We start from the raw sequence: 72,089 nt of genomic DNA, 5'->3' as shown, positions 1-72,089 counted from the left end.
GGTTTCTGTGGTTAGGATTGGGGCCACACAGCTGATGGGGCTCTGAGCAGGGGTGAGATTTGTTGACCATTAGGCTGGACTCAGGGTAATCTGATGGGCTACTTGCAGGGTATCCCAATGTTCCTGTAAGTCTTTTCTCTTGGGATAGTCACATTCCCCTCACAAGATTCTTCCAGCCTGTTAGCTGGAGGGTCAGAGCCTAGCTCCCAGTATTCTTGGAGCCAAATGGAGAAAAAGGCTGGAGTTCCCCTCATACATTTCCTTATTCCTGCTGATTTTTCATGTCACCCTCAATGCTACTACTTGCCCATACAAAAGTGTTCTGCTTTGTTATATCCAAATAATTAATCCTTAGTTTTCATTCAGTGCTTTGAAGTAGGCTGGGAATTTTGGAGTTATTTGCCTCTTAAACAGTTTTCAATTAATCCTCCTCATTTTATGTGACTGCTCTATTTCCAGAGGTACCACCTTCTGTTAGGTGTTAACAAACCAGCACCATTTCCATCAACGGTGTTTTCAGAAAGGCTGGTGTTGCTTTTGTGTGATGCTTTCTGGGTATCTTGCAAGGTATACCAACCCACATCCCACACTCTCCTCCCTGTCTGTGATGGCACTGGGTGGGAGATTTCCCGAATTGGGCTCTGGTGAGGATGCCCCACTTGTAAAAGATTCAAGTGTGAAAGAACAGCAAGATGGTCAGGTGTCAGTGTTCACTTTGTGAACCCCTGAAATAGTGTCAATATGGGCAAGATTTTGCTGCCCACTTTCAAGTTGCTTCCAGAGGTTCTGGGTTTGGTTGCAGCTGTGCATAGTCTTAGAAGGCTGGACCACATGCCTCGTCTATGTATCAAGTGAGATCTCTGTCATTAACCCATCAATTTTTGATACACTGCCAGCCCTCCTTTGCCTCCAAATGTGACCACATGAATCCTATTGCTCCCTGGTGCAAGAAGATTAAATGAATAAAACAACAAGGTTTTGCCTAGGATCTATCTATGATGGAAAATCCAAGAAAAATAACTCATTTGAAAATTGAGAATGAAAACCAGAGTGATTGACTAGATTACCCAAAAAAACAAACTACCAAACACATTGCCAAAGCCTATTGTTCTAGTTACAAATTATCATTATTCTTAAAATTTTTGGCAAGTCATATAGTTTAACTATTTTAAAATATTTTATTGTGAAAAAGCCTAAGTGCGAGAGAGAATTCAATGCATTATTCAATGCAGACATAATTTAAAGACTAATAGTAAAACAATATATCTACCTACACATCCTCATTGAGATTAATAGATGGAAAACCATGAATGTCTTGGAGGTTCTTGTATTCCCTTTTCCAGACATATCCCCACAGCATCTCCTAAATTCAGTGTTAACTAGTTCCTTGCCTTTCTTTACATTTATATGTAGTCCAAGAAAAATGGTTTGGTTTTTCTGTTTTTAATCTTTATGAATCAGCCTGTATTTTCGTCTAAGACTTGTTCTTTTATTGAACATTAAGTTGTTGAGATTTATCCATAATGATGAATGGAACTCCAGCTTCTTTATTTTCTCTGGTGTATATTATTTCATTGTATGAATGAACACATCATAACTTATTTTTGTATTCTGCTATTGATGGGCACTTGTACAAATGATGTGGTCATGAACTCATTGGACTTGTTCCTGAGCACATGTGAAAGAGTTTCTCCAGGCAGATGCTAAGGTGAACTTGCTGGTGATAGGAGGTCTTACACCTCCTGTCTTCCAGGGACTGTCCCACTTTACATCTCTTGCTCTGGAGGGCTTATTAACAGCACCCTAATCATAGAGTGTGTTTACCTTTGACTTTACAATAGTGATTTCTAAAGTGGCCATATCATTTTACACTCCTACAGCAATAAATATCATTTATAATGTAGGTATAGTTTACCTATCCTCCACATCCTCACAAAGGATATTGCAAGACGTAAAATATTTTCCTAATCCATTGAGCCTAAATTGCATATAAATCTGGTTTTCATTAACATTTCCCCAACTGCTAATAGAGTAGAGCAGTGTTTCAAATATTTATTGACCATTGTATTTCCTTTTCTATGCAACGTCTTGAAAATCTTTGTTACTTTTCTATTGTGTTATTTCTTTTTAAAAATTGATGTTTTAGAGTTCTTTTTATTTCATTAAAATTTGCTTTTGTGAATAAAGAGTTGAACATATTTTCTCCATTGTACGATAGGTTTCTGGAGTAGATCTATGAGTCCTCCTCCACTATCACCCAACCCAACCCAAGTACACACACATTTCTGTTGCTCAAAAAGCCGGCCAAAGAATATGAATCAACAATTAAAAGAGATTTATGCATCCTCATGTTCATTGCAGAATTATTCACAATAGCCAAGATGCAGAAGCAACCCAAGAGCCCATCAATGGATGAATGGATAAAGAATATGTGGTATACATACACAATGGAACACTACTCAGCCATTAAAAAAAGGCAAAATCATGCCATGACAACATGGATGGACCTTGAGGGTATTATGCTAAGGAAAGTAAGCCAGAGAAAGACAAACAACACACAATTTCACTCATATGTAGAAGATAAATAAACACATGGATAAGGAGAAAAGATTAGTGGTTAACAGAGAGGAAGGGGGTGGGGGTAAGGCGAAAGGGGTAAAAGGGCATATATGTACACTGATGGAAAAAAATTAGACTACTGGGGGTGAGCACGATGCAGTCTATACAGAAATTGATAAACTATAATGTACACTTGAAATTTATACAATGTCATATAAACCATTATGACCTCGATAAAATAATTTATTTTAAAAAAAAGCTGGCCACACATGGGATTATTATCCTTTTAAATCTTGACCAATACTGTGGGTATGAAATGGTCTTACAGTACCATTTTAATTTATATTTCCATGATTACCAATGAAGTTTCATATTCCTTAATATGATTATGAAAAGTAGTTCATTTTCGTTGAAATACTTGATCACATCTTCTACCCGTGTTTCTGATGGATGGCTTGTCTTTTTCTTATTGATATCCAGTGGTCATTTTTCTGCCTTATCTTTTTACTTTTGGAATTGAGGGAGACTAGCTAGCTTCCACCACAAATAGACCCAAATGTGTAATGACTCAAACTCAGTCGAACTTTACATTCTGCTCACAGAAACTGTTCTGGACAGGTGATCACATCAGAGTCATTCAGGGATTTATGCTGATGGAGGATGATTATCTTTAACAAGGGGCCTCTAAGGCCACCCTGGGGTTATCTCCATATCATCATCTTTAAAGGAAAAGAGCAAGGGGAAATTTCTGTGGGAGGTTGACTCTGGCCAGACCTGGATGGAGTACACATCACCTATGCTCACACTCCACAGCCACCTGCAAGGGAGGCTGGGAAATGCAGAATAGCTCTATGCCTAGAAACAAGCAAAGCATGGGTTTTTGGGGAACCTAAGTGTCACTGTCAGAGACTGCCACTCTGGACACCAACTATCCATGCAAACTTGCTCACACATTGAACACATACCGTCTCCCTAAAAGAGACAAACCAAAGTCCTGTTCAGTGACTGTGTACAGTTCAAAATTCAGAATCCAAAGTGACCAGTGTGGGTCTGCCCTTCTCTCCACTTGTGTCCCCTGTCTTTACCATTTTCTCCCAAAAACACTGCTGATTTATGTGCCTAGGACATGCTGAATCAGTCATGGGAGCTTATGCTGCTCAACCTTTCACCTATCACTGATCAAGATGCCCGCTAGCATCAGGTGATGTGCTGTGTATTTGGATCGTCAGACTTTCTGCCTCTGAGGAGCTCAATCAAATGGGTAATATCCACACAATATTATAACATTACAAGACTTTTTGATATCTGCTATCTCACTTAATTCTCACAATGGCTCTTATAGTACTAATTCCACTCTACCAGTAAGAACCTGAGGTTCCTATAGTGTCACTGTTTCATCCAGTGTCACACCACTGCTGAGAGTTATGGGCAGTTCTCACACCTGCATCTTCTTGCTTTGCTGTCTACTGTCTCCTGCTCCTGAGAGCACAGTGCTGCTTAAATTTTCTTACTTTGAGTTCCCTTAAGTGTGTGTTGAGGGAACTGGATGAGAATGATCACAAAGGTCTTTTTCTGTCATAAATTTCATTATTTCCATAATGTGTGATTCTAGGAAGGACTTAAGCTTACTGGTTATATGTAATGTATTTCTCATTTTAAAATACAGCATATGTATTTAACTTTTTCCTGTTCTCTATTCTCTTGGAAATGCACACAGGAGCATAAAAACAGGGACTTACATACGAACACCTCCAAGTAGGGAATGGTGCCCTTCACATGGCAACATTGCAGAATTTCCCACACTGAAGAAAGGGTCTGTTAACCATGAGTCACCACCGGCCTTGAGAGGAAATGGGTGGATATTCAGCAAAACTCACATATCTGTGATCCGGTAGGACGGGGAGGTACTAGCATGTCAATACGGAGAAATCCTCCACCTTATCTGTGTCATGAGGGCAGTGTAGTGGTGCTGGCAGCAACAGCAAATATGGCTGCATCTGTTTCCTAACCAGAGTGGTCATGCCAGTTAAGAACAGGTGCCACCTGGTTAACTTCGGGTAGTAACAAAATAAACGTAGCCCTTTAGCAAAGCAGTGAAGATTATGACCGTGGATTACCTCCGGCTATCCATTCTCCTCAAACCCTTGCAGATAACAAGTCCTCTCTTCGCGAAAAAATAAACTGAAGAATATCTAAACATTTGCCACTCTTAATTGGGTCCAAAATACGTGACCCATGACCCATGCAGTCTCTGAGTGAACCGGCCTCAACTCTGAGTCCTGCACAACAACGGACACCCAGTTCCTCTTGTAAATAAGGACAAACAGATGGAAATCAGTGGATGTGTGAAAAGATTTGGGTGTTCCCAATAAAAGCAGAAACTGAGAAAATCAGGCCAAAGTTTACCTGTGCAATGGATGTTCTGTGAGAAATTTGATTTATAGGGAAGTAGAGAATATTCCACTCTTACTTTTAAAAGCAGGAAGTCACCTTAATAAAAAGAGAAATAAATCTGAGTTTAGGAAAGATTGCTTTCAGGTGAAAACATACACGCTGAATTAGAGAGTGCAGCGATCTCAGAGTGCTACTTAAAGCCCTGGGTTTGAATCCTGCCTTCTCCACTCTCCAGTTTATAACTTTAGGCAAGTTAATTTGGCCAAGAAACTCTCTGTTCCTCGATTTCCTCATCTATAAAATGATGACAAATAACAGCACCCACGTCCTAGGGCAGTTGTGAACATAAACTGGTTCACACTAATAAAGCCCTCAGAACATAACTTGCTACAGAGTTGGTGCTAACTAGGCATTTATTTAAAGATAGAAATAGAAGTCCCTCCATCAGTGTGCCTGGATGGGTTTCGTAGGCCACGTGTGGAGGAACTCATATCCCTCTGTCTGCAAGGGAGTTGGGCGACGTGGCCCAGCTGTGTGCCCAGGAGGAAGAGGAGAGTTGAGGAGCAGCTAGGAGTCTCTGCCTCGTGTGCACTATCCGATTCCATCCAGGAGACAGTGCTATGATGTGGCACCTGCAGCAGGTACTAACACGCAGCGTTGTGGGCAAGCAGGTTTGTTTTCTTCCCTAAGGTGACAGAATCTGGGCCAGAAGTCAAGCATTTGTGTACTTATTTGGTTATTATTTTAACTTCTAGATAAATACTATTTTTGTAGTTAGTAACCCTAAAGGAATCCAGAGATAGGCATAGATTCTGGAGTTAGAGTGCCTGTACTTAAATCCTGGATCTGACACTTTCTTCTTCTTCTTCTTCTTCTTTTGAGGAAGATTAGCCCTGAGCTAACATCTGTGGCCAATCCTCCTCTTTTTGCTGGGGAATACTGGCCCTGAGCTAACATCCGTGCCCATCTTCCTCTACTTTATATGTGGGACGCCTGCCACAGCATGGCTTGATAAGCAGTGCATAGGTTCCCACCCAGGATCTGAACCGGTGAACCCCGGGCTGCAGAGAAGCGGAATGTGCGAACTTAACCGCTGCGCCACTGGGCTGGCCCCTGACACTTTCTAATAATAATTATGATAATAATGTTGATGATGATGGCCAGCAAGTTACTCAATCTCTCTGTGCCTCACTTTCCACTTCAGCGATAAAATAATAAAACAGAAAAAAAATAGTTTCTACATCACAAGTTCTTTTAGAAATTGAGGGGAAAACGTGACAGCCCCCAGAGAAACCTAAAATTAGAACTTAGCTGTGGGGAATCAACGGTGCCAACTTTGCTGAGAGCAGCAGAAGACTAAAGTTTTAGCCCTCCTCAGCCACTTGATGTCAGGATTTCCAATATACTCGAATCTGAGCATGGAATGCCATTTGAAATTGTGCAGGTGAGAGCAATGGCCAATGGCAGTGAAATTTTTACCATCAGCTCAGGAGAGGTCAGGAGAGGGCTTCTTCCCATTTCAGGGTCAGATTTAAACATTTTCCTGAACGTTTTGATAGAGTGCTACCACTCTATCAAATATTTGTGGACAAATATTTACAAAAAGAATATTGTCTTGTGTCTCTACATGGTCACCCTGGATCTGTGTTTTATGTGTGTCCTGACTCTTCTTCTAAGGACACTGGTCACATTGTATTAGGGCCCACCTTATGACCTCATTTTACCTGATCTATCTCATTAAACCCCCAGTAATCTAGCTCTGGGGTACTGGGCTCAACACATAAATTTTTCTAGTGAGAGGACACAGTTCAACCCATAAGAACTATTACAGTAAAGCACTGTACATGGTATCCTGAAAATAATACAAACTATTAGATTCAGCATAGCACAGAACCTCTGCTAAACATTGCCTGCCTCTCTAAAACTTTGAGAGCAAACCAAAAACTTCCAGCAGGCAGTGGTGTCCTTACAGGAATGTGATGTGCAATCCAAGCGTTTATGCAAACTGCTTTTTAGAATGGGAAGTTTTCTATTCTTTGTTTTAAAGTGTGAAAAGAAGATCTTTTTCAAATATATTTGAGGTTTATATACAATAATCAGAAGATAAATTCCAAAGTTTGGCAATGTTTGTTAATGTCTTCACTTCAGAGTAAACTTTTCATTATAAAACACATAGCTCTTTTTCTTTCAGAGATTTGATTAAAAATGTTATTTTTTACAAAATAAACAAAATTGACTAACTTTTAGCTAGACTAAGTAAAAAGAGAGAAGACTCAAATAAATAAAATCAGAATGAAAGAGGAGATGGTTGACTGATATCAAAGAAACATAAAGGATCATAAAAGACTACCATGAACAATTGTTCATATGAACATATGCCAAGAGATTGGATAACATATGAGAAATGAATCAATGCCTAGAAACATACAACTTACTAGCACTGAATCAAAGACACAAAAAATCTGAACAGATTGATAAGGAGCAAGGAGATTGAATCAGTAATCAAAAACATCCTAACATAAAGAAGAAAGGGCCTGGTGTTTTCATTGGTGAATTCTACCCAATATTTAAAGAAAAATTAATGCCAATCCTTCTCAAACTCTTCCAAAAAATTGAAGAGAAGGGAACACTTCCAACTCATTTTATGAGGTCAGCATTACCATGACAGCAAAGCCAGATAAGAATACTACAAGCAAAAAGCCCACTACAGACCAATATTCCTGATAAACATAGATGAAAAAATTCTCAACAACATGTTGGTAAACCAAATTCAACAGCACATTAAAAGGATCATACACTATGATCAAGAAGGATTTATTCCTGGGATGCAAGGATGGTTCAATTAAGCAAATCAATAAATGTGATACACTACATTGATACAATGAAATATAGAAATCATATGATCATATCAATAGATGGAGAAAAAAGCATTTGACAAAATACAACACCTTTTCATGAGGAAAAAAACCTCCAAAAATCAGGTGTAGAAGAAACATACTTCAACACAATAAAGACTATACAACAAACCCACAGCCAACATCATACTCAGTGATGAAGGAGTGAACACTTTTCCTCAAAGATAAGAAACAAACAAGCATGCCCACTCTCATGACTCTTATTCAATATAGTACTGGAAATCTTAGCCAAAGCAACGAGCCAAGAAAAAGAAATAAAAGGCATCCAAATAGGAAAGTAAGAAGTAAAATTGTTTCTGTTTGTAGATGATATGATCTTATATACGGAAAATCCTAAAGACATCACCAAAAAACTGCTAGTAATAATCAACAAATTCAGTAAAGTTGCAAGATACAACAACATACAGAAAACAGCTGCATTTCTATACATCAACAACAAAGCATCAAAAAATGAAACAAAGGAAACAATCTCATTCATAATAACAAAAAAATAAAATACTCAGGAATATGTTTAACCAAGGGAGTGAAGATCTGCACAATGAAGACTACAGTATTTTGATGAAGAAAATTGAAGAAGTAACAAACAAATGGAAAGATAGACCATGTTCATGGATTGGAAGAATTAACATTGCAAAAAATTTCATACTACCCAAAGTGATCTATAGATTCAATGCAATGCCTATCAAGATTCCAATGTCATTTTCACAGAAATAGAAAAAACAATAATAAAATCTGTATGGAATCACAACAAAGAACACCAAATAGCCAAAACAATTCTGAGAAAGAACAAAACTAGAGGCTTTACATTTCCTGATTTCAAACTATACTACAAATCCATAGTAATCAAAACAATATAGTACTGGCATAAAAATAGACACATAGACAAGTGGAACAGAATAGAGAGCCAGAAATAATCCCCTGCACATATAGTCAACGAACATCTGAGAAGAGAGCCAAGATACTCAATGGGGGAAATAATAGTCTCTTCAACAAACCATGTTGGGAAAACTAGATAACCACATACAGAAAAATCAAATTGGACCCTTATCTTATATCACTCATAAAAACTAATTTAAAGTGAATTGAAAACTTAAACATAAGACCTGAAACTGTACAACTTGTAGAGGAAAACATAGCGGAAAAGTTCTTTGACATTGATTGGCAATGATTTTTTGACTATGACACCAAAAGCACAAGCAATAAAAGCCAAAATCAACAAGTGGTACTATATCAAACTAAAGTACTTCTGAACAACAAAAAGAAACAACCAAATGACAAGGCAACTGAACAGAATGGTATAAAATACTTGCAAACTACATATCTGATATGGGTTCAATATCCAAAATATATAAGGCACCTATACAGTTCAACAACAGAAAAACAATCCAATTGAAAAATGGGTAGAAGAACTGAACAGACATTTTTCCAAAGAAGACAGACAAATGACCAATATGTACATGAGAAGCTGCTCAATATCACTAATCATCAGGGAAATGTAAATCAAAACCACCATGAGATATCACATCACATCTGTTATCATGGCTGTCATCAAAAAGACAAGATAACTGTTGGTGAGGATATGGAGAAAAGGAAACCCTTGTGCACTCTTGGTAGGAATGTTAATTGAGTCAGCCACTATACAAAACAGTATGGAGGTTCTTCAAAAAAATTAGAAATAGAACTACCATATGATGCAGCAATTCTAATTCTAAGTATATATCCAAAGGAAATGAAAATAAGATATCAAAAAGATATATGCACTCCTATGTTTACCACGGTATTATTTGTAGTACCAGAGATATGGAAACAACCTAAGTGTCTATCAGTGGATGAATAGATAAAGAAGATGTGGTATATATATATATACAATGGAATATTACTCAACCATAAAAAGAGGGAAATCTTGCTATTTGTGACAACATGGATGGATCTTCAGGGCATTATATTGAGTGAAATAAGTCAGATGTAGAATGTTAAATACTGTATGGCCTCAATTATATATTGAATCTAAAAAAGTTGAGTTCAGAGAAACAGAAAGTCTAATGGTGGTTACCAGGGGCTGGGAGGTGAGGGAATTGGGAACATGTTGTTTAAAGGGTACAAATTTGCATTTAGAAGATGAATAAGTTCTGGAACTCTAATGCACAACATTGGGATTATAACTAACAATACTGCCTTATACAATTGAAAGTTGCTAAGAGACTAGACCTGAGGTGTTCTCACCACAAAAAAGAAATTGATAATTATGTGACATGATGGAGGTGTTAGCTGATGCTACAGTGGTAATCATATTGCAACACATAATTGTAATAAATCAACACATTGTACTCCTTAAACTTACACAATGTGATATATCAATTATATTTCAATAAAAAAGAAAATTGGATTTTCTTATTGAAATAGATTTAATTAAAAATTGTATTTTTAAAGTATTAATATGGGAAATGGAAAAATGATAATGAATAAGTGTTATAGAACTGTTAACATTGATACTGAATGATTAAAGGAATATTGCGATCATTTTTGTGATTAGAAGTGTCTGGTAGATTCAAATACACTTGATACTTCAAAAAAAGAAATATTACAAGTGACAGCAGCATCATGGCAGACTGAGTTCTTCCTTTTGTCCTCTCTAAGTTACAGCCAATTGGACATCCATTGACAAACAGAGAGTTCCCTACACAGTACAACAGGACACATAGGAGATCCAGACATGTATACACCTGAAGGTGAGTGGACTGGATCCCAGGAGGCAGTGGAACTAGGAGAGCAGCCCCTTCCCCTTCCCCTGGCATCAGCGATCCACAGTGCAGATCCTCACACCAGCTCACATACCTGTGAAAAACAGGCACAGCTTGCTCCCTGACCATTCATCAGCAGACCCAGCCTGCTCACCTCTAAGCAGTCCCAGCAGGAGCACAGAAGGTGGGCCAACTTGCTCCCTACCTGATTCCTGGCAGAGCCAGTATGCGTGCCTGCCCCCACCACTTCCCTGGCAGTGGCCAGGTCTTTCCAGGAATGAGGACAGTATATGAAACTCAAATTTCCCTGGCTGGGGTGGGGTACGCTGACCTAAATTTTCAAAACACATTGGCTAGCACCAGAGACCAGAGGCTACACAGCAAGCAACAACAGAATCTCTCCCTGCTTAGCCCTTGCTCCCCTATAGTGGTGGCAGGTGGAACCTGTGACCAGAGGTTTCAAGAACCACAGGAGAACTGGAGACCCAGCCTCAAGTGGTGGCACCCCCAACACAAGCTCCACCAGCTCTGGGGGCTGCATACAATTCCCAAGGTCTCTGGGCCCCTGGCAGTTATAGCAACACCTGTGAACCCAGCACCACCAGTAATGGTGCAACCAGCACCCCAGACAACCCAGGATAAGCAGCACAGGTGGTGCACAGGGCAGCAGCATCCAAGCCCACAGAGAGTCTATGAAGAGCCAGTGGAGGAACACAAGATACAGGAGACCCCAGAAGGAGTAGAAGTGCTTGTAGCCTGGTGATCCTGGTGGTGACACTTGAGACTAACATGACTTCATAAGCAGCAAGACACGAGCAAATCCAGAGGCACAAGGAGTGCACCGATGATTCCCCTGGTGAGGCAGTGGAGGGTGGAAAGTGCAGGTTCTCAAATAGGAACCAGAAGTAGGAAAGAACCAAAGTAACCAAAGCCTACCCAAATAAGAAAGGTGGTTACTACCACAAATGTGCTGGCAGGGGATCAACTCATCAAACACCATAAAGAACTACAGAGACATGGCAGAACAGAAGGAGAATGACAACTCCCCAGAAACCAAACTTGAAGTCACAGAAGATTACAATCTAACTGACAGAGAATTCAAAATAGCTGTCATGAAGAAACTAAATGAGTTGCAAGAAAACTCATAAAGACAGTTCATTGAGCTCAGGAATAAAATTAATGAACAGAAGGAGTACTTCACCAGAGATTGAAGCTCTAAAAAAAAAACCAAACAAAAATTCTGGAGATGAAGAACACAATTAATGAGATGAAAAGTAATGTAGAGAGCATTAAAAATAGAGCAGAAATTATGGAGGAGAGAATTAGTGACCTCAGGAATAGAAACCTAGAAATGCTTCAGGTAGAGGAGGAGAGAGAATGAAGATTTTTTTAAAATGAAGAAATTCTTTGAGAAATATCTGACTCAGCTAGGAAAAGTAACATAAGGATAATAGGTATGCCAGAAGGAGAAGAGAGGGAGAAAGGAGCAGATAGCTTATTCAAAGAGATAATAGCCGAGAACTTCACAAACCTGGGGAAGGAACTGGACATGTAAGTACACAAAGCTAGAACTCCTAATTATAACAATTTAAAAAGACCTTCTCCAAGGCATATAATATTAAAACAGTCAAAGGTCAATGACAAAGAAAAAATATTAAGGGCAGCAAGAGAGAAGAAAATAACACACATAGGAACCCCCATCAGACTTCCAGATTTCTCAGCAGAAACATTAGAGGCTAGGAGAGGGTGGAAAGATGTATTCAAAATACTGAAGGACAAGAATTATCAGCCAAGAATACTCTATCCAGTGAAATTATCCTTCGATATGACAGAGAAATAAAAAGCTTCCCCAGACAAACAAAAGCTGAGCTAGGTCTAGCTAGGTTCACTAGATCTTCCTCGCAAGAAATGTTGAAAGGAGCCCCACCATCTGAAACAAAAACACAAAGATTTACAAAACCTTGAGAAGGAGATAAATAGGCAGACAGAATTGGAAAATTGCAGCTCCATATCAGAATAGGTTAGTAAACAATTACAACATAAAAGATAAAAGGAAAGAAAGATTCAAAAATAACTATAACCACTACAATTTGGTCACAAACTTACAACACAAAAAAGAGTAATTGTGACAATAAAAACATAGGAGGGGAAGAGGCAGGGACAGAACCTGCATTGGCTAATTAAGAGAAAATGCTATCAGGAAAAGGACTATCTCATCTATGAGATCTTTTATACAAACCTCATGGTAATCACAAAACAAAAAATCAGAGCAGAGTCACAAATCAAAGGTAAATAGAAAACAGAGAAAAACATCACAGAAAACCACCAAACTGAAACAGCGATCAGAAATAGAAGAGAAGATAAACAATGGAACAACCGGAACAACCAGAAAACGAGATAAAATGGCAGTATTAAGCCCTAATATATCAATAATCACTCTAAATGTAAAGGGATTGAATTCTCCAATCAAAAAACACAGAGGAGCTGGATGAATTAAAAAACAAGACCCAACAATACGCTTCCTCCAGGAAATACATCTCAGCTCTAAAAACAAACATAGGTTCAGAGTGAAGGGATGAAACATGATACTCCAAGCATATGACAAGCAAAAGAAAGTGGGATAAGCCATACTTATACTAAACAAAACAGACTTCAAGACAAAAAGATAACAAGAGACAAAGATGGACATTATATGATAATAAAGTGATATTCCACCAAGAAGACATAACACTTATTAATATATATGTACCTAACATAGGAGCACCAAAGTATACAAAGCAACCAATAACAAACCTAAAGTGAGAAATTTACAGCAACACAGTATTAGTAAGGGACCTTAACATCCCATTTACGTCAATGGATAGATCACCCAGACAGAAAATCAACAAGGAAACAGTGGCCTTAAATGAAACACTAGACCAAATGGATTTAATAGATATATGTAAAACATTCTATCCAAAAACAGCACAATACACATTTTTCTCCAGTGCACATGGAACATTCTGAAAGATAAACCATATCTTAGGAAATGAAGCAAGTCTCACTAAATTTAAGAAGATTGAAATCATATCAAGCATCTTTTCCAACCACAATGGTATGAAACTAGAAATCAACAACAAGAAAAAAGCTAGGAAAGTCATACATACAAATATGCAGAACTAAACAACATGCTACTGAACAACTATTGGATCAAAGAAGAAATCAAAGGAGAAATAAATAAAATACCTGGAGACAAATGAAATTAAAACACAACATACCAAAACTTATGGGATGTGGCAAAAGTAGTACTAAGAGAAAAGTTTATAGTAATATAGGCTTACCTCAACAAACAAGAAAAATCTCAAATAAAAAATCTAACACTATACCTAACAGAACTAGAAAAAGAAGAACAAAGCCCAAAGTCAGTAGAAAGAAGGAAATAATAAAAATCAGAGAAAAAAAATAAATGAAATAGAAACTAAAAAAAAAAAAAAAAAAAGAAAGGATCAAGGAAACGAAGAGCTGGTTCTTTGAAAAGATAAATAAAATTGGCAAACTCTTAGCCAGATTCACTAAGAAAAAAAGAGATAAGACTCAAATAAATGAAATCAGAAATGAAAGAGAAGAAATTGCAATGGACACCTTAGATAATAAGAGACTACTATGAAAAGCTATATGCCAACAAATTAGATAACCTAGAAGAAATGGATAAGTTCTTAGAATCATACAACCTCCCAAAACTGAATCAAGAAGAAATAGAGAATCTGAATGGACCAATCACAAGTAAAGAGATTGAAATGTAAGCAAAAACATCCCAAAAAACAGAAGCCCAGGATCAGCGACTTCTCTGGTGAATTCTACCAAACATTCAAAGAACATTTAATACCTATCCTGCTCAAAGTCTTTTGAAAAATCGAAGAGGATAGGATGTTTCCTAAACTCATTTTATAAGGCCAACATTACCCTGATACCAAAACAAGACAAAGACGACACAAAAAAGGAAAATTACAAGACAATATCACTGATGAACATAGATGCAAAAATCCCAAACAAAATATTAGCAAATCGAATACAACAATACCTTCAAACGTTCATACACCATCATCAAGTGGGGTTTATTCAAGGGATGTAGGGATGGTTCCACCAAGCAATCAATGTGATACAAATCAATCAATGTGATACACTACATTAACAAAATGAAGAATAAAAAAAATCACACAATCATCTCAAAAGATGCAGAAAAAGCATTTGACAAGATTTCACTGCCATTTATGATAAAAGTTCTCAATAAAATGGGTATAGAAGGAAAGTACCTCAACATAATAAAGGCCATATATGACAAAACCACAGCAAACATCATATTCAACTGTGAAAAACTGACAGCTATTCCTCTACAAACATGAATGAACAAGACAAGGGTGCCCACTCTTGCCACTCATATTCAACACAGTACTGTAATATTTAGCCAGAGAAATTGGGCAAGAAAAAGAAATAAAAGGGATCCAAATTGGAAAGGAAGTGAAACTCTACTATTTGCAGATGACAGGATTCTATATATAGAAAACCCTAAAGAATCCACCAAAAAACTACTAGGAATAATCAACAAATACAGTAAAGTTGTGGGATACAAAATCAACATACAAAAATCAGTTGCATTTCTACACACTAATAGCAAACTAGCAGAAAGTGGTCAAGAAAACAATTCCATTTACAATTGCAACAAAAGGAATAAAATATCTAAGAACAAATTTAGTCAAGGAGGTAAAAGACCTATACACCGAAAACTATAAGACATTATTGAAAGAAATAAAAGACGACATAAAGAAATGGAAAGTCATTCTGTGCTTATGGGAAGAATTAACATAGTTAGAATGTCCATATTACCTAAAGCATACCACAGATTCAATGCAATCGCAACCAGAATCCCAATCACATCTTTCACAAAAATAGAACAAAGAATCTTAAAATGTATATGGAACAAAAGGCTCTGAATAGCCAAAACAATTCTGAGAAAAAAGAACAAAGCTGGAGGCATCACATTCCTTGATTTCAAAATATACTATAAAGCAATAGTAATCAAAACAGCATGGTACTGACAAAAAAACAGACACACAGATCAATGGAACAGAATTGAAAGCCTAGAAATAAAACCACACATCTAAGAACAGCTAATTTTCAACAAAGGAACCAAGAAGATACAGTGGAGAAAGGAAAGTCTTCAATAAATGGTGTTGGGAAAACTGGACAGCCACATGCAAAAGAATGAAAGTAGACCGTTATCTTACACCACACACAAAAATTAACTCAAAATGGATCAAAGACTTGAATGTAAGACCTGAAACCAGGAAGCTCCTAAAAGAAAACATAGGCAGCACACTCTTTGTGTCAGTCTTAGCAGCATCTTCTTGAATATGTCTCCTCAGGCAAGGGAAACAAAAAGAAAATTAAAAAATGAGACTACATCAAACTAAAAAGTTTCTGTTCAGCAAAAGAAACCATCAGCAAAAAGAAAAGACAACCCCCCGACTGGAAGAAAATATTTGCAAATCATATATCCAATAAGGGGTTAATTTCCAAAATACATAAAGAACTCATACAACTCAACAACGAAAAAATGAACAACTTAATCAAAAAACGAGCAGAGATTATGAACAGACATTTTTCCAAAGAAGATATACAGATGACCATGAAAAGATGTTCAACATTGCTAAATATTAGGTAAATGCAAATCAAAACTACAATGAGATAGCTCACACCTGTCAGAATGGCTATTATTGAAAGGATAAGAAATAAGAAGTGTTGGAGAGGATGTGGCGAAATGGGAACCCTCATACATTGCTGATGGGAATGCAAACTGGTGTAGCCACTATGGAAAACAGTATGGATAAGTCCCAAAAAATTAAAACTAGAAATACCATGTGATCCACCTATTTCATTTCTGGATATGTATCCAAAGAACATGAAAACACTAATTTGAAAAGATATATGCACCCATATGTTCATTGCAGCATTATTCACAATAGACAAGACTTGTAAGCAACTCAAGTGTCCATCGACAGATGAATGGATAAAGAACATATGGTGTTGGGGCCGGCCCAGTGGTGCAGTGGTTAAGTTCACACATTCCGCTTCTCAGCGGCCCGGGGTTCACTGTTTCGAATCCCGGGTGCGGACATGGCACTGCTTGGCACGCCATGCTGTGGTAGGCATCCCATATACAAAGTAGAGGAAGATAGGCATGGATGTTAGCTCAGGGCCAGGCTTCCTCAGCAAAAAAGAGGACTGGCAGTAGTTAGCTCAGGGCTAATCTTCCTCAAAAAAGGAAAAAAAGAAGATATGGTGTATGTGTGTGTATATATATATGGTAATATATATGGTTTTCATTTCCCTGATTAGTAAGGAAATTAGGGATCACCATATATTTACAGGCTAAAAGCTTTCAGAATTTTATGTCTTTTGCCCTTTTTCTTTTGAGTTGTTTGAATATTTCTTCAGGATCTGTAGGAGTTCTTTATCCTTTGTTCTAATCCTTTGTCAATAATATATATTACAGTGATCATTTCCAGGTTGTGACTTGTCTTTTCATTATCTTAAAGATCTATCCAGATAAAGTTATTTTTGATGAGGTCACATTTAGCTATGCTTTCTTTTATCATTAGTGTACTTTGAGAGGGAAATCTTTCTCTGCCTGAAGGGTAGAAAGTCTATGCATATCCAATTAGTGTTTTATTTCTACAATTATAGTTTTAATTTCTAGAACTTTCATTTGTGTTTTTCAACCTCAGTCCCATCAAGCTGTGAGCTCTATAGGTTAGGGAGGGACTGGGCTGTTGGCTTCACCAATGAATCCTTAGATCCAGTCAGGGCCAGACATTCCGAAGATGCTGAATGGAAATCATAATCACTGAGTTGATACAAACCCCAAGGTAGATATGACCACTCATTCATTGTCCAGTAAAGAATTTCCTCTCAATGCCATTCTGCCAAGCATCAGAGGAGACGGTGATGGAAGCAGAGCATTGTTTTACAAAATGAGAACAGGGATCCAAGACCTGTCTAGACAGAGCCCATTTATTTCCAAATGTTTGGAACCCAAAGAACTGTGTGGCCTGGGGCAGGACAGTGGTCTGGGACCCACTGAAAGTTGGTCTGACATTGTGAGTGGCAGCAGAGGTCAGGTCTTCAAGAAGGCTCCCACCTGCTAGGTGGGGGAAGGCGAGAGCAGGCCCAGTTAGCTTCAGTGGAGAGCACTGTGAGAGACGCATCGCCACTAGACATCACGTCATGGTTCTAGATGTCACACCACGATTCTCTAGCTGTGCCCACAGCACAGGGCTTGAGACTGTTCTACATCCCACAGCACAAAGCTCTGGATGCCCTTAGGAAGGAGCTGTCTGACATAAAACAAAATGAAGCCATGAGAAAAGACTGTTGGCCACAGCAGCTCCGAGTCATCTGGTCCCATCTCTCCATTTTTCTTCAGCCCACTCGAGGTTGATGCTTCCAGTGTTTGACATCTTCAAATGCCTCACTCCTGCCTTCACTCTTCTCGCCACACTCTTTCTACAAAGCCAAACTACTTCCCTGGAATTTTCCCTGATAGAAGAGGTATGAGAGTAAACCTTGAAATACTTAAATTACTTTTTTCATCTACCTTAACTGTAAAATTACTTCAGTTCTCGTTTGCCATGGAATGGAGGCAAACTACAAGCTAATTCAACAGGAGCTCAATGTGATGGATATTTGGAACTCCTAAGAAGCAGGCAAAATACTGCTTGCAGGGAGAGTGTGACTTCCTGCCGTGAGAGAGAGAGAGAAACGATATTCTTTTTTATAAATCTTATAGAGGCTTTGTTATATAAGTGTGAATACTCAAATACACTAATTTGCAATGAGGCATGAATTGATAGGCTGGAAAAAGAACAGCAGTGAAGTGAATTTACACTAGAGGCCCTAGAAGGTGGGACATGTAAACAAGATGAGATGTGACTGGAGAAAAAGGGTAAGAAGGATGAGCCGAAGAAAGAAAAAGAAAAAGAATCTAGGAAAAATCAGTTTGGAAAGATAGGTGCTGGAGAGAGGTGTGCCATCTAACTGGGTGGAGAACTGCCAGGGTGTGGTTTGGAGCCCGAGGTCCATCACTCCGGGCTTGGAGGAAAAGGAGCAGTATAGCCCGTACAGGTAAATCACACTAGTTGCTTCAGGTGAGGCCTCGCCCAAGACTTTGATAAAATCTCCAGGTATGGCGCCGTGGAGCTCTGTTCTTCGGTTTCAGAAACTCAGCTTTCTTGATTCTTCCATAAGCAAGGAGTCTAAGGAATCAATTCAACCAAAACCGACAAAAGACCGTGTGAATGAAAATCCCACCACCTGACAGTTCACTCAGGCGTCAGTAGAGGGCACCCCTGGCCCGTGAAGGCCAAGTTCAGACGACAAACTCGCCCGTAAACCGAGAATCAAGACCTTAACCTGGGCAGAGGGGTTAGAGTTGAACTTTCTTTTCACTTTTCTACATTTTACAAGAGTTACACAATGAGCATATGTTACTTACATGATCAGAAAAGAAAAGTTATTTGAAAATAAGATATTTATTCTGCCACTTTCTGTCAATGGTATGGAAATTATACATATTTGCCATATGGCAAAATATTAATAGTTTTATCAGCTCAGTGGAAGCAATGTGAGTCTTCTTGGTATTATATTTTCAATTTCTCTATGGGTTTCACAATTTTTATAGTAAAAATTTGGGGAATACTTTGAATATAAAATTGAAAAAAATTTTGGAGGGAAAAAAGACACTAACATCCATTAATTCAAGGACAACTTCTTCCTAAATAACAGAACCAGTGTCATAGACAGCAGTATCCTCACTGCTGGGGAGTGATGAGCAAATGTTTAAAATGCCCTCCCCCTCCCCCACTCGCCCTGCGCTAACGCCTGTGCCTGACTTTCTAAGCGTGCTGTCCCCACGGCGGGGCAAGGACGAGCGGTGCGGGGCTGCTGGGGCCGCCGAAGCGGGGCACGCGGACCTTAACTACAGGCCACAGGGCTGGCCCCTAAAAATCCTTGTTCCCAAAATATTTGTTGTCCCTTCTGGTTACATAAACTCTTCTAATATATCAATGATGGCACCTAAGAGTTCCGGATACTATTGTCATTTAACAAATTACCCCAAACAGAGCAGCTTAAACAACCATTTCATTTTGCTCGCTCTGACGGGTCCGAAATTCAGGACGAGCTGGCGGGTGGCCGCAGGTCTCGGCGGGGCGGGCTGCACGCGAGGCGGCCGCTCCGGCCACAGTGTTGGCCGTCGGACGAAGCGGCCGCGCGGGCGGGGGGCCCGGCGCGCTGCCCCTGTCGCCGTCCTCGGGAAGGCATCGAGGCCCTGGCGAGGCCTGATCGCCACTCTCTTGCACTCTCTTGCTGAGGCCCTTTTCCTGAGTAGAAACTTCGGGAGCAAGCAGGCGTCTCGGAGGAGAGGCTTCCGCAGGCTTCGGCACCCTGCTCGGAAAGCTGCCCCTTTGGGCGCGCGAGGACCGGCCCTGGCTGAACGCAGGGCGGCCGCCCCCTTCCCACTCTCCCTGAAGCTGGGGGAGCCAGACCAAGACGCGCTGACGGGGAGGGGAGGGACAGCGACATGTGCCAATCCTGGGTTTCGTCCTAAAAGGAAAGAGACTTCCCCTCCCCTCCTGTTACCTTCCTTCCCAGCTGGAGCGGGCTCGGTCTTTGGGAGCTGGGAGCCACGTGTTGAAAATGGTAGAACAAACAAATGGAAGATGGAGTCCCTGGAGGATGTGGATCGGCTGTGGCAGCCCCGAAACACCCACCCGCCTGGACTTGTGAGTGAGTGAGAAATAAACCATCTTGTGTAGGCACGATCATGTTTGGTCTCTGTTACAGCTGCCAAACTGATAGCATATTAGGTAAAGGGCCTCTGCTTTTAGTACACGTGTACAATGCATCTCCTGGGAAGGAACACACAGATCCTTGGTACGCGGCTCAGGCAATAGTCACAAGGATGTAAATCCCTCCTCCTTCCCTGAGAAAGAAAGAAAAATAAGAATAATAAAGCTGGGACTGGCTGCTGGTGTAATGGTTAGGTTCCCATGTCCACTTCGTGTCCCAGGGTTCCCTGATGTCCCATCCCGCCTGCGGACATACACACCTCTTGTCAAGCCATGCTGTGGTAGGCGTCCCACACATAAAGGAGAGGAAGATGGGCACAGATGTTAGTTCAGGGCCAGTCTTCCTCAGCAAAAAGAGGAGATTGGCGGCAGATATTAGCTCAGGGCTAATCTTTCTCAAAACAAGAACAAAGAAGGAATAATAAAGCTGATGGGGATCAATCAGAGGATGCCAGGCCCCAGGACTTTTCTTGGAGGGTCTCCCACAACAATGGAACCAGCAGGCTGAGGGTCCAGAAGGATGTCGGGTATATATTCCAGAAAACATTTAAGAAGGAAAAATAATCTGCTCCCTTGTCAATTAGCATTTCTGGGGCTGTGTGGACTTTCCGAATTTCTGTTGTCATATGTGACGCTGGGAAAGCCTCGCCCTCTTGAGCCCAGCGGAAGGTGCTTCTCACCAGGGTCAGGACCACAGAAGGCTTCAATTCTGCCCCTTTGCAGGTCAAGGCGCCTAATGCACTCCTCAGAACCTCCGCATCATCCAGCCCTCTCCAAATGCTCCTTGCCGCTATCACAAGTTGGTCTTCCAGGCCTGGTGTGTGGCAGAGGCTCCCAGGGATTTCCACACAATCACTGCCTTAGTAAGAGGAATCATGATTGGATTCCGCGGAACAATTACTTTTTACAGCCTCGCTGTAGATCAGTGTGTGGGTGATCTAATTCTGGCCAGGGAGCTGCAGTCAGGCTGCCTGTGAGCTTCCAAGAAAGGAACACTGGCCGCTGGCATCCCCCTTTTGCCCTTCTTCCTTCCTCTTTCTTCCTCCCTGAAATGTGAGCACAATGGCCGGAGCTCCCACAGCCAAGCAGTGACACCTAGCATAGAAGCCTCATGCTAAGGAGGGTGAGACAGAAGGCGCCTGGGGCCAGCCCTACACCACCTAGCTCTCATTCAGGTAAGGCACTGATTCGGTTTTCTGCTGTATGCAACTGAATCTGATCCGACACTTCGTCTTATCATCTTAGTATAAAGAGCCTTATTTCAGGTAAGCCAAGGGAGGAAGTAGGGGAAAGAATAACAGCCTCAGGACTGCCCAGGCCCCTTTCTCTCAACACGTATGCCTGCGCCCGCTCTGCTCCCTCCAGACACACGTGGAGGGAGCATAAGGTGAGATCAAACGTGAAACTAGGGAAAGGAGGGCGGAGAGACAGAGATTTCTCTAGAATTTGGACTGTTGCTTTCACACATATTGGTTAATCTTCACAACCATCCCAGAGGGAGGCACTATTGTCCCCGACTCACAGGAAGAGGCTCTGGCAGGACGAATGGCTGGGCCAGAGTCAGTGGTGCCGGCACTGGGCCCAGAGCCAGGTGCAGCTCAGGTCCATCACCCAGTAGGACCTCAGCCACCAGGCCTGGTCTCCACGCCTCAGGACAGGAGATGTGGTGCGTCCCCTCTCGGCCAGGGCTCTGACCTCTGCTCCAAGTATAAACTGCCAGTGACTTGCCCAGGTTACATGGAGGGTGGGTGGGAGAACGAGGCCCCACTGGAGGCAAACCAGTGACCTCTGCAGAAATCTCATCAGGAAGCCTGAAATCCCATGTGTTTGTTAAAGATATTTAAGAAAGAAAGGAAGGAAGGAAGGAAAAGATATTTAAGAGGGTAAATGATTAAAATTATGGCGAAGGTGAATGTTTGACATGGTTATAAAACAACAAGGGCCGCCTGGTGGTGCAGCGGTTAAATTCAAACATTCCGCTTTGGCGGCCCAGGGTCCGCCAGTTTGGATCCCAGGTGCGGACATGGCACCACTTGGTAAGCCATGCTGTGGTAGGCGTCCCACATATAAAGTAGAGGAAGATGGGCACACATGTGAGCTCAGGGCCAGTCTTCCTCAGCAAAAAGAGGAGGATTGGTAGCAGTTAGCTCAGGGCTAATCTTCCTCAAACAAAACAAAACCAACATATAGGGTATTGTAGGGGACTGGAATTGGCCACCCCAAGATTCGTCTCTTTGGCATGAGGATTATTTGGGGCTGGTTACTTTTAAAAAACTGCAGACATGAGAGAAACTCTGAGAAGTAGAAGTTACCCTTTTTTAAGATACATTTTCATTATAAAGGAAATCTCCATCTGTAAAGGTGTCTCCCTCTCTGTACCAGAAAGAAGGGGGTTGACCTTATCTCTAGAAACTCTCATCAATGCAGAAGGCAAGGACTTAAATCTGCATAATAATCTTACTCGTTTACTGTACTTGTGTGGTAATCTCCCATAACCAACACCCCCCCCCCCCAACCTCCAACATCCTCCTTTGTCTTTAGCTGAGGGTGATATTTAAGGTAAGAGCTTCTGCCATTTTGGCAAGTTACTCACTTTTTCTGAGTCTCTCCCATGTATACATGTTATAAAGCTTTGTTTAATTTTCTCCTGTTATTCTGTCTCATGTGAATTTAATTCATTGTCTGGCCAGAAGGACCCAGAGTGGGTAGAAGAAATGTCTTCCTTCCCTACAGCATATATAAATGATTAACTTATATAAAGCTAAATAAATATTTATGTAACTTTATGAGTTTTATTGATAAATAAATATTTTATCTATTTATTTACGTATGTGAGAAAGAGGCCTGATAGGTGTAAACAGGGATAAGGAGTGTGGAAGTGTGAATGTTTTTTATTACTATATTATCTGTTTCTGATTTTCTGAAAAGAACATGTATTGCTTTTGCAGTAAGAAAAAAAGTAAATGATACCTTTCATTTTAAAAGAGCACTGATTGTATCTAACACTGTAAATGAAGACCCCCTACACCCTGGCCCCTAGCCCACCCATGTCCCTGACCCCACCTTCATCCGCTGCCCCTTAGGCCTGGCCGGGTTCTGAATACATCTGGCTGAGTCAACTGAAGGCTCGGGGGGGCTTGGCCAGAGATTCCACCCAACACACTTGTCCACACTGGGGGTGACTCACCCCACAAATAAGATCCCACCAGAATGACCTGAAAAGGGAGGAGGGCAAAGGCTGAGACTTTGGAGGGGACTTAGAAACAGCTTTCCTCAGGAATGAGGGGCAGAGAATGGCAGGAAGTGGAGGAGGAATGGCTGTAGGGCAGGGCAGAGGCAGAAACCCCAAGGCCAAGGCCGAGGAGTCCTGAGCTGGCCCCAGTCACAGCTGGGCCCATGAGCACACCAGGTCCCCACGAGGCCTTCCCTAGGCAGCTGAGACCCTCCACCCATGCGGACTTGCAACCTGCACAAGACAAGCCAGTCGGTCTCCAGACATTTCAGTGACGGCTCACCTGGCATGAGAACCACAATGAGCGGGGTGAGCTCTTTGGAATTATCTTTAAATCTCCCAACTCAAGGTGAGAATTCTGCAGTACGTAATGACATGTTTTTTTTTTTGCCATTTGGTATTTCCACTTGCTTTGTTATCCACAGGAGGATCATGGTTCCTAAGAACAGCAGCCATGCGCACATGAACCATACCTGAGGATGCCTTGACGTGGTAAATGTGGCCTCACTAGGGATGAACATCAAAAGGAACAGAAATAGGACACCAGGAGACCCCTTGGAAGTGCTCCTCGCTTCAGGAGAAACCTGAGAAACCAGCCTGCATCTTTTTTGTTTTTTTTAAAGATTGGCACCTGGGTTAACAACTGTTGCCAACCTTTTTTTTTTTTTCCCTGCTTTATCTACCTAACTCCCCTCCAACCTCGGTACATAGTTGTATATCTCAGTTGCAGGTCCTTTCACTTGTGGAATGTGGGACGCCACTTCAATGTGGCCTGATGAGCAGTGCCATGTCCGCGCCCAGGACGTGAACCCTGGGCCGCTGCAGCGGAGCCTGTGAACCTAACCACTCCACCATGGAGCCCGCCCCCCTGCATCTTCTAAGAGTGACTCCTCCTCTGCAATCTCTGCCCCCGCCCAGCTCACCACCCTGGGCAAACCACCAGCTGCTTGACCTGTAAGTCCAGCCCCACTCACCACCCTGGGGCCTGAGGGAGGGGAGACCAGAGTACAGCGGAGGCTGAGGAGGCAGCCCTGGAGGGAAGCAGTAAAGGATAGACAGGGATGTCCAGCATTGGGTGGTGGTGAACACCATGGGTCCCATTCAAATCCCGGCTCCACCCCAACCAGGTGTGTGACCTCCATGTGCCCGTTTCCTCACCTAGAAAAGAGGAGCAATACTTACCACCCATGATTGCTTTGAGGATTAAAATTGTCAATATTAATGTGGAGTACTCAGAACAATGCACTTGGTAAGCAACTGTTAGAGAGATTCAGTGCTAAGAATACGGAGTCTGGCAGCCAAGTCTTCCAGACCAAAGGTGTCAGGTCAATCCAGTGCCTCACTGGGCTTCTCCACCAACGGCGAATCCTGGACAATGACCATCTCCCCAGTCCCCAACAGGATTACACAGTCCACCTGCGAGCACGTGGGAAGACAAAACGAACTCCACAAAAATCTAGAAGGTTAAAATGAATGTCTGACACTGGTTCCCATAGCACACTTGGGATTTCTGAGCCCAGAAAGGAGGCCGGAGCTGCTCCTTCAGTGACCAGGTGACCCCTCTCCACAGGTCACCCATCTGATGTGAAGCTCCGAAATGGTTTGTCAACAGTCACCTAGCCCAGGGCTTTGAAACCCACTAACGAAATCAAGAAGGTGGGTCACAAGGCCCACTAAAAAAAAATTAGCGGAGAACAGAAACTCTCAGAATGCATTACACACGACACGGGTATAGGCTCAGGAAGCACCTGCCAGTTGCGTGTGCATGTTCTGGGTGGAAGAGCAAAACACGTTCCCACAGGGTCACAGTCAGGGCTCTAAGTCCACTGCTCTCATCCTGGAGCTCAGGGGCAGGTCATGGAGGATGCCCAGGAGTGCTGCCTAAGCAAGCAGGGAGAAGCCCGCACACAGCACCCTCCATGAGGGATTCCTCCATTCTCTCTCTGACCAGGCCTTTGGGCTCACAAGCCCAAGCCCACTGCCGGCCCCACAGCCCACCTCTAGAGATTAGCAGTAGCAGAGTGTGGGCTTGGCCCTCTCCACCTGCAAGCCTGGCCTTGCTCTCATGCCCCCAGCCCCTCCTCAGCTCTCCTTATCCACGCTCTCCTCTTCCAGTCCTCTGCTTCCCTTCCTTCAACTGACCCACTTCCTCCCACCTGTCCAGTCTTTCCCCTTAGTCCTTGTTCTCCCTTCTTTTCCTTTCTTCTCCCACCCTTTGCCTCCTTTTCCACCCTTTCCTCCTTCTCCAGGACACATACACACACACACACACACACACAAATGTTTTTCAGATAATTCAGCCTTTATTTTTGAAAATAATTCTGTAGCTTCAACTTTCTCCCATGAACTGAGGTCAGGCAAGAAAAGAAAAAAAACACACATTGCTCTCCAACCTGCCACCTGCATCCTCATCTGAGCGGACATGGGAATGCTTGGGGGAGAGGGGAGGGAGGCCAGGGCCATCCTGTCTTGACTGTTCTACCTCACACTGACAGGGCTACCAGAAGCCACGGGCCTCAGGGAGGAGCCTGTGCACCAAACCCCTGGGGAAAAGGGGAACAAGGAGCTAATGTCTCTTCCCCCAGGCCAGCACGAACCCTCCTAGAGTGACAGGGAAGGGATCGGTTTTAGAAAGGATGAAACCCAGAGACAAAGTCTGTTTCTTTGTGGCAGGATGAGGGAGGTGTGCCCCAGCACACCAAGGCTTTCGTCCCCCTGCCGGGGATGAGCTGAGGAGAGGTCTTGCTTCTTCCCTTCAACTTTTCATCTTAGAATCACGAATTGCTAGAATGCAGGGAAAAAAGAGCTAAGAGGAGTCAGGAATAAGGAGGGGGGAAGAAGAGAAACAGGAGGAAGGCAGTAAACCCTGACAACCTAACAGCTCCACCCGGACCCTGATGATGAAACTCCTTTGGTTAGTGTCATTTTGGCCAGAAATACGTCCCCTTCTCATATAACCCAGCCCCCCTCCAACTAGGGGAAGGGGTCAGGTACAGGAAGAGGGCTCATACCCTGGCTGGAAGAGCCAGGATAGGAAAAAGAGGCCTGGTCAAGAGAGCTTAAGTTGACAACCTCCCTGGAGATGTCCTAGAAGAAAACCTGGAACCTGGACGCTACAAGCTTAATACCTCCAGTCATACCTCAGAAAGGTTCCCCTGATTTGACCCCCTTGAAAACGGGAGAATAACTCTCACCTTATCATCTGTGCACTCGAATGCCATTCGAAAAAAGAAAAAAAAAATAAAGAAGATAAATGGACCCAAGAGAGAAACACAGTGAGGACGATGCAGCCAGGGACTGCAGTCCTGCCTCAGTCCATGACACAGCAAAGAGGCCCAGGAGGGAAAGGCAGGTGCTGCTAATTCCAGCTAGGATCATAGCCCTCCCAGGTCTGCGGGGGGGCCAGGTGAACTCGGCGTCCCCGGAACAGGAAGCTGACAATGCCCCGGTAGCCGGCCCTCGGGACGCCGGACTTGAGGTCGTCCATGACTCCCAGGGCCTTGGCAAAGGCCTTGAAGCTGTCCCTGCCAGTGTACTGGACCCGCACCTCCCCCAGCTCACTCCGCTCACCGGTCCTCACTTTCTCCACCTGCAGCAGAGGAGCGCCATAGACACGGGCAAGGAAGTCCTTGTCGTAGGCCTCCTGCCGCAGGTAGGACAGGTCTAGCTGGGTGAAGGGCACAAAGTGCTGGTTCAGCTTGATGAACTTGAGGTGCTGGTCAAAGAACTGCCCGTGGCTCACACCTATGCGGCCAAAGGTCATCGTTCTGGAGATTTCAGGCCGCACGCAGGCCCGGCCCTGCCGCTGCTCAGGCCGGCGCATCCAGTCATCCCAGAAGGCCTTGGGCCACTTGGGCTCCAGCTCAGCCCAGAGCTCAGCTAACAGCAGCCAGCCCAGGCCAGGGAAAAAGTCTGTGCGGTAGAGCAGCTCAGGCTTGCTGGAGTCTACCATCTGCTCCTTGCCATTGTCATTCCAGGCAGACACACACCAGAGGGAGGGGTCAGCCCTCAGCAGTGGGTACGTGGCCTGGAAGTACTCAAAGAAGTCTGGCGCCACCTCTAGATCATCCTCCACCACTACAGCCGCGGGGAACTTGAATCTGTGGAAGACCTGGCCCAGGGCCCAGCGGTAGTGCCTTGCGATCTTGTAGTAGCCCTGGAACTTGCGGTGGTCGGGTGGTACGGCAATGTTGCTCAGGTCGGGCTGCCGGATGTGAGTGACTGCACTGCCATAGGAGGCGATGACCTGGGCTGTCTCCTCGTGTCCACAGTCCTGGCTGACAATGATGGGGAAGTGCTCCGCTGAGGGTCGATAGTGCAGTAGCTTGTCCAGGCAACGCCGGACAGTGCTGCGGTCACAGGCAATAACCAGGATGGGGATCACAGCTGGCAGTGAGGTCACAGACACGTGTGGCGGGACAGGTGGAGGCACAGTGGGTACCCTCCACCACTGGCTCCACCGAGCATGGTGCTCCCTGATCTGTTGCAACAGCCCCCGCTGCCGCTCCAGCTCCACCTCAACATCCTGTGCCAGGTGGATCACCTTGCGAGTAAGTCCAGTGGGGTCATCATCGAGAGTGCCATCTGAGGGCAGCCTGCTGGGCGATGGGCGCATCCAGAAGAAGAGGAGCAACAAGGCATTCCAGGCCACAAAGAGGATGGCACCCCACAGCACAAGCCCTGCAGACTGCTTCTTCAGCATCCTGGCCCCCACAGGGGAGGCAGGCAAGGATGGGGCTGAGGCTGCCCTCGGCTTGCCTGGCTCACTCCCCACAGTCCTAGGGATGTTTCTCTAGGTTTTGGGATTAGGCAGCAGCCATGCACCTGAGGAAAAGAGAGAGAAAACCGACTGTCATCACGAAGGCATCGGGCTGTCTAGGGTGGAGGAACTGGGCGGGGGGACAGGGGAGGGCGGGGTGTCCAGGAACAGATGAAAAAATGCAGGAGGAGGGAGGCCAGAGGTTTACTTCAGGGTTCTCTTAGAAAAGTGCCGCCTGTCCCCTAATCTGGGAGGTCAACGTGCTTAGGAAAATAGGATTAGGACAACATGCTCCTGTACTCCAAAATGAGTCCTCAGAAAAGCAATATATGTTTGAGGGGGAAGTAGAGAGTGATGCTGGTGGAAGGGAGAGAGCAAAGGAACCCCACCTCCCTTCCCTACCTGACAGATTTCGTCTCCCATCTTCTATCCAAAGCTTGGGGGAAAGGTGGGGTGAGACAATCTGCCTCCCATTCCTCAACTCAAACTGCCCAAAGATTACTGACTTAAAAATTCAAATATCACACCTCAGAGCTAAAGCCACCACCTTACCTAATAAAGAAGCACCAAGGCATTCCTTTGAAGGTTAGGAGCAAAGCCAAGTGCCCACTATTTACACGACTATGTAACATTCTGCTGGAGGGGTCAGCCAATGCAATGGACTACACAACACAAAGGCAGAAGTGGAAAAGAAGCAAAATGATCTCTATTTGCTGATGCTATGAAAATATGCATGGAAAACTCTATGAGAATCAATGATAAAAACAACACAAGCAATCAAAGAATTGAGCAAGATAGCAGGATATAAAAATTAACATCAAAAATCAGTTGTCTTCGGGGGCCAGCCCGTTGACGCAGTGGTTAAGTTCACACGTTCCACTTCTCAGCGGCCCAGGATTCGCCGGTTCAGATCCCAGGTGCGGACATGGCACTGCTTGGCAAAAGCCATGCTGTGGTAGGCCTCCCACATATAAAGTAGAGGACGATGGGCATGGATGTTAGCTCGGGGCCAGTCTTCCTCAGCAAAAAGAGGAGGATTGGCAGCAGTTAGCTCAGGGCTAATCTTCCTCCAAAAAAAAAAAAATCAATTGCCTTCATATCAAATAATAAGGCGTTAGAAGAAATAATGGATGAGAAAACCCTATTTACAATAGCCATGAAAATGACAAACTATTTGGGAAGAGACTTAAGAAATATTCAAAACCCATATGAACAAAACTATAATTCCTGAAAGACACAAAAGAAGACTTAAAAAGCCCTTGTTCTTGATTAGAACATCTCAGCATCATCAAAAATCTCAACAGAAATACTTTTCTATGGAGCTAGACAAGTGACACCAAAGTTCATAAGAATAAATGAACATACAACAAGCTGTGAAGACAGACTAGTCCTACCAGATATATTAAAGTACTACACATTACAAAGCCTCTGTAATTAAAACTAGGTGGTGCTGGTATGTAAATAAACAGATCATCCAATGGAATAAAATTTAAACTCCAGAAATAGACCCAACTATACAAAGAAATCTAACAAATGATAAAGGTAATATCTAGAAATACTGGGGCAAAAAATGGTCTGATTAATAGTGTTATAACAACTATGCAGCTATTTGGAAAAAAAATAAAAGTAGATCTGTACACAAGAATAACTCCAAGTGGATCAGAGATCTAAATATAAAGATTGAAATTATACAAGTGCTAGATAAAAACATGGGTCAATTCCTCTATAACCTGGGTACAGGCAAAGGCTTTCTAGATATGAATCAAAACCCAGATGCAATAATAAATAAAACACTTTTGCATGACTAAAAACACCATAAACCAAGTCAAAAGACAAATGACAAACTGGGAGAGAATATTTACAACATATATCACAAATAAAGAGCCAATACCCTAATCGAAACTTTTAAAAACTGAGGGGGGAGAAGGCCAAAAATCCTTGTCTAAAAGATAGGGGCAACTCACAAAAAGGATACTAAAATGGTCCTTAGACACATGAAAAATGTTCAACTTCACCCATAGTAAGAAAAAACGCAAATGAAAACTATACTGAGATAACACTTTTCACCCATCAGACTGGCAAAAATTCAAAACCTTGTCCTCCTGTTCTCCTGACAATGTAAGTTAACAGAAGTTCTTAATTTTGGTGATGTCCACTATCAGGGGTTTTTTCTTTTATGGATCATGCTTTTGGCATTGTATCTAAGAAATCTTTGCCTAACTTAAAGTGACAAAGATTCTTTTCCTGTGTTTTTCTCTTTTAGGTTTTATAGTTTTAGGTTTTACGTTTAGGTGTATGATTCATTTTAATTTTTGTATATGGTGTGAGGTATGGAACTAATGTCCTTTTATAGCAGTTTGTCAAAATGCTAAACACAGAGGTCATCACATGACTTAGCAAGTCCACTCCTAGATATATATCCAAGAGGAATGAAAACATATGTCCAGAAAAAAACCTACACACAATGTCTACAGCAGCTTTATTCAGAATTGCCAAAAACTGGAAACAACCGAAAGGCCCATCAACAGGGGAATATGGATAAACAAATTATAGTTTACTGGTAGAATGGAATATTCAGCAATAAAAATTCCTTAAACTACTGATATGCATAACACAAGAATGAATCTCAAAATAATTGTGCAAGGCGTGAAAGACCAAGAAAAGAGCACATGCACTATGACTCCACTTATATAAACCTCCAGAAAACACAAAGCAACTATAGTGGTAGAAAGCAAATCAGTGGTCGCCTGAGGACGGAGCAGTGAGGGTGGCGGGACAGGCACTACGAACGGGCACGAGGAAAGTTTAGGGGGGGTGTGTTTATTATCTTGATTGTGGTGATAGTTTCATGGGTATATGCAGATGTCCAAACTGGTCGAATGGTACATTTTAAATATGTGCACTTGACTGTATGTCAATTATTCCTCAATACAACTGTCCTTAAAAAAAAGACATTATTGGGTCAAATGACAACACTGGAATATAGACAGTAGGCTGAAGTATGAGTGTTGACTGACTGATAGCCATACTGTAGCCATGTAAAAGAATACCCCAATTCTTAGGTAATACACACTCAAGTAATTAGAAGTAGAGAGCCATAAAGATGCAACTTCTCAAGTAGTTCAGAACAAAAATATATTTATATATGGGAGACAGAGAAAATGAAGCAAAATGTTAACAACAGGTGAACCTGAGTAAGGTGAGTATGAATGTCCTTATACCATTTTTATCTTGCAATTTCTTCATAAGTGTGAAGTTATTTTCAAATAAAGTTTCTTAAAAATCAAATATGAGGAATGGCCCACAGCTCCGACTAGCTTCATCCATCAATACGGCCAAGTAAGGGCAACTGGGACAATCCGTTTGTCCTGAACTCATCACTCCGTGGCATGCGTCACACACCTGCTCTCTGCCAGGCTCTGGCAAGGGACTGGGACACACATCCAACAAGAAAAAAGCATGGTCCCGCAGCCTTCTCACTCTGCCACTTCAAAAGATCTACAACAGCTTCCAATTCCCGGACAGCTGCCATTCCTGTCCACATGGCTCTCCTGGCCCTCTGCCTCTGGTCTCACTCCTTGATATCCCAAAGCTTCAGGCATGTGCCCTCTCATGCCAGCTGCTCTGCCAGTTACCCTCTCTGCCTCACAGCCCAATTCTCTAATCCTAGTCAAAACCTCAGGTCCCAGGTGTCATCGCTGTACTCCTGGGCTCTCCAGTAGCCAGTATCAAAGGGCTAATCCTGAAGGGCCTCTAAAGGAATCTGGGTTCTGCCTCCCTCGTGGCGAGATCCCCCAGCCCCCGCCAGTACCACCACTGCGTATCTACCTCCTAGAAACCATCCACCCCCACAACTCCGCAAGATCAGTCTTCTCAGAAACCTCAAGTCTGTTTCCGTTTTACTGTGTCATTAAAATTCCAGTTTACCAGCACCCATATACCAATCAGGGTTTCCTAGGAGAGAGACACAGATCTCCAGGTTCTCCTTCACTCCCCCCCGAGACTTGTCAATGTTAGGAGCTTCCTTCCAATCTCCTGGCTGGGGTTCCCTATCCCCCATCTTCCTGTCTCCTAACTGACTGGGCAGGAAAAAGTCTTTAGGTAAAGAGGCTAGGAAGGAGAAGAGACTGAACTCCATGAGTTGAAGTGCTGGCCTCAGGGCTGGAGGAGCAGGCCTGTCTCTGACTTACCAATGAGCCTCCTCAGACCAGCAAGCTCTCAGACTGGTGGCAAAAACCCAAGGGACCATATCTCTGCTACCTATCAGATGACTTGTGAAAGCCTTCACTGTGCTCCAGACGTTAGAATTAGGTAGCCTACACCCACTACCCAAGGCCTAGAAGACCTCCCCCGCTTGCTGCCCCTTCTAAGCTGCGCAGATCTTACTAAGTCTGTAAACATCTATGATGGCTGGAAACTGCTGCCCCAGTCCTGAGAGGCCTCCACCTTAGCACTCAGGGCCTTATTCTCCAGCCCACAGCCCTCAGGTTCGCAAACAGAACTTACTCCTTTTGCCATAAGAAAATTTAACACCCCTATTCCCAGGCCCCATCGCTTCTCCACAGACTCATCCAGAGTCCCAGGGTGGTTGGTTTCCTACTGCTTCTCCAAATATTCTCCAAAGCAAGATCCTCCACTCTGTCTGCAAGTTAGTGACGTGTGCCCATACACAAGTGCATGCACCCTCCAGCAGCTGGCTGTGCCTGACCCAGAAGGCCAGCTTTTGGCCAGCAGAGCCCACCCGCTCCTCCAGGGAGCACTGCTCTGAGTCCCACCATTGGGAGGGTAAGGCAGCAACAAGGGCAAGCAAGACAGCCTGAGGGCAATGCTTGGCATCACCCCCAGCTTTTTCACATCTCTGAGACTCAATTTTCTTACCTCTAAGAGGGAAACCATAATAGAATACCCCATTGAGTTGCTGTGAGGATTGGGTGAGATAATGCACATCACTGTTTAGAACAGTGCCCAGCACGTGACATCATAAATGCCGGCCAGTCACTTGTTTGTCCTCTCTCTCGCTGGCTGTCTTTGCTTCACTCTAGCTTCCTTCCAGGCCCCAAATACCCAAGCCCATCTCAGGGCCTTTGCATGTGCCTGTATGCCTGGTCTGGTCCTCTCTGTCTTCTTCACCTGGTATACTCTGACTCATGTCTCTGCCAGGACATCTTCCCTGAAGCCTTTGGACCACGTGAGGTCCACCTCCCCTTCACAACCAGCAGCACCAGCGCAACTTCCTCGTGGACATCTGTCAAATCCCGTTGGCTAAAAGCTACTGGAGGATGGTGATCAGCTCCTCCAGCACTGCCAAGTTGCTATGCCAGGATCCTGAACATTCAGGAGACTTGCCTATGACCTAAAAACTAGCTTATGTGTGGATGCCACACGCCCACAACCCCTTAACTGCAATTCTCAAGTCCAAAAAGTACTGAAAAAAACAGTAGTTTTCTACACTCATTTGGCAATAAAACCCGACCTAATCTCATTTGGCAAAATCTGATCTGATTTAATGTTAGGCTATTTATAGTCTTTATTTATCCCACTTAGTGTGACTATTCACATATTTTGCTATGGAAATAAACACGTCGGATTACAGTGTGCTGCTCCAGATCTCATACTACATTGTAAATGCACCAGATCATCTTTTTAAAATCCAAAAAATTCTAAATTCTATAATACATCCAGCCCCAAGAATTACAACAATGGAAGAGACAGATGCTCATTCACTGCCGTCGTCCCATTTCAAGCCCCCAAATCCTGTAATCTGAACTCTTTCCTCATTATGAAATATCGTTTTAAGCCTGAACTCTTGATGTAGCTTCTCAGTTGGTCTACATATTGCTAATCTTAATTCCCTCCAAACAACCTTCCCAAAGACAACAGAGTATTCTTCATGAAGTACACGCCTGGTCACAACATTAACCTGCCTTAAAAACCATCAGAGGCTGCCACTGCCCACAGAATAAAACTCAAACTTTTTATTATAATACACAGGGCCTTCACAAAAAAGTGACTCAAACATCCTCTTTCAACCTCACCTCCAACCTAATCCCAGGAACTCCATACTCTAGCCTCCGCAGCCTACTTGTTTCCCAATAAGTACACTTGTACCCTGCTGTCTGTCTTTACTCTGGGTGGTCCTTTATCCTGAAATAGTATCCACAGCCCCACTTGCAAGCACTCTCACATCCTCTAGAGCCCAGTTCAGGTGAGTCTTCCTGTAACATCCCAAGCAGAGCTAGGCCTTCCCACAACTACACTCCCACTGCACTCTCTCTACACCTCCTGTCTTTCTCTTCCATGCTGTAAGAGACTCTGTAGCCATGCCTTCCCTGGCTCTCACCTTACTCTTTAGGAAAAAGACTCTATGACCTCTAAGCCTATCACAGCGCTTGGCACGTTATGAAGTTCAAGTGGCTAGGTGGAGGACTGCTTGCATTATTAACTACATCAAGGAAAAAGACGACCAAACCAGCACAGAGTAAAGGATTACATTTTCCAAAGATGACCACCACACATTCCATCCCATGTGCTCTTCTTACAAAGAGATGACTCCTCCCTCCAGAGTGGGGTCTATATCCCTCTTTTTGATCTGTGACTACAGAGGAAGTGATGCTATGTGACTCAGGAGACTAGCTCATGAAAGGCAATACTTTCCACCTAGTGCTCCTGAGATGCCTGCTCTTGGTATCTGGCCACCAAACTAAGAGGAAGCCCAGGCCACGTGGCAGGATGCCTATAGGTATTGCAGCTGGCAGCCAGAATCAGCGACTCGACATGGGAGGAAGCCTTCCAGATAATCCCAGCCCAGCCACATCTGACTGCAACTGCATGCAAGACCACAAGCAAGAACCACACGGCTGAGACAGAAATAAGATGATTCTGTTGTTTGAAGCCACTGAGTTTTAGGCTGATTTGTTATGCCGCAATAAGTTCCTGAAACAGTGAGTAAAACAGACTCTAAGCGGCCTTGACAAGGAGGGCAAGAGTTCTTCCTGCCCTCTGTGCTCAGGTCCCACCAAGTCCCAATTCTGAGGGCCTGCCTCTACTCACATCCTTTTCCTAATTAGATATTTACTGCTGAAGAAATGAAAACATTTAGCGGCTTAAAACAATAGCAATCACTATTCCCTTTCACAGTTTCTATGGGTCAGGAATTTGGACAGTAGGGCACAGAAGGGATGACATGTGTCTGCTCCATGATGTCTGGGACCCCAGCTGGAAGACTTGAAAGCTGGGGGTTGGACTCCCCTAAAGGGCTATTCTCTCATATGTCTGCAGGTTGCTATTGGCATTAGCTGAGACATTAGCTGGAGTACTGGCTGGAACACCTCCATGTGGCTTCTCCACCTGGCCCGGGCTTCTTCTGAAAATGATGGCTGGCTTCCAAAGGTGAGTGTCCCAAGAAAGCAAACAAGCTGGATCGTTCTCACCATTCAGCGTTGGATCACTTCTGCCTTACAAGTCAGGGGACTCAGAAATCCCAACCACAAACCTCACCACAGCGTGGAAGGAGGACAGTGTCCAACTGTAACAACATGTGGTATGGGATACTTACGGGTGTGGCCATCTTGGGAAAATATAATCTGCCACACCTTCCTTTTCTAAAATAAAACAGTCCTTAACTCTGACTTGAGTCCCTGATGTTCTGTTATTAATATTTGCCAGCAAGGCACAGGCTCAAACTGGTTTTAATTTGCTAGAGTTTTCACAACTCCTTTAGGGAAGTGACACAGCTGGTCCAGACCACTAAGCACAAAGACATCTGCATGGTGGCAGGAGATCAGGAGTGAGACTTTTCAGTATATAAAACCCTCAGCCAAAACCCAGGAGGCTCTGGGCAGGTCTCACCAATCCCTATGGTCTCAGTTTCTTCATGTGAAGGACTGCCTAGGAGCTGTGAGATCCCTTTCTAACACTCTGATTCCATGGTATTCTCCAACCAGTTCCCCCTCTCTGCCAAAAATGTTTCTTAAACAGTAAGACAACACCAAATAATCAACTTCCCATAGTGATCAATAATGAAGAAGTCATATTTAGCTTTAAAATGAAATATGGGAGTTGAAGGAATATTGACAGACTTTTCCCCTGTCTTGCTTAGTATATAAAAAAGCACTGCCTAAAAAATCCAGAAGGTTAGAATACACCATAAATAATGGAGATGTAACAATTACTTTCTCGCTCATCATTAGGCTTCTGCTAGACTAGTTTCATATACCAGGCTCCATAATTTCAGAAGGATGGAAGAACTGAAAGGGAGTCAGAGAAGATACACTAAATAATTCAAGGGCTTAGAGAATAAAACCTAGGAGGGAAAGGATGTAGGTTATTCACCCTAGAAAAGAAGAGGCGAAGGGGAAGTACGGCCTGCGGCGTTAGGGTAGCAAAAAGCATGAAGGCCCTGCGATTCAGGCAATCCAGTACCAGCAAACCAGGTAACCTTCGACAAGTCACTTGACCCACCTGTGCCTCGGTTCCCTTATCTGAACAATGAGAAGGTTGATTAGGATCATCTCCAAAGTCCCTGGTCCCTAATGATAAAGAGGATAGTGACAATGTCCCAAAGAGGAAATAAGTTAACCTGCCACACATGCCACTGGGGGTTAGACATACTACAATGCTTTCTAAAGTGAAAAAGGGACACAGAAGTGGGGATCCAGGAGATCTCAATGGAAGAGTCAGGCAGCAGTGATACCCGATGGGAGGCACATCCCCAAGACAGGAGCTTCTAAGAGAAAAGGCTACGTGGTCTGAAAAGTATTATAAAGGACTTTTCATATTATAAAGGAAAAGCAAGCTGGACATCTCAGCCAGTGATGTTCTAAAGCAAAGACTAAACACACCACAAGAGCAAGGGTTAACTAAGGTGGAGCCCCACCCCCAGGCTCACTGTTCTGTGGAGAGGCACACCAGGTGGCCACAGTGCCTCTGCTCCAGTTTCTAAGACGGGGCCCTCACACGTCACAGGAGCCCGTACTCCACACACGTAAGCAAACAGGTGGGAAAAGTTTTCTTGCTAACTTGTATTTCTCCATACTGAATCTATTCTTCCTTACAGCTGAGGAGAAAGAAGCCCTAGTAACTTGTGGAAAGGACGCTGGGACGGGGTTTGGGAAAGGCCAGCCCCCACTCCCGCTCCCCATACCCCCTCCAGCGACCCCAGCTCCTCCCGGCCCCGCTCCCACGTCCGCCCTGCGGCCGAGTTTCCCCACCGCCTCCCCTGCCCGCAGAGCCCGCCCTCCCTCCAACAGCTGGAGGCCTGGGATTCCGAAAGCGGAACGGAGAGTTCCCACTTCACAGCTCGGGAGGGGGCGCGCGGCCGGCCGAGGCGCCTGGGCCCTGTCGCTCGGCTCACGGGCGCGGGGCTTTCGCGGGACACGAGAGGCTCGGAAATGGGCAGCTTCTCGAGCCGGGCCCCACGCACCCAGAGCACCCCTTCCGCTCCCGCAGGGCCTCCCTCGGCCGGGCTCCGTCCCCTCCCGGCACGAGCCCCAGAGCGGCCGAACGCAGGCGCCCCCGGCCCTACTCACCAGGCCTTCCCAACTTCCCGGCTCAGACCCGGGCCGCCCTGCCCGGGCCGCGGGGCCAGCCCGTGCTCGCGCGTCCCCGGCGCCTTCCGCCTGGCCGGCCCTTCCCGAGGCGCGCCGGGCAGCAGCCGGCAGACAACGTGGCCCGTCCCCGTCCCCGGGGCAGGCGGGGCGGCCAGGGGCGTCGCCCCGCCCCTTCTTCCCGGGCCCGCCTCCTCCCCCGACGCTAGGCAGTGACCCGCCGTGGGGGCAACCCAAGTTTTCCGGGGTCCCCAACTTTGGGAGGCGCTGTGGAGGCAGCTGTTACCAGTGGGTCCTTTCCGGCTTCCAATCGCAAGTCTCTGGGTCGATACCTGACGCGACCCACGCCCTCCACCCCCTTCAGTCCAGACTTCTCTCAGCGTCTCCTCCTCCCCAGCCCCGGCGCCAAGAGCCTCAAGGAGTTTGGGGGCAGGGGGCGGAGACCTGCCTGAGAGGTACGCAGGACACCCCGTGTAGTCGTTCACCAAGCCCAAGGCCAAGGGTCTGGGACCTGCCCCAACAAGCCGCCAGACGTTAGCTTCCGGGAAGGAGGATCCGGGGCGGCGGAGGGGCGCGCGGCGCAGGGATGCGAGAACCGGAACCGGGTGCCGAAAGAGCGGTCACGGAGGAAACACCTGCGCCAAAGGCGGGCAGGGCCAGCTGCTTTTCTTTCTTTCTTTGTTTTTTCCTTTGTAGGTGGGGAATGAGAGCTGTTACTTCTGAGTAAAAGAGCAGAGAGACAGACAGACCTGTCCCCAGGGTAGAACCACCACACCCAAGGAGGAAAAGACTCAGTCACAGGATTTTGTGATAGCCCGGTGAAAGGGGATGGGGGAAGCACGCTGGAAGAGCCTAGATGTCTGGATCCGACCCTAAGAACTGAGGGTGGGAAGCTGAGACCTGCTGGCTGCTGATGCAGCTAACTTTCTGGGGAAGGACTGAGCCCAGAGCCTGGCCTCCCATGTGATCAGAACACTCTACTGGCACCACACTGTTCCCACCTCCACTTCCCTCCTGGGTTTCAGAGCACAGAGCAGGCGGGAACTTTGCGGTGTGAGGTTACCGACTGACTTTGCTAGCTTGTTTCTCCCTGAAGGGTTCTAGAGAAACAAAAGGCAGGGCACGCCCTAAAGGCCCCTGGACGGAGATTAGGCACTAAAAATTGCAGAGGCTTCCACAAGCCAGACCCCTCCCTCAGCCTCTCCTTTAACACTCCTAGCAGCTCTACAGAGTATGCATTATCATCCTGTTCTACAGATGAGTCTGAGGCTCAGGGTAGGTGCCAACTTGCTGAAGGTAAGAAGACCTACTGGGGGGGCAAGGCCAGGTTTTAGACCCAGCCATTCTTGCCTCCAAAGCTAGCACTCATTCCCTCCCCTTATGCACCCTTGAGTGCAAGTGCACTTAAGCTGTTTGCGTCCAGCAGACCGGCGCACAGTGGGGCAGGGGGGAAATCTTGGTAGAAGCAGTTGGAGCCTACCCCTGAAGGAGCAGAGTGAGAGAAGAGCTGACACATCAGTGAGGCTGGTGTCTGTGTGTCCAAGGCCTCCAGCTTAGCTGATTGTGTGGACCATGGCAGGAGATGCGAGCCCACACTCGTGCCAGCCAGGGGCCAGTGTCTCTGTACCTCTGCCCCTTCTCTAAGTTTTTCCTCATGACAGGAACATGGGAGGCCTACACACTCACACTCCATTGTCAAGGCAAGAGGGAAAATAATAAAAGTTTCCTAAAAGTGTAAAAAGTTGGGAAACATTAGTTTGTAGATCCAAGATATCAGAAGCTAAAATCACTCTCCAGGACAAAGGGCAGAGTGGGATGCTGAAAGGTGGGAAGCCCATGACATGGGTTGATGAGATGTCAGATCCCAACTCTAACAATACTCTTTCTCCATCTAGGACAGTTTAATGGGGAACAGGACCGGGGGGCCTCCCTGTGCACCATAACTCACACCCCATCACCACAGTCCTTTGTTTAGATTCCAAGGCTCACAGGAAGATCTAAGAGTAGAAATTCCCAGACTACAAAATGACTGTCTCAAGAAGAAAGGACCTGCTTAGAGAATCAGGATGGACTGAATTCTTGGATGGACGCAAGAGAAAACATTTGGTCTGAGAGTCAAGAAGCCAGAGGGATGAGTGCCAGGGTGATGATCTGGGAAAAGAGGCCCTGGGCTCTTGATGGAAGGGTTACAGAAGAAGAAAGGCAGAAGAAACAAGGAGCCAGGTGCCTGGATTCTGGGGATGAAACTGAGATTGGATTATGTGAAGATGGAAGAAAGAGGAAGATCTGGTCATAGAATAAGAGAGAATTAGAAGGGGCAATAGTGTATCCTGCCCACCCCTACCACCTCCAGAAGAGAACTGAAGAGATAAGGAGAAGCAATGAAAATTGATCCAGGAAACTGGCCTCCCATAAACCATGCCCAAGATACCCTGAAATTTTTTGCAATTTGGAAAGAACTTAAGACAGATCTTGGCTTGAAACCATCAGTAGAAGTAAAAGAAAAGTTTTAAATCAATGTTGTCTCTATTTTCCCCTTTCCCCTCCTCCCAACATCCCCACTCCCCATGAAGACCCAGAAACTCAGCTCATCAAGATCAAAGAAGACAGACACGATTAACACAATAAATCACTAAGCAAGGCTTGTGAAATGGAACTTTTGGTTAGCCACCTACAATTCCTTTTGGGAAAAGAAGGGTATAAATAAATTCAGTTAAAACACACACAATGTTTGTTTAAGTCTATCACTGGTCCTGGATCAGTGGCCCAAGCATCCTAGTGCCCTTCTAAGAAGGTGCCCCTGTGGGAAGGCTGACAGCTGTCTTGAGAGGACTGTCTTGTGGGTCAGGCAGAGGGCAAAACTAGTGCTTTCAGTGGAAATGACATGGGAGAGGAATTCCAGCTCAATTTAAGGAGGAAATGTCTTACCAGAAGGCTGTCTGACAGGGCACCGAGTTCCCCTCCCTGGAGGTTTGCTGCAGAATCCAGAAGGCCCTTGTCAGGTCAGATGCTACAGAAGCAGCACAGCCCAGGGCAGGTGATCACAGCATCTGCCACTCCACACCTAGGCAAGCCCTTTCTGCTCAGGGCTTCTGTAGCTTCCCCTCATATATCAAACTATGGAAATAATCCTGCTCTGTCTTCCTGACAACAATGTGGTGATGGAAAACAGACACAAACAGCCTGGACACTTCACATAACGTAAGCACTATACAACACAACTGTGTGGTACTTCAAATGCCTCGAAGCACTCACAGGCCTCCGAGGTAGGATGAAGGCTGCAGAGGCATCCTGGGACCACACATTCCAGAGGGATCACTATGATCCCAGTGCCTAAGCAGACTGGCAAAAAGAATTTGCTGGGTGATGCTGGGGGAGGTGACATGCCCAACCTAAAATCCGGACCTCCTAAAATAGAAGCCTGACCTTAAAGGGGCTGCCCCATGCATTAGACCAGAGAAGGAACAGCTCAGGGCCAGTGACTTCACCTAAGCCTGCCAGCCCAGCCCTCAGGACACGGGGGAGACTCAGGCAAGGAAGGAAGAAGGGGGAAAAAAGAAAGAAACTAAGTCATACATACATGATTTTCAGCTTGCAAATGATCTTAGTTCTTGTTGCCAGCCCCCAATGAATGTGAGACCCAGGTGTTACACAGCTAGTGGGAGGCAAAGAGATGCTAGAAGCCAAGTTTCCTGCCCCTCACTCAGGCTGCCACAGCCCACTATCAAAATTTCCAGCAGCTCTCTCCACTGTTTGTTGTCACTGAGAAAAGCAGGCATCTTGGCATAGGTAAACTAGAGTTCAAGGAAGGAGCGGGCAGGAGGTAACCATGCACAGGTCTGCTTTAAGTGGGAACAGAGCCTGCGAAAATATGAAGGGCTAAGAGATGGCAGTCTGAAAAAATTCATTTTAAAGAACAGAAGAGAAGACTAGCACGTGGCACAGGAAGGAAAGGCCCAGTGCTCACTCCAAGAAATGCAGCTCCACCTCCCAGGGGTCAGACACTTGGCCTCTGAAACTTAAATTTTCCTCCATCCCTCTTTAATCTGCTACCCCAACAAGGCACACTTAGCCACGCTGACTGGAGAGCCCTGAGGGCCAGAATCCCTCGGTCTGTTCTCCTTGGACCCCATGCACCATTTCCACAATTGATAACCCCAGGTATAGTTTAACAGGAACAGGATGAGACAAATTCGGGGCAGGCTTTCAATTAAGGACATCTAAGGCTTTAGCCAGCACACTAATTCAATAAAAGAACAGAACTCCTAATTCAGAGCTTTTCTCTTGATAACAATTATACAAACCTATCAAGCAATGTCGATGTTACTGTTACGTGGCCCTGGAGACTTTTCAAAATCTTTCAATTCATTTGCTCCTTGTAGCAACCTGTGAGGGACCTGGAAAGTTAGTTATCCCCATTTTGCAGGGGAAGAGAACACCACAGAACTTAACCGACATATCTAGGGCTGCACATGGACTAGGAAAGCCAGAGGTAAACACAAATCCTGATCCCCAAGCCTGTGTTCTGTTCCTCTGCTCTTTCAGTGAGCCTTCATGGCCTAACGGGGAGGCGGAGGGGAGAGAATTTAGGAGGTTATCCAGACCGTCTCTCACTGCCTCCACCCTCCCCCCAGCAAGGCAGTTCTATTCACTTAGCTCCCCCAAACAGCAGCCTGCCTCTGCCTGGGTAATCCATTCCAGAGTCTTATTCAGCCCAAACTGATGTGGAATCCTATTATCTCCGTGTTGGAGACGCCCTTACAGGTAATCTAATCCAACCTTCCTTCAGAGGCCTAAATTCTTTTCAAGTTCTCCTTGGCCTAACCTCACCATTGCCAGTACTCAAAACCCCGTACAAGGCACTCCTCCTGCCTGGGAACAAGGCTGCACCCCGACAGTGAAGGAGAGGTGAAGCTTCATGTGTACCCATCGGGAGAAAGGTTCACATCACTGGACTTCCTGAATGGCAGTGTCCCCAGAATTGCCCCACTCAGCACTCTGCACAGGAGCAGAAAGACACCAAGCAGGAAATGAAGCAGGAGCCTTACCTTTCTTCTCTTCTCTCAGCTGCTCCCCTGGAGACCATCAAACGTCCATCCAGAACTCCATTTCTGAAACTGAGAATTCCAAATCCGATACACCAAACAAAGTACAGCTTCTTTCCTCTTATCCGGGTCCAAAGTCCATGGCTGAGTGGACTCTGAGGGGGAGGAGTCTGGGGGGGAAGGGGTATGTCCAGGCCCCTCCCCCCCCACTGCAGGCTTCAGTGTCCCTCCCAAGGGTCTGTTACATCCCTTCATTCAGCTGGCTTATTAAGCCCAGAGTCTGACGATGGGCAGATCCCAGGCACTATCCCATCTCCTGCTCAGGGAAGGGAAGTCATCCACTGTGAGGAATGGTCCATCCGTCTTCTGCTGGGGCTCATGAGAAGAAACAGGCCTTAGAACCTGCATGGCCCAGGAGGCTGATTTCTGTATCAATCTACGGAACATTTAAACATTATGACACTCTCTAATCTATCACCCAAATGGATTCTTAAAACTCCTTACCTAAATTAGATTCCTTTACTCTGCTTTATCATCAAAAACTCTTCCTTAAACACTCCAAAGATTATACAAAGTACCTACTTCACTCACATACTGCACCCCAAAACAGTCACCTCATCAATCTGTACACATATATATGGCTCAGGATAAAGGAAGGATAGCACCCATTCTCGCTAAGAAAAGTAACCAAAAGCACTGATGGTGAGTGGAGACTGTCTTCTAAGAAATACAGAAAGGAACATCCTCCTCCTGTTCTCCTCTTATTAGTGCCACACACTAATCGCCCTACATTTCCCAAGCTTCTTAGGGTGTTGGTCAGCTCTCCCCGACTCAACTAAATCCATTCCAGACCTAGATGCTGGCACCTTTCACAGGCATCCTTTGCTCCCTTCCCCTCACTCTCACCTCCCACTCTGCTTCCCAAACTGCCAGAGACGTAATTCCCAATCTGTCAAACTCCTTCCTGGGGCCACTCCCGAGAGCACTCTCCTGGAATGTCAGAGGCCCAAGTCCTGCCAGCAACAGCCCCAATGTTCCAATTTCTCAGTCCGGGAGCCCACCCCGTCGCCTCCTCCCTTCTAAATTTATTCCTAAACACACACACAGCCTTCCTTCCTGTAGGGGCGTGGCGTTACCCCCCGCCCCCCCCGCCAAGAATTTAACTCCTCCCACCCTTCTCCTCCGAACCCGCGCTCAGAGTTCACAGGCGAAGCGGGGACGCCGCGAGCCTCTCTAGACTCGGGCCCCCACCCCTCGGCGGCCCGAACGACCCCGGCCCTATCTGCGCGGGGCCGTTACCTGCATCCCGCCCGCCCCGCGTCGGCAGGGAGCCGCGGCCCGCCCCCTGTCGGAGCGCAGGCCCGAGGCCGGGGCCCCAAGGCCGGCCCAGGCCCCACCCCCTCGACCCCCGGCGGCCCGGCCCTCCCCTCGCGCTCCTCTCCCCCCCCCACCACCCACCACAGCCACTTCCGCCCGTCCTCCGGAAGTGAGCCCGCGGCAACTGCCGCCCCCCCATCCCGCTTATTCTTCTTCCCCACTCCCCCGCCCATCACCGCCGCCACCACGGGAGCATGGGACGTGGGTCTGCAGGGCTCGAGGTTGTTCTGCAGCCACTGTTCACAGGACTGGAGACGAGGTGTGGGCAGGGCCGGGTCTGGGTGAGAACGGAGCTGGGGGCGAGACGAGCGGCCGTGCGAGAAGGGGCGGGGCAGACTGCGGCTGAGCGGGAGCGCGCGTCACGTCGAGCCGCGCGGAAGAAGGGCGCATGCGTCATAACGCCTCGGCCGCCGGCCGGGGGCGCGGGGGCGGGGCCCGCGGGCGTGGGGCGTGGCCTGCGCGCCGCAGCCTCGGCCCCTCCCCTCGCTCCGAGGGGCTAGGAACCGCCCGCGGGACCCGGTTCTGGAGCGGGCGCTGGTCCTCCTGCGGGAAGCCGGCAGCGCGGGGAGCTGTGCAGAGGTACCCCGGGAAGGCTGTGTTACTTGTTCTCGCTGCGGCAGGGCCTTCCTCGGGCGTGAAAAGAGAAGGAAGAGGGTGCGAGTGCTCCCAGAATGCGTGCTGCGGCCCAGGACGGCCCTTCGCGGCTCGCGCGCCGTGCGAGCGCTTTACGGAAGTAATCCCCGCGCTCGGCCCGCGCGCCGCCCCTGAGCGGCTGGGCGGTGTGGCCGCGAAGCCGGAGCGGCCGGACGGGAGCGCCCAGGCGGCCTCCGCCCCTTCGAGCCCCGCGCGACCGAGCGCCGGAGTGGCCCTGGTCGCTTTTCTTAACGATGTTCCTCCGGCTTGCTCTCGATTTCAAGCTGAATCCAAGAAGAGCTACTTCGAATTTGGGGAGTTCAGGTGTCATCCATTTAATGACATATTCTAGAGTCTTGCCAGGACTGTAGACAGATTTGCGGCCTCCGTTTTTAACCCCTTTTGAAAACTGGAACCTAGGCTCCAGTTTTCTGGCTTGTTTATCCACGTGGTGTCTCCAGATTCCTAGCTGCGACTAACTTGCCTGTTTTCGGTCCTGGGAATGTAGTAGTTGCTGGGTTAGGAGTCTTGAAATGATGTTTTTATTTAGGAAGATGTCATCATAATATTGGGATCATTGTTAAAACAAAATCTATGTTGCTACTACACTCAAATATAACAGGTCTACCAATAAGTTCCTGCCTCCCCCAACCCCAGACCTACTCTACCCAGCTTTCTCATCCGAATTAATGGCCACTCATTTAAAGAGAGGAAAAACAAAAAAAAAGATTGGCAACAGATGTTAGCTCAGGTGCCAATCTTAAAAAAAGCAGAAAAAAACCTATTAAAAAAAAATCACCTTCTCAGTGAGGCCTATGACCAACCTATTTAGCCCTGCCCCTCACCCAGCACTGCCAGCCTCTCTCACCTTGCTTCAGTTTTTCCATACCACTCACTTATCAACTCCTAACATATTTGTTCTGTTTTCTGCTCGTTGTCTACCTCTCTCTGCTGGAATGACAGGTCTATGAGGGGAGGTGTGTTTGGCCGTTTGATTCCTTTCTGTATCCCAAGTGCCTGGCGCATAGTAGGTACTCAGCAAACATTTGTAGAATAAATGAAAAATGAATGAACTTAAACAACTGTTGTCATTGTGCAGTATTCCCGTACAGGCATTTCTCACGTGCACATACATGAACACGGTTATAAGCATAGTAAACGTATTTTGCATTATGATTTTTTTATCACTATACCATAGATACTCTCCATGTTTCTAAATATTTTCATAATTACAACCATTTTTAAGCAGATTTTTGCATGCTTGTTATAACAAGTCAAACAATACAGAATTGTTAAAAAGCTGATTATCTTTCCTCCTCCTCTAATTCCACCCTGCTGAAGGGAACCACTTTTAGAGTTAGTGGATATCCTTCCAAATATTTTATATAAACACACATAGACATATGTAACAGGTACAGATTTCACAGTTCAAATTTAGATATGCCTGAATTGTAACTTTATTTTCTGTAACTCAAGTCACTTTCTGTTTAGGCCTTATTCCCTCTGGTAGCAGAAAAACTAAATCTAGTTAAATCAAGGTAAACACTAGCACTTTATGATTTGCTTATTTATTGATAATCAGTTACAGTTTAATTCAAGTGAATTCAGACTACTAATGCCCTTTCTTCTCTTCTTTCACTTTCACATAATTACCAGGTTTTAAAAATTATTATAAAATAAATGTACATTCATTACAGAAAAATAATAAACCATAAATAAATAAATAAGCAAAGTGTAAAAATAAAAACCATCTGTAAACCCAGCAGCCAGAAATAATCAAGACTTCCAAATTTGTTCTGTTCATGTATATGCATATTTGGGATCATGTTATAACTAGCTTTTATTGCCTAATATATTGCAAACGTTTTTCCATGTCAAAAAGTATACTTCTATGGCATTTTTAATGACTGTGTGGTATCCCATTATACAAATGCACCTTAATTATCGTCACTGTTTTTGTACATTTGGGTTGTTTCCAACTTTTCACTTTTGCAAAATTACTTGTAGCTAAATCTCTGTACACATCCTTAAATATTTCCTCACAATAAAATCCTGGAACTGCTGTCAAGAGGTGCACTCGTTGAAGGCTTTGATGCGTATTGTCACCAGCCCTCCAGAAAGGTGGCAGTGCTTTGACGTGGGGGGCAGGAGGGTCTTCTCCATACCCTGCCAGCAGTGTCTTAGCATTTTTTGTCATCTTTGCTAATCTGATGGAACAGTGGTTTTGCATTGTTGTTTTAAGTTATATTTAATTAATTACTGGTAAAATCAAACTTGTTTTCATGAATCACTTTTGTGAATTGCCTACTCATATTTTTTGCCCATTTGAACTCATCTTTGTCTCCTTCATTTGCAAGAACTCTTTATAGAATATAAAATAAAGTACTGTTACCTGTGTTGCCTTTGTTGAGGCCTCATTGCCTCTGATGGCAGAAAAACTAAATCTAGTTAAATCAAGGTAAATGCTAGCACTTTTTGCTGGATTTGCTTATTTATTAATGATCAGTTACAGTTTAATTCCAGTGATATTTTCCCAGTTCGTTACTTTTTAATTGTGTCTGTGCTCTTGTGACATTGCAGGAGTCAGTGCCAGCTAGGCCAGAAGTCTGGTCTTGCTGCACATGCTCTGCCTTCGAATAAACACTTACGAGTAGACTGGAGATTTTTGTGTCAGTTACTCCACCTGGAGGACCAGCAGGCAGAGTCTCATGGACCCACATTTGGGTTGAGTGTGGCCAAGAGGGACTGAACACATGGAGAATATGGCCAAGGGGCTGTTTATGCCAGGTAGGTCCCTCCTCTTCATAGAAGCCTCATGTTTCCATCAGAAGCAGCAGGAAAATGGCCTTCACCTCTCTTCTGCCTTCGAGATCTCACTCAAGGGCCAAAACTAATTGCAAGGGAGTTTGATTTCCAGCCTCTCCAACTAGAAAGAAGGTAGCCAGAGATCAAGGAGCTAATCCACAGTCCCCAGAAAACTAAGGTATTGAGGCTTTCTCTTCTGGTTTGGAAGTTATCTATTCTGGCTCTTGTTCTAATCAGTGCAGCTGGAAAGTTTTAATAACTGGCAGTAAAAGTCTTCCCCCATTACCTTGTTTTTCAATGTTTTCTTGGCTATTTTCACAATATATTTTTCAAGTATATATTTTTCTCAGACGCATTTTTCAGATAATTATTTCAAATTCGTTTTAGAAACTACAGGTGTTTTTATAATTTACTGGGTTTCTCCTCACCCTGGCAAAGTTTTCTCTGTACTGATCTCAGTCCCAGGTCTGATAGGTACAAAAGGCAGTTTATGTGTGTGCTGTTTGTCATGTGCTCTTTTATCCTGGAATGTATTTAAAAAATCTGATCCATAAGGAAACAGACATCCTCATTTTCTCCCTTTATCTTACTGTGCCTCTTAGCACCTTCTGACGCAGTCACCTGTGCCCTTCTTCTGCAAGCATCTTCCCCCTTGACTCCCATGTCACCACACTCTCCTGGATTTCCTTCTCCCTCTCTGACCACTCCTTGTTAGGCTTCCTAACTAGCTTCTCCCTCCTTCTCTGCCCAACACTTAAATGCTGAGGCTCCCTGGGCCCCTTTCCTGGGCCCTCATTTCTTCACATTTTACACTTTCTTTTTAGATGATTACCAGAAGTCACATGGCTTCCATTATCAACTGTGTGTCAGAGACACCCAAATAAGCCCCCCAAGACCCTTTTTCTCTGTCCTCCAGGCCCACGCTGTCTGCTAGACATCTCAACTTGGTCCCCTCGAAGATACCTCTAATTCAAGTGTCCAAAACTGAGCTCACAGCATTCCTCCCAGCTCTTCCCCAGCATTCCCCTTCTCAGCAAGTGGCTCCATCATCCAACCCATCACTTGTGCCAGAAACCCTGAAGTCTTTCACAGAGTTCCTACATCCAGTCAATCAACACACCCCACAAAGTTCATCTCCCAGTTATTTCACAACTCTGTGTTTTTCTACCTGTTTCTTCCCAAGTTGGGCCAGTCATGACATCTCATGCCCAAGTCATGGGAACTGTGTGGCCCAAGACCTGGGGCCGGCCAGCCAGCTCCTTCCTGGAATTGGTTGAACTCAGGCAAAGGTTCTCTCAGGTGGGAAACCTCAAGCACGAATGACAGTAGTTTCAGCCTTTCTACTTAAAGGACAGCTGGGCCAACCATGAAAGTCTTGGGTCACGCTTCCTCAGGATTTGTTAGCGTTGCTCAACCTCCTGACCTTCTGACACTAGTTGATGCTGAGGAGAAATCTGAAGCCAAGGTGATGTTTCCCTTTGGGCGGAACTTGGATTTTCCAGTCTGGATGCCCATGTAGGTTTTCCGTTATCTATAAATTTGAGTAAACTTTACCAGAATGACAGTTATATTAGTTTTTCCTGGACACATTATACCCTTTAAATCTGTAGATTCAAGTTTTATTTTATTCCAGTTCTTCCGTTTACTGCAGTATTTCCTTTGGCAAGTTACTAAACCTCTCTGTGCCTGAGTTTTCTTGTGAATACAGTAGAGATGATAATAGTATCTAACCTTATTCAATTATTCTGAGATTAAATGAGATCATGCATGTAAAGTGCTTAAAACTATGCCTGGCGTATATAGTAAGTGCTCAATAAATGGCAGTTACTATTCTTATGATTAGTTCAGAAAAGTTTCAGTCTAATGCTTCTTTACTTATTTCCCCCGTTTCATGTGTTCTGTTCTCTTCTTTAGGAACACCAATGTTAGGACTCATTTGACTGTCTTCCATCATTCTCATTTTTGTGTCTTTGTTTCTTTTCCATTTTTTGTAACTAGGTTTTCAGTTATGTTTGTTCTATTTTTGATGTTTCTAATGTTTCCAGGGAAACATCAGGTTAATACAATTCAGTTCCCTCATGTTTTCCTTAAATTTAAACTAAAACTCTAAAATTGTACAGCTATATTTTTATCCTTCTAAAGTGTACAATCTAGTGGCTTTTAGTATAATCACAGAGTTGTACAACCATCACCACTCATTCCACAACATTTTCATCACCTTAGAAAGAAACTCCATTCTCCTTAATAGTCACTGCCCATTCTTCCCTCCCATAGCAACCACTCATTGACTTTCTGTCTCTATCATTTGGTCTATTCTGGACATTGTATATGAATAGGATCATACACCATGTGTCTCGCTTCTTTCTCTTAGCATAGTTTTGGAGGGTCATCCGTATTATAGCGTGTATCAGCAGTTCATTCATTTTTGTGGCTGAATAATGTTGCGTTGTGTGTATATACCATATTTTGTTTATTCATTCACTAATTGACGGACATTTGAGTTGTTTCCACTGTGCATCTGTTTTTGCCAATGTGATATAAGGAGACAGGATCACAGTCTCCACATAAAAGGCTACAGAATCTCCAGATGAAGGAGGAGGCTTTTGGGGCGAATTTGTGTCTTCTGGGGGCAGTGGATATGGGTCAGTGCCATTCTAGATTTTTGGAGATTCCAACTTTACGCAATCTGTTATCCCTCTTAGTATGCACATAATTATCACACCATGTTTCTTCTGTGTCAGGTGGAGACAGTCCTGCCCATGGCACATTCTGACTTTCTCCGTCTTCTCACTCACTCTCTCCTTGGCATGGTTGGTATTCTTTCCTGAAACACCCTCTTCTCATACTGTCTCTCTTCATTAGTCATCATACTGTTTTCTAAAATCTACTCTGTTGAGGATTAGGTGAAGATAGACTTTTCTGGAACACTGAAGACAAATATCCCCCACCCCTTTTTCATGTTCCATGTGACTTAAAAAAAAAAAAATGTTTTGATCTGGAGTTGAACTGAAAATGCAGGACTGAAGAGGATGTGACAAGCCCAGACATCACCATAGCTAAGGTGTACAGCTGAAGTCTTTTTATAGATGCCATAAGGAATCTAAGTAAAACCCAGAATATTAAGCAGGGACTTGGGATGAAGGCAGCTTGGTGGGTGGAGGACATTTGGGAATTTTAATCCAATCATGAGATGAAAGTGATTTAAGTACACTTAACATCTCAGCACTTTCTCATTTCACAGTTCACTTACTGTCTGTATCTGGCTTCCCTTATTTAATCCTTTTATTGTTATTTTTATTATTTTAATTTTGGGCATTTCCCCCCAAATAGATTATGAGCTTCTTAATAGAAGAGACTCCGTTTACCTTAAAACACTCATATTTCTGTATCTGGTTCAGTTCAGTGCACATTTATCTCCTGGCTCCTCTGATTTCTCTGGACTCAGTAGATGCAGTTTTCTCTTCTAAGGTAATGATACTGAAACCTAGCGAGGTATTCATGAGGATCAGATGAAACCAAGGGTGTGGGACTGTTTTAAAACTGGAAAGAGCTATGTAAAATATCTGTGGCATTTAGAAGTTTACAGATAGCAGAAAGTGCCAGGTGCCAGTGCATTGGGCTTTCAGGGCAGGTCCCCAGTACCGTCTCCCGCTGAGAGCAGAAAGCCCTGAGCATCCCCTCCGTTAGAAAGCTGCTCCCATTCCTCTCCCAACCTCTCCTTTCACAGGGCTCTTAAAGTGTGATTATGCCATAGAGAAAGCCATTCTGCTTTTAAATACCTTTCTTTAACAATCTTGTAAGTTCTGACTATCACTGGTTTGGTTGATTTGTTTTTAAATCTGCAAAATTTCATTTAAACCAGGAGCATTTGCTCAGGTCCGTATTTCTTTAGACCAAGTCCATCAGCAGGGGTTGACCGGTTACAGAGTGAGTATTTGAAACCTTGGACCTGATGCCAGGAGGCTGAGGTTTTCTTGTCCTGGGCCTCCACTGGTGGGGGTGGTGGGGAGTGGGGAGGAGAGGGAAAAGAGGTGGGAGAAGGAAGCAGCCAAAGGAGCACAGTCCAGAATAGAAGTGTCTTTTGCCTTCAGGATATATCAGCTCCAGGAAGAGAGACTCATTCTCAAGAAAGAACAAAGAAACTTACAAGTGAAAAACTAGAGATAATTCAGAAGTGCTGCTGTAAAAAAGGGTTTAGAGGGATGTAGGTGGGTCACCGGCAAGGTCTGGAAGGAAAGGAGAAGGAAGTCCCGGTTTGAGGGCCATAAAACCTTCTTTACTTCAAGCAGAAACAAGCTCAAATAGAAATATTTCTACTCCTTATAATCTAAGCTGAGTCTGGTGTCAAGGTGCTTGGGTGCTGGTCTTGGTTTCAGGGACCAGTTTTCATAAACCCCGACCAAATCCTTTAAAGCATCTCCTTGTGTAGGAGCAGTTGAAAAGTACTTTGGGGAAACAATCACAACCATTACTCTGAAACCATAATTATAACCTTATCATAATTCCTTTGCCTTTTTTGAAATGAGTTTTAGACGAGAACAACCCTTTATAATTATTAGAAACATTTTAAAGATTTTATTTTTCCTTTTTCTCCCAAAGCCCCCCAGTACATAGTTGTGTATTTTTAGTTGTGGGTCCTTCTAGTTGTGACATGTGGGATGCCACCTCAGCATGGCTTAATGAGTGGTGCCATGTCTGCACCCAGGATCCGAACCAGCGAAACCCTGGGCCGCCGAAGCAGAGCACGCGAACTTAACCACTCGGCCACAGGGCTGGCCCCTATTAGAAACATTTTGAATAATTGTCAGTGATAATCTTTATTAATCATAAAAAAGGAAATACATTATTAATCTTTCAAAGTACCATCTCTGATCTTCTGCTAGGTGTGTGACTGTTTTTCACCTCACTTTTGGACAAAGTGTGGTCCACACATGCCGCTCCCAGCCTGGCCCTCAGAACCATGGGAGAATTTAAGTTAAAGGCGGTCCAGCACTGCCAGCAAGCACTCATTAGGTATTGTCTGGAAACTGTTCAAGGCAAATGTTTCTTAAAAAGCGGCCACCAGTTTCTGGGAGTTAATAATCTACTTCTTCCCGTGCCTCCACTCCGAGTGGTCTCACTGCTGTGTGGCAGTCTCCTCTGTGTTGGGTCAAACACCGATCAGTGACTGTTAATGCGCTGCCCTTTTCAGAGGACTGACCTTCTAATTGATCAGATCCATCTGAGGTCATGTCTGGGGGCATCAAGCTTGCTTGCTGCGTTCTGACAGTGCCTTCTTGAGTGGGTGAAAATAATCGGGTGCAGTGTAGGAAGTGGGTGTGATGTATGAAGTGGAGCAGCTTACTCAGCCGCAGCCCAAAGTGAGGAGAATATTCCAAGAAAACATTTTGGTTTACCTTTTTTCTGGGCTTTGTCAATACCTGGAATACCATATGCACTTTGTTCCAGGGAAGAGATGGTTGGTCTGAGAGACCTGAAGACTCCAGATTCGTCTTGCCTCCCTCAGCCTGGGATACCACCTCTTCCTTCTCCACCCACCCAAGTCTTTAGAAGTCTTCTACTACCAGCGCACATGCACCCCTTCCCTGAACCCTCAGTAGCTGTCAGCACTGATCCTTCTTGGACATGTATTGGAATTCATCGTGGTACAGTTGCCTTAGTCTGCTCCTCTCCATGTCCACCCCACCCCCAGCAGACTCTTGAGAGAGTGGCGTGAAGTGTGAACACTGCAGGATGTAGCAGACGTGAGCAGCCACCGGGGAAAGTTTTAGTGAAGCTCTCTGGAAATCCTCCCAGGGAGGCTCTGAAATCAAAATTAAGAAAGAGAGGTAGAAAAAAGAGAGACAAAATATTGAAGGTTTAACCTGATAAATTTTGAGAAAATGAAGAAAGAAATGCGATATAGGAGGCAGGACTTTGGGTCTAAACCTGAGTGAAATTTATAGATTCCAGTAAACCAAATCCCTAGAGAAGAGGTACAGCCAAGAAAATGTTAGAAACTTGGTTGCAAATTGTATGAGTTTGAACCAAGAGGGCCAAGTTTGTGGGGTAATGGAAAATAGAATAGGCATTCCAAGAATGATACATTGCTTTCCCATTAAGAAAGTAAGGAAGTACCATCTGAACAGTGAGTGAATATGTATGGGAAAGCACAGGTTCAGGCCTATACCGAGAGACATCATGGCCCAGCGTTACACGCACACTCCAGGGTCTGCTGCCTTGGGTTTGACGGGGTTCAGGGCAGGCAGCTCCAAGATGTGCCACTCTGGTATGCAGATTATTTTGAGCTCAAGACATAGAGGATCAGAAGACTCAGGAAGAATATTTGGCCTTCCCCTAAATTGCCTGAAGGAATTTGAGATGGAGGGCCTGATCCAGGAAGGAGCTAATGCCCCGAGATAACTATAGTATAATGTCAAATAGGTGTGCTAGGAAAGGCACCAACAAGCCCATCTTATCGAAGTCCTGTCTCTTGGGCCACATTCTCTATGGGGGGTCCCGTAAACAGTTGTCTAACAAACATTTGCTTTCCCATGTCCATGTGGGTTGCCTTCCTCCCCTTTGAGGTCCCAAGCCACTACCCCAGCATCCTCCTTTGTCTTTGGTTGAGATGATGTTTAGGGGGGTGGCTTTGACCATTGTGGCGAGTTGCTCAGTTTTGCCTAAGTTTCTGTCATGTATACATGTCATTAAACTTTGTTTGATTTTCTTCTGCTAACCTACATTTTTAATTATTTGACCAGCCATAAGAACCTTAAGGGAAGGAGCCGGGGAATTCTCACTCTGCCCCTACAGGTTCAAATGTCAGCGCCACCACAAAGCTCTGTGCCCATGGGCAATTCTTAATCTCTCTATGCCTAAATTTCCCCACCTGCCAAGTGGGAAATGAATAATGGCCACCTTGTGTATGCTTGTGAAGACTGGAGGAGTTGCCAGCAATGGTGCCTGGCACAAAGTATCATATCACATTATTTTATAGTATAAAATTTGAAAGATCTAGTTGGTAATTTATTTGGAACAAATAAGGAAACTTTAGGGATAACCTGATCAAATCCTCTGTGATTCCACAGATGATGAAACAGTGTCATTTATATGACCTTTATAAGTCACTTCAAATGCATTTTATTATCTACTAGTCTCTTTGGGTCATTCTTAAATGGGTTCTTATGTATTTAAATCTTGTCTTCCAGTATGATTCTTGAATACAAGAACTTGTGTCTTAACCTTATGTGACCCTAAAAGTGTGAGACACACATAGCAGAGCTTAGTAAATACCTGTTAGTTTTTTTAAAAATACAAAATTTCAAATTTATCCCAATGGCAGCCATTTACACATTAGCAATAATTAGTGAGTTTGGTTTTTTTTTTAATGCCACTTTGGAAGACCCAGAGAGCCCTGGCAGAAAGGTCTAGATAAGTAAGTGTTAACAAGGGAGAGAAGGCCCCAGAAGGAATTGTGACCTGGCAGCAGATCTGATGGGTCTTGGCAGTGTCAGAGGGAAGAAGCTGTGTTTACTGAAAAAGTTTGATGAAAGTAAAAGGAGGGGACACCCAGGACCATGGCCCATACTTTCCACCTGCCCGCCTTGTCCAACTGCAGTCGACTCCACTTCATGTGCTGATTTCACAAATGTGGAGCTCTTGTCCTTGCGCTGCTCACAGCCCATTGGAGAAACAGATGTGTCAACAGCCTCACAACAGAACCCAGGCCATGAAGGGAGACCCTGCTGGGCCTGGGAACTCAGGACCTACCCAAGCCGTGACCAGGAGGCGAGGTTTATCCTTGTTCTTAACCAAACGTTAAGGGGACAGCCCAAGCGGCAGGAAGGCAGGGAAGACCACAGTGCTGCACTACACCATCCGTCTGTGAGCGATTTCAGACAATGACCAATTTTCTGCTGGGGGGCAGAAGGGAGAATAAGAAGAAAAACCAAGTCCAAAGGTCCTAATTCTGCGGGGATGAACAGCCTTGCCCTATGTGGACAGAGTGTGCTCTTTGATGGAAAGGCAAGACTTTTCTTTGGAATGTATAGAACTGGAGGCAGGAGGAGGCTGGGGATGTAGGCTCTGGAGGAATGGAGTTGAAGCTATTCCCCATTCCCCCTGTAGGCCCTCCCTCAGGGAGAGGATCACTTGTAGAGACTGGAGTGACTGCAGGAGGGAGAGACTGGGGTTCTGTTCAACAGCTGCATAGGGCTGGCGACTGTCCCTTTGCCTCTGAGCTAGAGGTGGCAGTGGAACAACCTTCATCCCCCAGGTTTGGATGCCGAGGTTCCACGAGGACCTGGGCGTCAGGTGGACATAGCAGGAGCAGGGTTTGTGCCACCTTGCCAATTCCAGTGCCCTCAGAGGGTGTCCACCAGGTGAGTGAACCCTGCAGGGGGCTGCTGGGTATGTGGGCAGCAGTGAAAAGCCAGATGTCCTCCTTCCTCCCAGCAGCAGCTCCCACATCCTGTCCCGCCTGGACCCATCCATATGATTTAGCACCTTCAGAGTAAAGGGACAGGGCATACAGCCAGTTGGGTTGCCAGATAAAACACAGGACACTCAGCTAAATTTAAACTTCAGATAAACAAGGAATTATTGTTATTGCATGGGACACACATTAAAAAAAAAAAAAGATTCCTTGTTTGTCTGAAATTCAGATGTAACTGGGTGTCCTGGTTTTATTTGATTGTTTGCTTTGCTAAATCTGGCGATCTCAGCAATAGGACGGCATGCTAAGTGAGCCTCAATATTTGTGAAGATGGAATTAAAGTAGGAGTGGCAGCTTCCACAGATGGCACTGAGCCCTCAGGATCCAGGTTTGGTTACTGATTCCTAGGTGACAATACCCTCTCCAAGCAGTGAGTCCCTCTTCCCTCTAGGAACTTTGGGACAACGACAGAAAATAAATTTTCTACACTGGCTGGTTTGATTGGCCAGCCAAAGCAATAGGTAATAGCTCAGGGGTTTCAAACAGCCAGTCACAATTCTTACAGATTGTGAATCCAGGTCATGCCAGCATTTTGGGTAGGGTAGGGTAGGTGGTAGGGCGTAGGGTGGAGTAAGGGAGGGCATCAGAGTGTTTGCCTGTATTTTGTCTCATAAACCTTTTGTGTCTTTGGGTGACTGTGTGGACATGGCTACGATATTTGTCACTGTAGTCAGGGTCTGAAGTGTTTGCAAGTCACTGATAGGACACTGAGACCTGCAGGGCGTTACTGTGAAGACTGTGGGATCAACAGTCAGGATGAGTTAGTGTCACACTCACAGGTTAGGGTGAGCTTTGCCTTCTTCTGGAAAAATCACCCTTTTGGAACCATCTTACCTTTTCATGGAATCTGCAATCCCTGCATATGGGTGGCCAATGCTTCATTTAAATCGGAGTTTCCAATTTTGTCATTTTGTTGTAATCACTTACTAAAAGCATACATTGGAATCTAACATTGTTGCACCCAATCTTGGGCAATAAATATAAGTGATCATGTGGGACTAAAGGCACTGCTCAAATGGCCATGTGACTTTTCAAACTTACTTTATTTCCTTCTCTAAAGGGAAAGTCTTTCAACTTGGCTTAATTCCTCAGAGCTATACCAAATGGGTTTGAAAGTGTCAACTTACTTCACTTTCTGTCTGGTTCTTCTTGGTTGCAATCTACCACCGTTCACCTCTGAAAACATTGTTCTCTTCCCTCCAGTTTATAATTCTCTCTCCTCCTTTGTATTCGTTGGGGTGCTCCAGAGAAACAGACCAATAGGATGTGTATATATATAGCGAGAGAGAGAGAGAGGGAGAGAGAAAGAGAGAGATTTATTTTAAGGAGCTGGCTCATGTAATTATAGAGCCTGGCAAGTCCAAAATCTGAAGGGTGTGCCAGAGGCTGGAGACCCAGGAGAGCACTGATGCCTCAGTTCAAGTCCAAAGGCTGAGTGCTGGCAGAATTCCTCCTTACTCAGGAGAGGTCAGTCTTTCTGGTCTATGCATGCCTTCACCTGACTGGTTTAGCAGCATCTCAATAGGAAGAAAGCTCCCTGCCAGTGTTTACCTCTCACGCGGTTTTGCTATCTCCTGGTGCTTGAGTTGTCAGCATTCAGCATGTCCTAGATGTGTGCACCCTACTTTTCCATGAGCCGTCATTGATGAGCCATGGAATGTCACACATTTGAACAACTTATTTAGACAGTCCAGAGAAAATCCAAAGGGAAAGAGGAGTGAGGAGGAGTGCTAAGAATAAAGAAAAGGTGGGAGATGGCAGGAAATGATGCAAGGAGAAAAGGCAACAGAAATCAGATTTTCTACTAACTTGCTTTATGTTCCTACTCAGTTTATAAATTAGCATCTACATTTATGACTCATTGGATCCAACTTTTCTGATCCTCTCATCCAGCAGAGCTGCAGATCTCTTTATTGGGTGGAGCTGAAGAAGCTTTAAAAGGGGGCCAAAGCCACAGGGAGACGTGTTATAATGAGCGAAATGGTCTTCTATAAACTGAGTGCTGCTGAAGGCTGGAGACAGTAAGGTAGAGGTTAGCAAACTGTGCTCTTCTGAGCCTTGGTTTTCTAGTTAGTCAACTGGCTAAACCACTACATGAAAAGACCCCAAACTCACTGTCTTTAACAAGACAGGCCCCCATTTCTCTTTCAGGTAACAGTGCAGATGGTGGGCAGGTGGGTGGTCCATAGCAGTAATTCCACTGTTCCATGTGGTCACCGGGGCACCAAGGCTGGCATGTTGGCTTTGCCATCATCGATACATGGTATCCACCTGTGGGTCCAAGATGACACTCCAGTTGTCTCCTTTCCCAGCCGGGGGTGGGAGGGGGTGGCAGTGGAAGCAGAGGGCCAAGAGCTTTCTTTTTATGGACATCACCTGAGAGTTGCCCTTTTATTTCTGCTCACATCCCACTGGCCACAGCCTTGAAGGGAAGCTAGGCATGTGCCCAGCCAAAACTCTGCTGGGAGGGGTCTGATTGCTAAATAGAAGAAGGTGAGGCCGGAAGTCTGGGAGTGGTTAGTACCTTCTGTGGCATCTAGTTCTTTGGAGGTGGTTCCCATCCCCCAAGAGAGTCTGTAAGACCCAGTGGGCAACACCTCAATCTCCCACTCTCTACTTGAGAAGTTCCACTTTCATCTATTTTGGGGTTCTCTCTAAATTTCTGTCTGAAAAATAAGTTTCTCTGCGTTAAAAAAAGTTTGAAGAACGTTTTAGGGAAGATTAGCTTGTCAAGGTGGAAACAAAAGCTCAAATCAGTGAAGTGACTTAGCCAAAAGCACTCATTATACCTCGGAGCTGCACCTGAACCCCGTGGCCACAGCTGTTCTGACTCGGGAGCCTGAGGAGAGGGTAGTGGTATTGTCAGGACCCTCCTCCTCACATATCAAGCTCATCTGCTGTCCCACCCTCTCCCCACCCAATTCCTCTTCCACACTCATACCAAACAGTTCTCAATCTCGAGAGGAAATAAGAATCCCAAAGTTGAAAAATCCCATCTTGCTTCAGGAGTGCAGTCACTGGTCAGTGGTATGTGACTCAAGCAAAGTCTGCTACCTCCGACTTCTAGAAGTTTCTGCTGACTGGAATGCAGACAAGATGTCCAGATCTGGGGCAGCCTTCTTGGGCCACAGGAAGGAAACAGCCCAAGAGAGAGGTGGGTCACAAGATAATGGGAGCGTGGATCCTTGATGATTGCAGAGCCACCATGGTGAGCCTAGGCTGCTGTTCTAGACGTCATCTTGTCTAAGCCACAGTCATTTAGGGTCTCACTTAAAGCACTGATCATCATCCTAATTGATAGGGGAGGAGGGGGTGGAATACTACTTTCCAGCTGTCAAAGATAAATAAAGCAGGACACTAGTTAAAGCAGCAAGAACAGATTTTATTCAATGATTATTGCAATAGGGAAGAGGGTTCAGCGTGAACTGAAATCAACTTCAATTTGTGTAGAGGTAAGGGCATTTTAAAGGGAGAAAGAGGAAATAGAGAGGGTGAAATAAGGGATGGGCCAGCAGAGTCAGGAAAGGGGAAATGTACATAGGGATTTGCTGACAGGCTCCTATACTCCTACAGAGACTAGGAGACACGGACCTTATCTTTAAGGGTTGGCTGGAACAAAGAGTAATTCTTCTTGCAGCCTTGAGTTGTCCCAGGCAGGAACTTAAGGGGGCTGGAGCAGTCATCCTAGGGACATGGCCTTGAGCTGTCAGAAACCATGCTAGCGTTCATTTCAGTCTCTTGATGCAGGGTTTGGGCAGAGTGCCAAAGAGCTCTTCCTGCAGTATTTATAAACCCACCCCACTCCCATATCCGGGATCTCTGTGGGGCAGCACCAGGACACCTCAGCCCTTAGGATGGTGGGAGAGCAAAACTGATCCGGAACTTCAGGCTCCTGGCTGAACTGCCCAGCCCTCTCCTCTGCACATGGGAGATGGGCCGGCTGGGAGAGGTGATCAGACGTGAGTCGGGAGAAGAGGAGCTGCAGTTGCCATCACCCATCTTCTAGGTTTCCCTCGTGTTTTTATACGTTAGAATGGGCCTTTAGTCAAAACCCAGGTCCCTCAGCTTCCTAGAGCTACAGAGCAGGGTGTGGGACGATGGGGTCTCACTTCTGACATGCACAGAGCAATGGCTGGAACGCAGGGCAGCCCGGATGCCCTGAGCTCCTCTGAGGTGGGAACTCAGACAGCCCTGGGGGCTTCAGCACCTTGCTGCCTAACAACTCCTCTCCACAGCCCACCTCCAACCCCTACCCAGTCCTCAGAGCACTTTTCTTCTCTTTCACACATGTCCTTGACCCTACTTACCATGCGGACTTGCTGGTGCCTTCCAAGTTCGGCCTTTCTCCAGCAGTGTGTCTGCCTGTAACTTTCTTCCTCCTCCTCCTTTGCTTGGCTAACGCCTACTCAGCCTCAGCCCCCAGCTGTCAGCTCCAACACTGCCTCTTCATTTTGTCTTTCCCTGAGCCCACAGACAACTCAGTCTCTGCTCCCTCCCACCTCTGGACAGCTACCAACATTGATTCTCTGTCTTTGTGGTGACCCGCTTAACGGTGTTATACGCTGGGAAGATGCAGCATAAGGTAGGGATTCTCTCACTCTTGCATCATCCCCAGCACCAAGGAGGGGATCAGTAAATATCAATTAGATAAGTGAAAGTGGAAACCTGACTGAATGGCGGAAAAGAGGTGTTGGGGGGAGAAAAGTGAGGTCCGAGCTGTCATGTACTCTTTAGTGAAGTCTGATAGTGGAAGGAGGCAGAGGGATAAAGAAGTAGTTTGATGGTAGAGCAGAATGAAGGGAAGGCTGACTCAACACGGGTCAAGGCCAGTATGTTTGAAAATGGAAGATAAGGAGCCACTGGAGAGGAGAAAGTTGGAAAAGGTGTTGAGGGCAGTAGAGTTGAAGAAAGAGACCTAGTTTAGAAAAGGGAACAAGAAAGAAAGGAAAGTATGCCCAAAGAGACCCAAGAAGCAGGTATCCCAGGTCTTAGGTGTACCTGCCCTGTACCTCTTGCTCAATAAATGTTTGAAGAGGAAAGGTGAAAAATTGTGGCTGCCTGTTTTAGATGACCTCAGTCTTCTTATGGAAGTAGGTTAGGTCCTATGAAAAATGGGCATTAGGAATCAAGGCCCTATGAAGAAATCTTCTCTTTTGTTAGTGTATCAGTTAGAATTAACTAATTACTACAACAAGTAGACCCAAAATGCAGTGGCTCTACAGTTTAGTCTCTATGCGATAGAAATTGAATTCTTGCTCACTTAGCTGTCCAGGATGGGTGTTCAAGTCAGTGGGTGGTTTCCTTCTTGGTGCTCATTCCAGCACCCAGGCTCCCTATTCTCTGAGGTCCCAAGAAAGCGGAAAGAACACGCCGAGCATGCAAAGGAGGTTATCACAGACCTGGGAGGGAAAGAACTCACAGTTCTGCTCACTAAGAGAACTTAGCCACATGTCCTCACTCAGTTGCAAAGAAGGCTGGAAAATGCAGTCTAGCTGTGTGCCCACAGGAGAGGAGAATGGAGTTTGGCAGATAAGTGGTCTTCAGCACTCTGATAGGCAGAGTAATGGATCCCAAAGATGTCCACATCCTAATCCCCAGAACCTGTGAATATGTTACCTTACATGGCAAAAGGGACTTTGTAGATGCTTAAGATCTTGAAATGAGGATGTTATTCTGGATTATCCCAGTGGGCTCCAGTAATCACAAGGGTCCTTATAAGTGAAAGAGGGAGGCAGGAGAGTCAGTCAATGGCAGGGTGATGCAGCTTGATAAAGACTGGTCTAGCCATTGCTGGCTTTGAAGATGGATGGAGGCCATGAGCCAAGGGATGTGGGCAGCCTGTAGAAGCTGGAAAGATAAAAATCCACAAATTTAAAAGGCCAAAGAATCCCAAGCAGGATACTATTAAAAAGAAACAAACCACACCTAAACATACCAGAGTAAAACTGGAATAAACCAAAGGCAGAGAAAACAATCTTAAAAGAAGCCATTAACAAAAGAATGCATTAAACAGATGAAGAGCTGACTGCTTGCCAGCCAGAGTGGAAGTCAGAAATTGGTGGATTGATGCTTCCATTGTGAAAAAAGAATATCATGCTCAACCTACAATTCTATTCCCAGCAAAAATATCTTTTTAAGAATGAAGGTGGAATAAAGCTACTTTTCGGCAAACAAAAATTGGAAGATTTTACCTATAACAGGACAGAACATTCTAAAGGATGTTTTTCAGACAGAAGAAAAATGACCCCACGTGGAAAGCTGGAGAGGCAGAGCAGAATGAAGAGTAATGGAAAGTAATTAAAATACTAAATATGTGGATAAATCTAAATAAACATTTGGTGTAGAAAACAATAATAATGTATTTCAATACATATCTATATACCTTTATATATGTATATGTATAATTAAAATTCACAAAAGCAATAGCATCTAAGATGAGAAGTAAATAAACTATTCTAAGATCCTTACATTGTCTAGGATGAAGATAAAAGTACCAGTTAACATTAGGCTTTGGTAAGTCAACACTGAATCTTTTAATTCCTTTGCCATTATAAGAATAGAAGTGTATAACTTCCCAAACCAATAGAAGGAAAACTTGAGTAACAGAATAAATATTAATAGAATTCTAACAGAATAATTCTAACCTATTCTGAAAGAAGGCAAGAAAAGAGATAACAGAACTTAGATCAGGGTGGATAAATAGAAAGTAGTGAATAAGATTTCAACCCAAATATATCAGAAATTATACATTAAAGGCCTAATGTTCCTGTTAAATTATCAGACTAGATTAAAACAACAACAATGACAACTATATGCTCTTTCCAAGAATCACATCTAAAACAAGGATACAGAAAAGTTGAAAGTGAAAGGATGGAAAGAGATATACCATGTAACAGTAATCAAAAAGAAGTTGATTTATTAATACCAGAAAAAAACAGACTTTAGGTAAGCAAAAGGCATTACTACAGATAGAGGTTTAGTTCTTAAAGTTTCAATTCAGCAGGAAGATACAATTCCATATTTGTATGCACCTAATAAGATGACCTCAAATATATAAAGCAAAATTCATAGAATTATGAATAGAAATAACAATTATCTCAATTAATATAATAAGCAGATAAAAATTCATTAGGAGCAGAGAAAATCTGATCTAATGGCCTTATCTAGATGACTGCATCCAGCATCTACAGAACACTTGTTCTGTCCAAGTGCCCGTGGAAACTTCACTAAGGACAAACACACACTGGGCCATAAGCAAATCTCAACAAATTTCAAAGGATAACAATCACATAGCATATGTTTTCTGACCAGAATGCAATAACAAAAATATAACTAGGAAGTCCCCATATGTTTGGAAATTTAAAAATATACTTCTAATAATAAAGGCCGTATATGACAAACCCACACCCAACATCATACTCAATGGGGAAAAACTGGATGCCATCCCTCTGAGAAGAGGAACAAGACAAGGATGCCCACTATCATCACTCTTATTCAACATAGTACTGGAGGTTTTGGCCAGAGCAATTAGGCAAGAGAAAGGAATAAAAGGAATCCAAATAGGAGTGAAGAAGTGAAACTCTCGCTATTTGCAGACGACATGATCTTATATACAGAAAATCCTACAGAATCCACTGGAAAACTAATGGAAATAATTAACAACTACAGTAAAGTTGCAGGGTACAAAATCAACTTACATAAATCAGTTGCATTTCTATACTCTAATAATGAACTCACAGAAAGAGAAATCAAGAATACAATTCCATTTAGAATAGCAACAAAAAGAATAAAATATCTAGGAATAAATTTAACCAAGGAGGTGAAAGACTTATACAATGAAAATTATAAGACATTATTGAAAGAAATAGAAGACATAAAGAAATGGAAAGAGATTCTATGCACATGGATTGGAAGAATAAACATAGTTAAAATGTCCATGCTACCCAAAGCAATCTACAGATTCAATGCAATCCCAATCAGAATCCCAATGACATTCTTCACAGAAATAGAACAAGGAATCTTAAAATTCATATGGGGCAACCAAAGACCCTGAATTGCTAAAGCAATCCTGAGAAAAAAGAACAAAGCTGGAGGCATCACCATCCCTGACTTCAAAATGTACTACAAAGCTATAATAATCAAAACAGCATGGTACCAGTACAAAAACAGGCACACAGGTCAATAGAACAGAACAGAAAGCCCAGAAATAAAACTGCACATATATGGACAGCTAATCTTCGACAAAGGTGCCAAGAACATACAACGAAGAAAAGACAGTCTCTTCAATAAATGGTGTTGGGAAAACTAGACAGCCACATGCAAAAGAATGAAAGTAGACCATTATTTCATGCCATATAAAAAAATAAACTCAAAATGGATCAAAGATTTGAAGATAAGTTCTGAAACCATAAAACTCCTGGAAGATAATATAGGTAGTACACTCTCTGATATCGAACATAAAAGGATCTTTTCAAATACCATGTCTACTCAGACAAGGGAAACAGAAAAAAATAAACAAGTGGGAGTTCATCAGACTAAAGAGCTTCTGCAAGGCAAAAGAAACTAGGATCAAAATAAAAAGACAACCTACCAATTGGGAGAAAATATTTGCAACTCATATATCTGACAAGGGGTTAATATCCATAATATATAAGGAAGTCACACAATTGAACAACAAAAAAACAAACAGCCCGATCAAAAAATGGGCAGAGGTTATGAAAAGACATTTTTCCAAAGAAGATATACAGATGGCCAATAAACACATGAAAAGATGTTCAACATCACTAATCACCAGGGAAATGCAAATCAAAACTACACTAAGATACCACCTAACACCCATTAAAATGGCTATAATCACTGAGACTAATAATAACAAATGTTGGCAGGTGTGGAGAAAAGGCAACCCTCACACACTGCTGGTGGGAATGTAAACTGGTGCAATCACTATGGAAAACAGTATGGCGATTCTTCAAAAAACTAAAAACAGAACTACCATACAACCCAGCTATCCCACTACTGGGTATCTACCCAAACAACTTGAAATCAACAATCCAAAGTAACATATGACCCTTATATTCATTGCAGCACTATTCACAATAGCCAAGACATGGAAACAATCCAAGTGCCAATCAACTGATGATTGGATAAAGATGTGGGATATATAAATGGAATACTACTGAGCCATAAAAAAAGACAAAGTCATCCCATTTGCAACACGGTTGGAGCTGGAGGGAATTACGCTAAGTGAAATAAGCCAGACGGAGAAAGACAAACACCAGATAACTTCACTTGTATGTGGAATATAAACAAACACATGTACAAAGAAAACAGTTCGGTGGTTAGCAGGCGAAGAGGGATTGGGTAGAGGAGAAGGGGAGCACTTATGTGGTGATGGACAAGAAATAATGTACAACTGAAATCTCACATCAATGTAAACTATTATGAACTCAATGAAAAAAATATACACTTCTAAGTAACCTATGGGATCTGTTGTGATTATTTGTCCTTTCTGTTTTTTGTTTATCACACCAGAGGTTTATCAATTTTAATACTCTTTTCAAAGTACCAACCTTGACTTTTGATCCTCTCTATTGTGTCAAGTTTTGCTCTCATCTTATCTCCTTCCTTTAACTTTTAAAAATAAGATAGATCATTAGCCAATTTAACAGTAATGTTTGTATGAAGATTTACAGAATACAAAGTGCTTTTCCTTTAGTCCTTAGAAGTAACCTTGTGAGTCACGTCTTTTCCCTCATTTTACACATGGGGAAAGTATAGACAAGAAAAAAAACCCATAATTATTGCACTCACTGGAATATTTGCCCTGGACTTTGCATCCAAGACCAGAGGAACTTCTCCAGCCGACCCCAGGGCCTCCTCTTATCATTTGAGATCTTAAGGGATACTCACCCAAAACAGCCATGGTTAAGGTAGGAGCCTGACTCTCACCAACCCTTCCTGCATTAATCTACAGCACATCTATTGCCAAGAAAACACGAGGGGAAGTGAAATGTGTACCGCATGAGTGGGTAGGCTGCCTAAACTGGAGAAGCAAGTGAGAAGCAGCCCTCCCCCCTCAGCACCGTCGGTCACTGGACCAGAGCTGGAAGCTCCTCCTGCTGGCCCCTTTTGAGCCTGGCGAAGCAAGGCATGTCTGCTTAGAAACAACATATTGCTTGCTTAGAAGTAGGATACTACTGAGTAAACAGATCCAAAAAATTGTATTTCTCAAATCGCGTCTCAGGTTCTATCTATGTGTGGGTGGTTCTTGGGGGATTTTCTTGGCCTTCAGATGCGGCTGCCTTCTACTGAGTGTCCTGATGCTGGAGTCCTGGGATGGGGGCCACCACACCGTCACATCTAACTTCACACACCCTTATACAAATGCTTCTTATTCAAGACTAGCTTCTAAGGGCTCTAATAACACTAACTTTTCCAACCCTCATTATAACCTATGAGGTCGCTACCATAATTGTCCTAGTGGGACACAGATGAGGACACACAGCATAAAACCAGGTTTAGTTTCTTGCCTAAAGTCACCTGGCGGTAAGAGTTCTCATTGAAACCTGGGCTTCATGGCAGAGACTGTGCTCTTGGCCAATGAGCTTTGTTACTTCTCTACACACGGTTCACACAAACTCCTTCCTGAGCATAACCAATACTACCAGCCTGAGAAGAACTGCCAGGTCTAAACAAGACACTCAGTGGAAAGAAGAATCGAGTTAAAGTATCGTGACTTCTTTCTCCATGTCTCCAGGCTGAGGTGCTCCGCTGAGGCTGGGGAAGAAGCATGGAGAGACCGCCCAGCCCAGGGAATCCCCTGGGGGCAGTTGTACCCAATTCCTCAAGGTCCTGATGCAGACAGACTTCAGGTTTCCACTGTATCTCCTCAGCTAACTGGTCCTTAGGTGACCCTCTGTCCTTTCTGAATCCCATGAAGGAAAAGTTCCCTTGCATTGAGTGACTGGTACTCAGTACCATTTCACCCTTAGTCTCTGTACATAAACCCACATGAAATTATTTTTCAGGCTTTCACTTTCAGACATATTTGCTAATAGAAATGTAAAGTGCACGCCTACGGAAGGCTTTTCCATACTCACTGTTAAAGTTTTCCCTTCCTGCTTTCTTTCTCCTCTCTCCTGTCTCCCCTTCTCCTCTTGCTCCTTTGAATTCTATAAGGACTGAACTCACTCCAATCTTTCCCATGCTCCCTGTATCCTTAAGATGTGAGACCTTTAGTAAGTTATGGTAAGTTATATTTTTCTAGGAATTTTCTCATTTCACCTAAAATTTCTAATTTATTGGCATAAAATTATAAATCTTATTAATATCTGTAGCATTTCTAACATCAAACTTTAGAAATTTTCTGAGACTTCAAGGGAACAAGTACTTTATTCAAACTGTTGCAACAGGGAAAGTTCTCAAAGGGAATGTCTCTCCAAACTTGAGGAATGGGAGGTGTTTTATGGGGGAAATACACAAGAGCAGCAGCGCCTACTGCAGTTTTGGTGGGCTTTGGTAGAGTAGCTATCACAATCTTACAGAATGAGTTGTGTTTCTTCGTGGTTTGGCTCATCTTATCCTGTTCTTGGAATTGTTGACTCACGGAACTCAGAGGGAATGGGTTATTCTCTCACTATCAGGGAGCAAGGAGGTCAGTCTATGTTCAGACAAGAAAATTTTACAGTTCTCCATATTCCTCCTTTTTATTCTTGACTTTCGTTATTTGTGCTTTCTTTTTTTCTTCATCAATCTTACCAGAGGTTTGTCAATTTTATTAGTCTTTTCCAAAAAATACACACACACATTTGGCTTTGTTGATCCTCTATGTTTTTCTACTTTATAAATGTCTTTCCTTGATCTACTTATTTTAACTTTTCTGGGATTTATTTTGATTGTTCTAACTTTTTGAGATGGTGCTTAGGTGGTTAATAGGTTTCTGTTTTCTAAAATATCTTTAGGCTATGAATTTCTAAGCACTGCTGAAGCAATATCCCACTGGTCTTGCTATGTAGTATTTTCACTATCATTCAGTTCAAAATATTTTCTTCCTTAAACCATGATTAAGAAATGTTATGTCAATATCTGAATGTAAGAGAATGTCCTAGGTATCTTTTTATTATTAATTTCTAATTTAATTGCATTGTCACAGGTCATACTCTGTATGATTTCAATTTTTAAAAATTTGTTGAGACTTTATGGTCCAGCATATGATCAATTTCTTCCCCCAGCTTTATTGAGATATAATTGACATGAAACATTGCGTACGTCAGTTTTTTAAAACATTTCGTGTGCTTGAATAAAATATATTTCCTTAAGACACTGGTACAGTGCTTCAATCTATGTCCATTAGATTGCTTTTGATCATATTGTTCAAATCTGTAGCTTTACTAAGTTTTAATCTGTTTGTCCTATTAATTACTGAGAGAGGAGTCACAAATCTCCTATCATGATTGTGGATTTTATATTTCTCCTTTGAATTCTGCATGTTTGCCAACTCTGGAAGTATGTCATTAGGTAGATACTAAGGTAAACCTGTTATGTCATCCTAATGTTTTCTCTTCCCTGAACCTTTTGTTTTAATGTAATGATGCCCTTTATCTCTAAGAAAGGTTTGTGCCTTAAAGTCTCTATTTCATCCAATATTAGTAGAGCTACACCAGTTTCTATTGGTTACTATTTGCTTCATATAACTTCCTCGCATTGTTTTACTTTCAAACTTTGTGTGTCTTTGTATTTAAGGTGAGTCTCTCATTTGCAGCATATGGTGGAGTTTTGTACTTCTGTCTGTTATGATCTGGATGTTTGTATTCCCCCAAAATAAACATGAAATAGCAACCTGAACAGACTAAGACACTGTCTATCTTTGTCATTTAATGAAATTAAATATAAATATTGATATTTTTGGCTTAAGATCGACCATCTTGTTTTCCTGTCCCACCCGTTTATTTGCTTTTCATTGATTTTTTAACTCACTTTTTGTCTACTAGTATTGAAATTATACATTCTATTTGATGGATTCCCCTAGATTTTACAATATGCGTGGGATTAACCAGAACCTTTACGCTCATATACTTCACTCCTTTTTACTCCCTTGTGTTATCTGGTATTGTAAGTCTATCTTATTTTAACAACTCTAGATTTTTATTGTTTTGTATAAAATGTCCATTTACATTTGCCTAAATATTTCTTACCCAATTTGCTCGTTTCTTTTTGTCTCTCAGAACCCCATCTGGGATCCCTTTCCGTATGAAAACACATTCTTTAGAATTTCCTTTATGGAGGGTCAGGAAGGGATAATGAAACAAATTTTTTTCTTAAAATGTGCTTGTTTTGTCCTCATTCTTGAAAGATATTTTCACCAGGTATAACCTAGAGGTTGACAGTTACATTTTCATTTCACTCTTTTGGCTTCCATTGTTGCTGTTGAGAAGTCTGTTATTCCTCTGAGGGTAATGTTTTTGGCTTTAGCTGTTAAATTCTTTTTTCTCTTTGATTTTCTGCAGTTACACTATGTGTGTAACAGGTGTGATTTTTATAAATTAATCCTGTTTGTATTCTTTGGGATTTTAAATCTGTACACTTGTATTTTTCATCACCTCTCGAAAATTCTCAGTCCCATTCCCTTTGCCCCTTTTCCTGTCGTTGCCTTCTGATTAAATATGTGTTAAACTTCCCAATAAAACCTTTCCTCCTCTGCATTTCCCCGTATTTCTCTATCTCTGCGCTGCACTCTGGATAATTTCTTCACCCATACCTTTCAGCTCACCAATTCTCTTGTCACAATCTGTTACCAAATATATCTTTAAATACTTTAAGCTGTTTTTGCAAATGTACCTGATAATTCAATATGTGAAGTCTACAGCGAGTTTGTTCTTCTCTGCTGGTTTCCAGCCATGTTGCCTTTCTTCCTTATGTGCCTGATTATCTTTCCTTGCTTCTTAATTGCTCCTGAAAAATTACCTATAGGGGTTACCCGAGGTTTAGACAGAAGAAGTGCTCTTCCAAAGAAGTTTTGTGTTTGCTTCTGTCAGGTCTCAGGTTATGTTCACCTGGGTTGTAAGGGTTGGTTAGTGACCAAAAAGTGTCAGGCATGTTTTCTTTTCCCTTTTACTTCTACTGCTCTGCTCAGTAACGACGCTACTGTCTCCACAGTCCCTTGAGGCTGGGGGATGGGTTTACACCTGGTTTATCTTATCCCGAGGATGTAACACTTTGGGAACCCAGCTTAACTCTGGAAAGGTCTCCTGAGTCATCACCTCAGGTGGGCCTAACATGACCTTCTGTCTCTCTCACGCCCTGTGGCTGGTGAAGTAGCGTCCAAATGTGTAGCATCAGCAAATGGCCTAAGGCATAAGCAGATTTGGTGTTCCCCTCTCTGATGACAGGATCCCATTTTTAAAGTGCCCTGGCTGTTTAAACTGCAGTATCTTTTCATCCTTAATACTCTTTTGAGGAGGGATTACTATCTATATACTTTTAAATGCAGTCTTTATTCATTGTTTTTGGTGGGAAACTGGCCCAAATAACCTAACCTACCTTTACCAGAAAGTATTGTCCCACCTTTTCAATTTTCTACACTTTGAGTTTCCCAGTCTAGATTTTTAGATTTATATACTTTATTTCTAACCTTCTAATGCTCGCCCACGACATTTTATCACTTAGTTAATAAAATCTAGAGTTAAACAGCATCTTGACCCTCTTTCCAAATAATACAAGCTCTTTAGGCCACTTTCACACCGATCTTCCAGCTTCCAATTTACCTACTATTGTCTAACATTTCAATTCTATCTTTAGCCCTGTAAATGAGACAGTGCTTTTTAAAAAGTGTTTTGACTTACCTACATGTTGGCAATTTTATTTTTCTTCTTGCATATCAGACATTTTCTTTGGAAAGAGGTGGGGAATGCTGGTCTCCAAACCAGCTCAAGTCCCGAGGTGGGCATGAACAGGCAAAGCTGCACCAGCTCATTGGATCTGCACCACAAAGTCCGCCTGGAATGGCTGGAGACCTGAAGACCACCCCCCACCCACCTCCAGGATCAGCCTGAGCGGCATGTGTCCAGCCCTAGGTTGACTTGAGGCCTGGGCCAAGAGGCCCTTGTGGCCCAATTCCTGTGGGTTGGAGTCAGTGGAGGCCTCAGTAGGAACATGTCCCAGTGCTGGGTGGGCATGAGGACTCAGAATCCCAATCTGAGTGGTACCTGTCTTCTCCCTTGTTATTTAAATTGTGTCTCTCAAAAGCAGGCAGTGCATTAGGCCCACATGGAGCTCAAGTATACGTGTGTGTGAGGGGGGTGGAGGCCTTGAGCCACTGACGCATCGGCAGCCCTGGCCACACAGAAACCTCAGGTATCCCTCCTATTTTCCACTCTTCCCTCTTAAAAAACCCAATTCTATTGTCCTGCCCGGAAGTCACTGCTGCCTCCCTCTTTCCAGCTGGCGGTGGTCACTTTCCTCTGAATTCTGCCTAGTTTAGTTCAGTGTCCATTAGCGTGGCTTTGCTCGTGAACTTTCTCCCTTTTCTATCTTCTATTTACTCCTGCTGCCTACTGCCTAGGACAGAGGACTGTGCCTAGCAGATCCTCAATAAGTACTCGCTGGATAAATTAATCCAAGTCTGTGGAGAGGGTCAGGTTTGCCAGTGTTGCATGTACAGGACAAAGAGCAAGTGTGGCTGCAACATTCCAAAGTGGAGTAGAGTGGCAGAAAGGCTCTTTCCCTC

At 44.1% G+C, this 72,089-nt stretch overlaps 1 protein-coding gene and 1 long non-coding RNA gene across 14 annotated transcripts; both read right to left on the bottom strand.

The window, feature by feature from the left end:
• Positions 1–26,008: 26,008 nt before the first annotated feature.
• MGAT1 (alpha-1,3-mannosyl-glycoprotein 2-beta-N-acetylglucosaminyltransferase) lies at positions 26,009–44,854 on the bottom strand. 13 transcript variants are annotated; one of them, XM_070570033.1, is made up of 4 exons: positions 44,533–44,824; positions 43,078–43,510; positions 42,334–42,426; positions 26,009–28,549 (listed from the first exon to the last, which is right to left on the bottom strand). In XM_070570033.1, the coding sequence occupies exon 4, from the start codon at positions 28,425–28,427 to the stop codon at positions 27,084–27,086; it is 1,344 nt and encodes a 447-aa protein (XP_070426134.1). In that variant the 5' UTR covers positions 28,428–28,549; positions 42,334–42,426; positions 43,078–43,510; positions 44,533–44,824; the 3' UTR covers positions 26,009–27,083. The 13 variants fall into 13 exon arrangements, with proteins under 13 accessions (XP_070426134.1, XP_070426135.1, XP_070426133.1 ...); XM_070570034.1 differs by having other exon boundaries at positions 42,334–42,415; positions 44,628–44,822; XM_070570032.1 differs by lacking the exon at positions 44,533–44,824 and adding an exon at positions 44,374–44,482.
• A 7,580-nt stretch (positions 44,855–52,434) lies between these two features.
• LOC139075225 (uncharacterized) lies at positions 52,435–57,628 on the bottom strand. The gene is made up of 2 exons (XR_011525383.1): positions 57,493–57,628; positions 52,435–53,692 (listed from the first exon to the last, which is right to left on the bottom strand). It is a non-coding gene; the product is annotated as an uncharacterized lncRNA (long non-coding RNA).
• Between the last annotated feature and the right edge of the window lie 14,461 nt (positions 57,629–72,089).

The sequence above is a fragment of the Equus przewalskii genome, chromosome 13, assembly GCF_037783145.1.
Source record: "Equus przewalskii isolate Varuska chromosome 13, EquPr2, whole genome shotgun sequence".
Taxonomy (NCBI): domain Eukaryota; kingdom Metazoa; phylum Chordata; class Mammalia; order Perissodactyla; family Equidae; genus Equus; species Equus przewalskii.
This window is presented reverse-complemented; position numbering and strand designations above follow the sequence as displayed.

What these genes read in the sequence shown, in the direction of transcription:
- MGAT1 (XM_070570025.1), bottom strand. Translation starts at nt 28,427, where the DNA reads ATGCTGAAGAAGCAGTCTGCAGGGCTTGTGCTGTGGGGTGCCATCCTC.